The sequence below is a fragment of the Pteronotus mesoamericanus genome, unplaced genomic scaffold (assembly GCF_021234165.1).
Source record: "Pteronotus mesoamericanus isolate MK-2021 breed Mesoamerican mustached bat unplaced genomic scaffold, CSHL_Meso_final scaffold_174, whole genome shotgun sequence".
Classification (NCBI taxonomy): domain Eukaryota; kingdom Metazoa; phylum Chordata; class Mammalia; order Chiroptera; family Mormoopidae; genus Pteronotus; species Pteronotus mesoamericanus.
Genome location: NW_026555309.1, coordinates 42,179,905 through 42,251,492, shown reverse-complemented (window position 1 = coordinate 42,251,492; position 71,588 = coordinate 42,179,905).

Below are 71,588 nucleotides of genomic sequence, written 5' to 3'. Positions count from 1 at the left end.
CACCCCTAAGTTTTGTTACCAAAAAAAAAAAAAAAAAAAAAGTCTTCCAATGCTGCCAGATGTCCCCTGGAGGACATAATCGGCCCTGCGGCAAAGTCCTGATGAAAAGCAACACAGAGTTATGACTTGCGTACTTCTCAGGGGCACTGTTATTTGGGAATATACATTTTAAAAAACAGTACCCACATTCATCAAAAATTTGCCAGATTTTTATGTGGAGGGTTGGAAGCCTTTTCAGAAGTTTACTGCCTGAGAAATTTGAAGCTATTATCCACTTGAGCTAACACCTGGATTAACTGTGTATTGATCAGTTCAAAGTAATCTTGTTGGAGATTACGCTAAAGGAGCCGAACATAGAAAAGTCAGAAGCCGCAGGAGGCCGAAGAAATGGTCCTTGGGGAGCAGTCCTCTGCCCTCGGGGCTTTCCCTCTGGGGCTCGCGCTCCGGGGCACCACCTTCAAAGTGCCCATCTCCCCAAGCGTGGAGCCCTGTGAGGGCGCATCTGCCTAACCATTTGACCCACGAAGCCTCCAGTGATTCCCGTGCGACCCCTGTTTTCCTCTGTGGTCGCAGGCAAATGTTTGCTGCTTTGCACAGTCATTGCTCTCTCTGGCCAGCACCCCTGTCCTGATGGCAGTGGTCCCCCTCCCTCTTCCTGGGCGCTGCAGTCCGGGACCTGGCTTTCTGTGCGCTCGCTTGTGCACTGCCTGCTCACGGAATCGCTGCCTGTCCCTTCTTGCCGCGCTGCGGTCTGGCCCGTGTCTCGCCCTGGGGGTCCCCCTGACACCCGCCTGAGCCCTGCGCTGAGGCTGTGCACACGAGCCCTGGCCGCCGAGGCTGGGGCCGGGCCATTTCTCCTCTTTCCTGTCCCAGCCCACTTGTGTGCGCAGCCTGTCTCCTGAGGCAGCCCTCCTTGCTTTGTTATTTGGGTTCACCTGCTTGTTCTTCACCGTTCAGCCCAATGTCACCTCCTCTGTGATTGTTAGAATGGCCACAGGTAATTTTCCAGCAATTTTTAAAGCAAAGTCTTTGCAAGGTGAAAAGTTTTCCATCGTAATTTTCTTAGAAACAGTGTCTCTTTCGGCTTTAATATGCCTCCGTGGAGCAGTTGTCAGAAAACTGCAGGGACTCTGAGCCCACGGCAGCCCCATGGGAGCAGGGAAGCACCACGAGGAGAGCCGCTGCGGGCGAGAGCTGGTCCTGCTGGCAGCTTCAGGCTAGGCTGCTTATTAACAGGGTGGGCTCCATGGTTGACCAGATGGCCCGTTAAGCGGACCTGAGGAGAGCTTTTGTTGTAATATTCCCAGGATCTGATTACATAGAATTGAGGCGTATAAACAGTCTGGGGTAGTGACAGTCCCTGAGCACCTTGGCTCAGAAGTGCTGTGAGGAAGATGATCGAGCAGAAAACAGAACAGAAAAATGACACACTGTGACTCCTGTCCTCCCCTTCCAGTGTGCGGTCTTCGCTGTTCACTGTGGAGACGCCTCACACCAGTGACTCCTCTCCACGCAGAACGTCGCCTTCACCCCGCCCCACAGTGCCGAGTGCAGACCTGGGCTTCACCCACAGTCACCGTCACGCAGCCTGACTGCAGGTCCCAGTGAGGGCCGGAAAGGGAAGTGCAGCCAGCCTGCTGCCTCCGAGTCCCACCTGTACCGGGAGGGTCCTCGTCGTCTCCGGCCAAGCATGCAGCTTCGGGCCTGAGTGCAGGGGACAGCGAGGAGAGGAAAGGACACCAGCCAACACAGCCCCAAATGCTGAGTCAGCATTAGCCAGAGACCACCCAGATCTGAGGTCATTGAGTCACAAAGTCCGCCATGGGGTGGGGGTAGGGGTGGGGGTCCGAGGGAAGCTCCTGCAGGTGCAATGGACGGGCACGTCAGGCACCCCACCATCCTGCAGGGCGGCGACTCTGCACCCACCCCGGAGTGGCGAGGCCCTGGGCCAGAACCCGGGCTGCGGGTAGGCGTGGCTTCAGGGCTGCGCCCTGGGCCTCAGCAAGCCCCTTCCAGGGCCCCGCGTTCCCGGGAGTGTGGGAGGCAGACGCGCTCATGGGCAGTGACCGCAGCCTCAGTGACGGGCTCGAAGAGGCGGCTTAGGACAGGCACCCGCTGAAGCTGGAACAGTCCTGTTGCTTTTCTCAACGTTTCTTTAACTCACTTTTTAAATGTTTGACATAATTTTAGATGAGCTTGCAGTTGTAAGAAATAATGCTGAGAGATCCCTGTGTACCCTTTACCCGGTTTTCCTCAATGGTGACATTTTACAAAACCGTAGCACACTGTCGTAGCCGGCTCGTCAACCTTGATACAGCTCCTGCTCTTACACAGGGTTTTCCAGGTGCATCCACTCCTGCGTTATTTGGTTCTGTGCAATTTTAGCACCTGGGAAGATACGGGAGGGCTCCATCGCTCCACAGACACTCCTGCTGTGCTTTTAAAGCCAGACCTGCCTCCGTTCCTCCCCACCCACAACCACTGACCTGGTCTGCACTTCTATAATTCTGTCCACCCAAACACATAATATAAATGGAATCAGACAGCATGTAACCTTCTGAGCTTGGCTTTTTTTACTCAGCATAGTTCTCTGGAGATGCAACAGACACCCATAGCTCCTTTCTTTATATTCTTGCATAGTATCCACATATGGATGGGCCACATTTTGTTCAGCCCTCTTGCTTAGGGGCATCAGAGTTGTTTCCAGTGTGGTGTTGCTGTGAGTAATGCCAATCAAACATTTATGTGTAGGTGTTGTGAGCATGTGTCCCCAGTTCTGTAGGATAAACGTTTAGGAGCGCATGTGCTGGGTGAGGCGTGCAAGCCCATGGTGACGGGGACAGTGTTCTTGTTACTGACATTGTACGTCCAGGACTTGTATTAATGCCCAACGCACAATCCATAATCAATAAATATATATTCAGTAAAGGAATAGATTGAGTCCCAGGAATTTTCAGAGATCCCTCTGGGGCTCATCTCCTCCAGGGAGCCTTTTGCACATGCCAGGAAGTACCTGCCTTCTGTCTGTAGAAATCTGGATCCCAATGAAAGTACCAGTTTGTGTGCCTGTCTGCTCCACTAGACAGTGACCTGCTCAAGGGACAGGGATGTCCTGCTTATCTTTGTAACTGTGGCATTTAGCACATTGCCTGTCCCGTAAGATGTGATCAATAAGTAAATGTGGAAGAAAAAGAAACCTGCATTGTCTGTCTCCACTTTAGCCACGCTGCTCTTCCCAGGGACAGCAGGATAGGATCTCTTGTTGGTTTAGAATTTTGTCACCTGGGGAAGAAAGGACACAGACACTCCATGGAAGAGCCCAACACCTGAGTGGCAGGAAGCCGGTTTGGCCTCATAGAGATGATGTAACTCGTATCATCAGTGTATCCATCCACCTGGCCAGGGCTCGCCGCCTGTTTGGAGTAACGGCGGGAAGGGAGACAAGGACACGCTGATATTAGAATCTGCCGCCCATTCTTCAGGGCTATTAAAGGATGACACAGATGGCGGTTAAAAGGGACAGTCACCTCCTTCCTCCTCATGGTTTCTAGCACTTGGAGTATAATTAGAAAAAGAAAATGGAACCAAATAGGTATCGCCACACGTATTACATCGTGTTGCCCAAAGAGGAAGCGCAGCGATGCTGGCAGCTCAGATCTGCCACAGAGAAGCTCCAGGTCCTTTCGCAAGTGAGAAGGTGAGCCCTGGACCGTAAGATCATGAGAGGAGAGAGACCACGTTCCCATAACCTTTATCACGGTGTGTCGTTATAGTTTTCTATTTCATCATTAGTACTGCTGTTAACCTCCGACTGTGTCTAGTTTAGAATTTACCCTTTCTCATAGGTCTGCCTGTGGAGGAGAGGACACGGCATACCTGGGGCTCGCCGTTCTCTGTGGTTCCAGGTGCCCGCTGGGGTCTGGGAGGGTGGCGCCCCCTTGCGTGAGCGGGGCTGCCGTATTTTAGAGCTTTGTGTGTGTTCTGTTTCGTGCCCCTGTGGCACACTTCTTCCATGTCACTCCTTCTTTCACTTTAAAAAATGCTGGATAACATTTAGTTTTTCTTTTTTTCTCTTTTGTTCATAGAAATAGTCACAACACACACCTGACTTTGTAAGTCTGTATGATACACTGGTGGAGGGCAGCTAGTTGGTGGTCACCAGAGGGGACAGCTCCAAGAAGAGCAGTGAGAAACATATTTTACATCTCACTTAGATACATGTGTAAAATGTCTCGTGTTTATGGGAAAAGTGGGGGATTGCCATTGAGACCCACCATTGTCCTTCCCTGTGCCTTCAAGGGCCTCCAGCGGCACAGGGCATGGAGAATGAGTAGTAAGACGTCTCCTGTCCTGCTGGCCACCTTATAACTGTCCCCTGCCTAAGGGAAGAGGCTTTATTTAATAGCAGCTGTCTCCCTGGACTCCACACTCTGCCAAAGAGAATCAGTTGCCTCGCCCCAGCTCCTGTGTCCTGGGCGCCTTCATACCTTGGCTGATGCCAAGTGTCTTGCTGCTGCTCCAGGACCTGCGGCCCCTCAGATCCCTCACCTCGTGGGAGGCAGCCTGCGAGGCCTCGTCCAGTGCTGTCCCCCCGGTGGACATTGCCCTGGTCTAACACGACACGAGACGGGCCCACCAACTCAGTGGACCACATGTCCCTTCTGTCGAAAAACATTTTAGAGATCCCCCAGAGTTATATTTATTTAAAAATGACTTTTAAAATAAATTTATTTACTTATATATTTACTTCAAATCATATTCTACAACCACTCTGTAGAGGTTGAATAATAGGAAATGGTCAATACTCGACCTTTTTGACTTATGAAAAGCAGCTCTTTCATACAGTTCAACCTAACATATTCTATTAGTACCCTAAATACAAATGGAAAAAGAAAGGTATAAAATGAAATAAATGATGTTTTTAAAATAATGTCATTTCACTTTATTTTTCCTAGCCCAGGGAGCCTTTTCCTTCACTGAGGCATGTTATTATTTAATAATGTTCTGCACACTTAGATGGCAAATTTCTCTCCAGTTGTAATGGTTTCATACCTTTGTTAGCTAAAATCTCAAGGCTCACTCTGCACTTGAAGTAGCATTAAGAATAGTGGCTCTTAAATACATATTTCAAGTAACTGTGCCATTTTCCCATTGGTCCCTCTTGTGGCATTATTCTTAGCCTCAAGCCGTGGTTTCTTCACAGGAATTTGTTTAGATCCGTCACCCATGTTGTGGTAGTTAAGTTAGTCAAAACTGCATGTCATCTGTGACTCCTCTTTAGCAGGCACATGGGCTGCAATATGCTGGCCTGACCTGTAAGCCAGTGAACGCATGGGTGCAGCTTTCAAGCTCATGGCACAGAGCGGCCACCTGTCCCTGTAAATATCTGTTACCACCTGATACGTGAACCAAGTCAAAGGCTCCATGTCGGTCTGCGCATTAAATATGTAAAAACTCAATTTACTCTTTATTTACACACTAAAAATAAAGAGAAGGGAAACATTGTACATTTTCTTTTTAAACCAAATGGACAGGATTATGGACCCCCCTTGGAAAGCTACTGATTTAGAATAGGAATCACAAGCTCGGTAGCGAGGCAGCCCGAGCTCAGCTCTCCCCTCACCTGTGGGGCCGCTCGGTCAGGCTCTTCTCCAACAAGCTGGGCGAGCACTTGCAAGGAGACCTCTTTGGGGAATCTGCTCAGCCCACCGCCTCTCACCCAGCAGCTGCTTCTCCTGCCCACGTCCCAGGCAGCATGTCTGTGTCCTGCGAGCCTCCCCGCCTGCCAGATCTGATGGGACAGGGGTCCTGGCCCATGCCAGTCTGCGTGGGTCACCTCCCCCTGGAGCTGAGAACTGGAACTTCGCACTGGGACACCAGGTGTTGGGCGTGGCACCCAACGGAGGCCGAGGCTGTCCAGCTTTCCCAGCGCACAGAGCACACAAAGAAGGCGGGCTTGCCGCACGGCGCACCAAGCAGAGCAGGGAGGAGGCAGGTCAAGGAGCTCTCTAAACCAAGTTCAAGGCCAGTGCTGTGACTCACCTTAATACTGGCCCACTCAGTTTCTCAAAGGAAAACAATAATTTCCCTAATTTCCTAGCTAAATGTTGGAGAAGAAAGACGGGAACCCTTTCTCAGAAAGAGACAGAGAGCACAGAATGACATGTTGGCTATGTCCAAAGCCCAATCCTCAGATACTTCTCCTGCAAGACTATAATTACAGCAGAGTTTACCCTGAGTTGCAGTGAGTCATTAAAAAAGCAATTACTGCCAGCAGCCCTTGTTCTCTGGCTGAAAGTTGAATGAAAAATTTAATAGTATTATGAGAATATTTTTTCCTACGAAACTAATTCTAAGAAATAGTATAAATTGAATGTGTGTGTTTTTTAAGACCTGCTTATCTTAATTGAGTTTTTCATAATTGTGTTTCACGGGTTATATTTGAAATGGAAAAGGGAGGTTCGGTAGGGAAGTAGGCACGTGTGTCTAAATTACTTGTGGTTCTGTGTTTCCCTTCGGGCCTGTGCTGCGGCATCTTGAGATGCCCCGTGACACTCGGCACTGCACAGGGAGGGAGCGGAGGTTCTGTCACTGACGGGTATCGGCACCGCTACAGAACTCAGACTAAGACCCAGAGAGTGTTGCGGGAAGGAATGTTTCCACCTCTGCGTGACCGCTAACACACTGGGAATCTCCGCATGTCCGTGTGATTGCTGACACGCTGGGGACCTCCGCATGTGTGCGTGACTCCCGGATGCCACAAATGACTGAGAACATCAGCGAGCACACCACTTACTGCCCATGATCCATGTGGACTAGTAACAGTATTGCATCCATGACTCAGTCACCCCTTTCGGCATTCATAGTGTCATGCTGATTTTAAAGAAGGGGAAGGGCCAAGTTAAAGAACAAGTATACATGGCCCTTGGACATGGACAACGGTGGGGATTGACTGTGGGAGTCGGGGGCGGGCGGGGCAGAGGAGCACAGTGGGAGAAAACTGGGACAACGGTAGTAACACAACAATGAAAAAAAGGAGATGAAAAAAATTAAGCTGAGAGAGGATAACTAAGTTGTTCAAAGCCAAACATGGTAGGCGATAGAGTGGGGGTGCAGCCCAGGATCTTAACCACTTGGCTCTATGCCTTTTAGTCACGTAGTAGTTACCTGAGTGAGGGTATAGGACACCTCACTGAGTCCTAACGTTTGTGGTGATAATAAATGTTTAAGTTGGAAGATTAATAATAACGATTTATATAAATTCTTCCTTTTATGGTGTTCCCCTCTAATTAATAGTATTCAGCTGAGTTACAAATTTGGATTAAAATTTTCTACGAGTTAAAGTAATCCCTTCTGCTACGCTAATGTTCAGTGACTCCATAGAAAAGATGAGGGTGCCCTTCAGTACTCGCTCACTTCGAAGTGACAGGAGCCCATCTTTAACCAGCTTAATGAAAAAGGGAACTGGCTGGGCAGCTCCGAGCTCGGCTCACATCAGCGCAGGAGGAGCTGCAGGAACGAACAAAGGTTCTGAGGGTATCAGAGACCAGCCTGGGGAACTCAGTGTTGGACTCACCTCGTCTCTTCTTCTTGCTTGAGTCTGTTGTTCCCTAAAAAGACACATGGACCACAAAATGGTTCCAGAATTCTCTGTGGAAGCTCTAAAGCTCCTGAAAATAGAGAAGAACCTACCTCAGTGGTTTTAGCAGAAAAGTCCCAAGTGAAAACTCAGGTCCTGAAACAGTCCCAGCCTGATAGGAGGGCCCATGCTTGAATTTGTGCCCATATCTGCGATGGCCACAGGAAGTGATTCCCAATTACCAGAAGGAAGGAGGCTTGCCTGTGTGTACATTCTAGTCTTTGATTGCTCAGCACGTTTACAAATATTTTTCAGCGTGCATTAGTGCCCAAAGGCTTCCACGTAATAAAATGCAGCTACCCTGTGTACAAGCAAAGATTACTACTTTTCAAAATCATGTCCAAATGTTGCCTTCATCCCTAAATCCTTAAATGTTATACCTTTCTCTAACTAGTTAGAGCTTAGAAAGATTCTGCAAACTACAGCTATTTGCTGCTTTTAATAAAGTCCTGAGGTAAAATAGAATGGTCAAAATAAAAGTGCTGTGGAGAAAAAGGGAGAGACATGCAGTGGCTGCACTACTTCAGTGGGTAGGGACAGGAACGTGCATCCTGCCCTGGCTGGTGTGGCTCAGCGGACTGAGCGCCGGACTGTGAAGCAAAGGGCCGCCAGTCCGATTCCCAGTCAGGCCACAGGCCTGGGTTGCAGGCCAGGTCTCCAGTAGGGGGCCGCACAAAAGGCAACCGCATGTTGATGTTTCTTGCCCTCTCTTTCTCCCTTTCCCCTCGCTCTAAAAATAAATAAATAACATTGTTTTAAAAAAACAGAATTAGCAGGGTGGTGATGAAATTAAAAAAAAAGAAAAAAGAAGTGGGCATCCTTTTGTTGCCTTGCTTGCCCTCTGAGTCCCTTGCTCACCCAGTGTGGCTGCCACTGCCTGCTGGGTGAGTTCCCTCATCTAGTGTCCTCCCCGACCCTGTCTCAGAGGGGCAGTGCCACGAGGAGACTCCCCATTCTGGGGCCGAACCTTTACTTAATGTGCTTTCACGAGCCTGGGGTTATCTTAGGGCCTCAGCCATCCATGCCCCTGTGTATGACATCTGTTGTTTCTCTAGCCATAAATATCCCTGAAACCCCCCCGGTCAGCTCCCTGACAGTTTCAATTGTGAAGACTGCAGGGCTGATGCCGGAAACTCTGTCTGGTCATTATCTTGGAAGCAAGGCCCTGCCCTTTGGATTGCTTATCAATAGACCTGGCATTCTGGTCACTCTCCTTGGCCTCTGATTAATGGCTTCTGTCTGGCTCCTGCCTCAGAGGAAAGTGAAATACAGGACAGTGTGATGCAGCGAGGCTACAACCTCCCCCCCCCCCCGCCCCCCCCCCCCCGCCAACGCAGCGGCACCCACGCTGCTCGTACTGGCAGAGTCTTTGCCTTTGTTGGACGGCCGAACACGGAGCTTCAGCCACAGTTCTCACTGCCCCGATTTGGCTCACACTAACCTTATCATGGGGCAGGAAGCTTAGCATTGCCGTTCTACGGGATACTTCCCTGCTGTCCGTGACCACGTAGCGATGCTGAGGCCATCTCCTTTCTCATACAAAGGTACGTAGTTCTCTTTTTGTTTTCAGATGAGTCAACTGTCTCCTGGGTGGGGAAGTTTGCGGGAGACTAAAAGACAGAGCCTGTAACCCAGTATCCTGACATTTTCCTAGCAAGTCATCAAAGTTCCGGTTTTGTTGGTCGCAAGGTTAGAGCCTCAAGATGCTACAAGGAAACTACAAGGAGATGCTGTGCTACCATGCAGCAAAATGGTTCCCGCAGCCCTGAGGATGGCGGCGCCGTGGAGCTTCCCCATCCCACCTTGACAAAGCCGGTTCCACAGTTGCGTTCCCAAAGCGCTCACCCTGCTTCCGGTTCAGTTCGCCTGTTAGGGTTCTTTCAGCTTGACATGAGAAGAGCTCAACTTGACCTAACTTAGACAAAACAACACCCCCCCCCAAAAAAAAGAAACAAAAAAAGCTTACTGTAAGAATATAGAATAGAGAACCCCCAATAGGTCAGGGACAGGGGCGAGCGACTTGACACTGTAGCTGTTTCTGTCTGGTACTCCTCGTGACTTGGCTCGAGAGATGATCTTTATCCTCAGGGCTGAACCCCGGTGGCAGCCGGCACCAGCAGGATAAACTCGCCCCTGCTTCTCAGTTAGACTGTGAGGTGCTCGAGATCAGAGCCCGAGTCATACCTGCCCGTGTGTTCGCAGCCTTAGCACAGAGAACACCTTACGGTGGGTATTCAAATGGTTAACAAACACAGGAAGCAGGTGGACAGAAGGGCGCAAGGAACGTGAGTCCGTCCTGTGGCCTGTTTGGTCTCCCCAGGATGCTCCTGGTGCAGGGGGTGAATGAATGAACCCCAGTTGCTGGTGAGCAGAATCTGTGCTGGGAATAGGAAAAGAGAGAGACGCATCCATTTCAAATCCCAGCATTTCAGTAATTCCCTTAACGACCAGGCGTGCTCGGGGCTGCTCCCCCACTGCCGGCGGCCTGAGCACACAGACGTGAAGGGCGCCCTCACTGCCTCGCAGACACCGAGCTCGCCCTTCTCAAAGGTCCTGCGCGTGACAAAGCAATTCAAAACGCGAAGAGCAATCTGGCCGCCGTTTTGTGCCCCTAGCAGTGGCTCTGCCCTCCTTATTGATAATCTCTCTAGATTCTAGAAAGTGCTGATTGGGTCGGTGCTGGAAAAGGAAAGGCCGTCACCTGTAAGAGTCGAGCAAAATTCCTGCCACACTTCGTGAGGAAAGCTCTACCCTGTTTCTAAAGTTAAGCAACTGGTCAGTGCGACATGACACCGCCATCCTTGTCATGGGAGGGGCTAACGGACCTTCCGTTCTCTCACTGATAACAGCTGGAGAGGACGGAGCGGTGTCCTTGCCTTCCACGCGCCGACCCACGGGCACTCCTCAGATCAGGGCGACGTCCAACGTACTTTTCTTTTCCTAGCCAAGGAGGATGTAACCGCTTTTATAGCAGGGGCCGTGGACCGCCCACTCATTTTTCATCCATGCCTGTCATGGACAAGAGATCAAAATCAAACATTTTCTTAGAAAATGAAAAGGGAAGAGTCCATAGGCAAATGGCCTGACAGGGTAGCACAGTGTTATAAATACCGTATTCTCGGGTTGTCCTAACCAAGTTCTATGGACTGAGTGGCTTAAACAACAGAAATTTGCTGTCTCAGTTCTGGAGGCTGGAAGTCTGACCTCAGGGTGTCAGAAGAGTGGGTCCCTCCTGAGGGCTATGAGGGCGGGGCCTGTCCCAGGTCTGTCCTCCTGTTTCTGGTTGTACCTTTGCTCATGGTAGCGTAACCCCTGTCTCCACATGACACACTCCCTGTGTGCATGCCTATCTCCAAATGTCCCATTTTTGTAAAGACACCAGTCATTAGGGCCCTTACGATGACCATGTTTTGACATGATGGCCTTTGTAAAGACCGTCTCTCCAAATAAGGCCATGTTTTGAGTACCGAGGCTGAGGGCTTTAACACACGGGTTTTAGGAAAACACAATTCTACCCTTAAAAAATTCAGAGGCCTTTACATCTGCACGGGGTTGGCTCCATGATGGAAATGACATCTGAGTGATTCCAAAGCAAAGGCCGTCGCAACTGTAGACCTTTAACAGAGAGTTGTGGTTTGACAGATGAGTTTACATTTTCTAGGAAAAGAAACGGAGTCGAGTGTTCCAGGGGTGAGGAACAGCATGTGCAAAGACTCAGAGGGGTGAGTGTGCCTGGCACCACTGGGAAAAGAACCAGCCCACGCTGGGGGACCCGTGCCTTTCCCATTGTCAAAGTGGGGGGACGTGTTGGTGTGCCCACCCTGGGCCTCAGATGTTGCCGACCCTCTCCCCGCCCCCCACAAATGCTCAGTTTCCCGTGCTCCTAACGCTGTGCACCCTCTGGGTTTCACTCCTAGCGCCTTGGAATCTACCACTCAGCCTTTGGCGAGTGCCCTCCTTCTCTCCTCTCCCTGTAGCTCTGTTCCTCAGAACCTTCTCCACTCACGTTACCTGGACAACATCAGCCATTCCTGGGGCCTTAGGCATCTTCTCAGTCCAGATAACTCCAAGGTGCAAGTCTCTAAGTCAGACCCTTCTCCTCATTGTCAGACTCCTGTACCCATTTACTAACCTTTTTGGTTTGTTAGGGCTGCTGTTAAAAAATCCCACCCAGCGGAGGTAGTTCAAAACACAGCCATTGTTTCCCTCACAGCTGTGGAGGCTGGAAGTCGGAGCAAGGGGTTTGGCAGATTCGGTCTCTCCTGGGGTGTTTCTCCTTTGCGTGCAGTTGGCCACCCTCTCGTTGTGTCCTCACGTGACCTTTTGCTCTGTGCATGCACATTTGCACAGTTTTGTTCTCTCTTCCTCCTTTTATAAGGACACCAGTCTCATCCAATTCGGCCCCTGCCCTCATGGGCCGAATTTAATCTCAGTTGCCTCTCTAAAAGTGCCGTCTCTAATACACGCTCATAGTTGGGATTAGGACTTTGACACATGGATGTGTTTGGGGGGGACACACTTCAGCCCATACCACATACTGATAATTTTCCTGTTTATTTTTTTTAACGATGTCAACTTCTCGCTCTGTGACAAGCTCACAGTCCCCCATAATGGCAGCAATAATGGCAGTCCCCAGTCCCTGTTTTGAAAATGACAGTTACCTGGTTGGGAAAGCAATAGACCCATTTTGCTTGCTGGGATGCGGGCCCTGATATGGTGGAAGCCTGAGAGGGCCTTGACCGTGCCTTCGGGAGGTGCCAGCAGGAGGCGCTGCCTGAGCTGAGAGCTGGAGGCCAGGCAGCGAGGAATATGGAGATGAAGGTGGTTGGGCACCTGTGAAGGGCAGGGCTGTGTGTGCACGACATGAACGCACACCGGGGCTAGACTTGGCGAGAGGGCCAAGTGCGAGCGAGCGGGGGCGAAGCACGCAGCCGTCTGCCACTCACGGTCCAGAGCTCCGGGCCGGCTCCAGACGGGGAGGGGCCGTGGCCTGTGTGGGGCGAGGGATAAATCAGGATGAGATTGGCCTTTTGGAGGGTCTGTCGTATCTATAGGATGGAAAAGTAAATTAGGCATGACAAGGACTTGTGGTTTTGGATCCATTAGCATATAATTCAATGTTGATCACGTCCATAGACGTGCATGAGATGACTCAGTAAGAGCGTGTGGGGAGGAGAGAACAGAAGAGAGGAGGGGAGGAAGAGGGAAGAGAAGGTAAGCGGAGGGGAGGGGAGAGGAAGGGAGGGGAGAGAGGAGGAGACAAAGGTCTAGGACAAAGCCGTGGGGACAAAGATCAAAAGTAGCTGGGAGAGGAGGCCGAGGTAGAGAGTAAAAAGCAAGTGTGGTCCAGGCTCCCGAAAGGGCAGTGGCCTCTCAGCGCCCAGGAGGCCGGGACTGCTTTCAGGGGAGCGGTGGGGCCCGCCCCGCTGCATCCCACGGGGGGACAGCGGGAGGTGGCTCAGGAGAGACCAAACGCAGAGCAGGCTGTGGGCAAGGCTGCCAGTGAGGGGGAGTGAGCTAGCACGGTAACGGGGTGCGGGGGGGCCGGCCCTCCGATGCCCACCCCGGCTCTGCGCCTCTCCCTCGGGGCCCCCCATAGGATTGTCCCGCCACCGCCCACCCTGGGGGGCATGCTGGCTCCTCACCCCACTCACCCAGCCCGCATCCCCTCGGCGACCGCGTCCCGAAGGGGGCAGCATCTGTCAGTGTGGCCACAGGGGGGAAAGCTGTTCCAGTAGGGTTCGAATCTTGGCCATGCCTCTAACTCTGTGGCCTTGGGCCGATGCTTGACCCTGTCTGACTCTCAGTATCTCTTCATCTATAAAACAAAACTCAACATACTTATTTTAGGGACAGGAATTAACCATAGCTGATAAATGGACGGCAGTAAGTGACCCCGGGATGGTTAACTGGATGTTGTTATTGCCTTGCTTTCCATCTCATTAGGTTTTTCCCACCAGTGCCACTGTCATCATGGATTTTGGACTCCGTCTCAGAGAGGTCGAGTAATTCGTACAAGGTCACAGCCAGCAGGGAATGGACCAAGGATAGAAAGGCAGCTCTGTCAACTCAAGGTTCAGCTGAGTACCGTTTTTCCCAGCGCAGGTGGTGGCTGTAGTAGGGTCACAGACATGGCAACACACAGAGCAGGGGAGGGGGCCTGCTCCCGGGAAGGGGACAGGCCACTTTCCTGTGGGGTCCTCAGTGCTTTACAACTCGTTCCTGGGCTCTTTCCAAAAGAGATCGCTGAGATAAAACACTATGTGAATTCACATCAGGTAGAAGGTCAGCCGTTTCCTTTGGAGCTTTGGGAGCTTTACAATCTCCACTTAGTGTCTAATCCATTATTAAAAGCAAACAAGTGTGTTGACCATCCTGTGAGCACTTTCTCAAGCGGCAAATGGATCTTGGTCACCCATCCCCTTCACCATTACTGATGCATCTGCACGGCTCGCAGGAAGGAAATTGGGTCTTTTTCTTGTAAAAGTTGTGTTTTGTTCACTTGCTCCCGACCTCCAGCCTCCGCACTGAGGAACAGATGCCGCAGCGCCCCGCGGCCGCTCGGCAGGGTGGCGGGGCGGGCGCGTGCCAGAGGTCGGTCCTCCCTGGCTCCAGTGCGTCCCTAGCGGACCTTTGTCCTCAGCTGTTTTGGTCCTGATTTGTCCCTGGCACTGCCTCCTGCTTCCAGGCAAGTTCACAGAGGGAATTATTGAAAGTGGATTTTTTTTTTTTCAAAAACCATGTGAAGCAGGGACAATAACACTGAAGAATTTTGTCCCTTAGTGAGCCATGATGGGGTGCCATTTGGCCTTGAGCCTGTATCTTTGTTGCCGGAGCTGAAGGGAAGAGTTAAGAGAGTGGGGGACCCTGAGGACTTTGGAGGTGTGTCTGAGACATAACACTGTGATAGGCTGGTGTCTCAAAACAACCAGATTTTGTCTTTCTCCTTCTTGCTCTGCCTCCTCCCTACTGCATCTCTCGGCTCCCCTGCCCTTTTCCTCTGTCCTTTCTGCTTTCTGCCTCCGTAACTTCTCTCCTCCTCCCCCTTCCCTTCCTCCTCCACCACCACCTCTCCCGTCTCCCCCTCCACCTCATCCTTCTTTGTCCTCATTACCTGTGCCATCGTCAGGAAAAGCGTGCACTGGGCAGCGGCTCTGAGAGTTTATCACTGTGTCTCTCCCTCCACTAGCTGTAAGTTCCTTGAGGGCAGAGGGCTGTCTCATTCGTTCCTGTAGTTCTTGCACAAATAATAGCTACTGAGTGGACATTTGTTAAGCGACTCATCCAATGGACTTTAGAGAGTCAGCGCGAGTGAGACAGCTGGGATAACTGAATTCGCCTGTGCAGGCTGGTCCTTGTGCCGTGGCTGGATTCTGGCCCTGTGGAGAACCAGCCCCTGTGTAACGGAAAGCAGGTTGATGTTGCAGTCGGAACGTTCTTGTCTCAAACCAGGCTCCCCCTCCTCTGCTGCTCGGCCTTGGGGTAAAGTATCTGTTTTTTTAAATACGGGACTAAGGAGATGACTGCACCGAGGAGCCCGTTTCTGGCATGTAGTAGTTTTTCCATCAGCGATTTGCTCCTGTAGGCGTGACGACCAGGTCTCCTTCAGCCGACAGCACGCGCGTCTCCCTTTCTGCAGGTGCTGCCGGAGCGCTCCGGTCTGACCCCACATCCCGTTGGCCTCGGGGTCCAACACCAGCCCACCCCCTGCTCGTGTTCATTTCCATATCGTTTTAGTAGATTTCGTGTAGCTGGGGTGTTCACTATAGGCAGCTTCACACTGCTGCTGAGCGGGCGCATTGTATGATATCACATGTGTGAGCATAAGTGCTCAAAATGATGACTCCCTCCTAGATGAATTTTAATATTTTAAATTTTTTGTTTTACATTTTTCAGTTTCAGTTGATGTTCAGTGCTGGGCTAGACTCAGGGGTATAGCATGGCGCTTAGACGTTTCTATCATGTACAGAGCGGTCCCCCGGGACGTCTAGTGCCCACCTGGCGCCTTATGTAGTTATCAGAGCAGCGCTGGCTGCGGCCCTGTGCCGCACCTGGCATCCCTGTGGCTGTTGGTACAGTCGCCAGTCCCTCAGTCCCTTCGCCTTTTGCACCCAGTCCCCACTTCCCTCCCATCCGGCGACCAAGCCTGTTTCTGTTTCGGTTTTTTTGTTTGTTTGTTTATTTTGTTTTTTGTTTATTTTTTTGTTTATTTTAATTTTTTTAAAGATTGTATTTACTTATTTATAGAGGGAGGGGAAGGGAGGGAGAAAATGAGGGAGAGAAACATGATGTGAGAGAGAAACACGCCCCTAACCAGGCACCTGGCCCACAACCCAATCAGGTGTCCTGACTGGGAATCGAACCGGCAGCATTTCGATTCGCAGGCAGACACTGAGCCACAAAAGCCAGGGCTATTTTAGTTTTTAGATTCCACGTATGAGTGAAATCATGTGGCATTTGTCTTTCTCTGTCTGACTTAATTCATTTAGTACAATACCCTCTAGGTCCATCTATGCTGTTGCAAATGGTAAGATTTCATCCTGTTTTTTTGCCAAGTAATATTTCATTGTATATACGTATTATTTTTTCTTTATCTCCTCATCTATTGATGGGCACTTGGGTTGCTTCCATTATCTTGGCCATTGTAAGTAAGGCTGCAATGAACACAGGGATATATATATCTTTTTGAGTTAGTGTTTTAGAGCTCTCTGGGTAAACACCCGGAATGGACTTGCTGGGTCATGAAGCAGTTCTGTTGTTAGTCTGGACAATTATAGGAAATGACTAACAGCCAGGGCGTCGCCACCGTGTTGCTGCTTCAGTGAAGGGAGGAGTCGGCTAGGACTGGGCGCTCATGGGGTGCTGGCTTCCCCATCGGTTTGCTCTGAGCTGGCGGCCCCCAGGTTTGACCAAGTCAATAACGTGAGCTGGGAAACTTGACTCTGGCCCTTGCAGCAAGCAGCCCAGGAGGGCACGGCTACACCTTCCGCCATGCTGGACTTGCCGAATGTGTAGTGTTGGATTCTCCCCCCGAGTCTTCCCAATCCCTGTTTCTTCTTGCTGTGTTTGCCATGCCAACCAGCTCACCGCGGCAGTTTGCGCCTGCCATCCTGACCCGTGGCAGTGGGCGTTGGCTTGGCTCCTGAACTTCGGTTCTACCTTCCAGATGAGAATTCGTAGTTGGCCTCTGGCGCAGACGCTGAGTGCCGTGGGATGGCACCCCACCTCGGAACTCATGGCAGGAGGCAATAGTAACTGGTAACCACTCATCTGTAGGGCCCGGAGCAAAGAGTAGACAGATGTCACCAAGAAGGCCACAGGGGTGGCTGTCACAGCCCCCAAATGACCCAGGGGACCAGGAGTCATGGCAGCAGGAGCCTGGTGGATGACAAGATGCTGCTGGGGACCGGAAGCACAGGCATCCCGGAAGGAGAGAAGCTTTCAGAAGCCTGGAAGGAAACTGGAACACTGGAAGCTCCTTGTGACTGAGCCAGAGAGAGGCGGGCCCAGGCGTGAGGGCCAATGGGTAGAAGTGTAAAAATTGGTACCGGGGCAGAAGGCGGGGGGAAGACGCAGCCCCACAGGCACCTTGTTCACCGCACAAGCTGGGCCTCGACACCGAGCCCCCGCTTCACCAGCCTTCGAGGGCCACACCCTTGGGCCACCGCCCGGTGGGGGACACGAGTGTGCCCCACCAGGGCCTCAGGGCTGGTGTTGGTGTATGAGCATGCGACCTGGAAGACTGCTCTCTTTTTACTGCGTAGTGGCACTTCTGTTTAAAGGGCATACACGTCTGTGTTACTTTAATGCAGGACACCCTAGTTGGTACCATTTTAGATCATTTCGTTTTTTGGAACACTAGACTGTAAATCACTATGCATGCAAGGATAATTAAAATCCCACTTAACAAGGATCTCTCTCCCTCTCTCCCTCTCCTTTTCACTTAATGGGAAGAATCATCGCCACCGTGTTTCTCCTGTGTCCACCTACGTGTACCCTCCGAGCTTCTCCTGGTGTGATGCCGTTCCTATGTAAGGTTGGGATCCCACTGTCTTATGATGCTGCTCCATGTTAGGAAACAGTCTTTGTCTTTTTTTGATTCAGTGGGTCCTCATGATGTGGAGAAAACCCAGGGATCAGATGTGGGTCATGGGATCCCTCTAGGATGGCGACCTGGCATCAGCCTCGTGATAAAAGGGCTTCTGCTGAGTGAGCTTGGCCACTTCACTTCGCCCTTCTGACTTTGATTTTCACCTGATAAACCAGGGATAATATTAGCTCCGTAGGGGATCCAGAGAGAATTAAACAAGACAACACACATAAAATAGTCAGTGCAATGTTGGATCACTAGAAATAAACGGTGATGATGGTGTTTCGGTTATTGAGGCTAATCGTGTTCGGGCCACAGTGACAAATTCCACGTGAGTGGAGGTGACATGCTAAACTAGTGCACTGCAGTGCAAGGTGAAGGCTGGAAAGGGCCAGCTTTTTAACCCTGGTTTCCTCTTTTGCAGAGTCTAAGCGAGTGCTTTCTACCCTGTGGTTTTTCTCTTTTCCTCTCATTCACGTTAAATTAAGTTGTGCTGGGCCTCCGCTGCAGAAGACTGAGTCCCCTAACGAGGCCAGCGTGAGGGAAAGTGTGCCTGCCGTGTGACCAGCTCTGCGCCGGCACATCCGCCGCGACACGGCGCCCACTGTGCTGTCGGCGCGCCGCATTCACCTTGTTGGGGCCTGAGGTGCTGTGCGCAGCGCGAGGTACGGAAGGTGTGGACTCTGTTGCTTTAATTTCTGTGTGTCAGCACCTACACTTGTGCTCCTTCTGGCCAGGGCTGTATTCAGCTGAAATTTACCTCTAGTTTTTGGGGTTGGTTTTTTTTTTGAGGGGAAAGATGGTTCTTTCATGGGCAGGATCTGTTCTGATTGGGCAGTGACCATATGTTATCGGTTGTTAGACATTTTAAATACTGCTGCGGGTTAGGTATGCAGGAAGGGTTGAATGGGTACATTTTATCCTCACATACTTCCGTTTGCAGACAAGGAAACTGAGGCTCCGAGAAGGTTTATGCGATTTCCACAGCCTTTCAGAGTGTGGGAGGGAGCCAGGATCTGAAATCTGTTCAGTCTGTTCCCAAGTCCAAATGCTCTCTCTACTTTGGGTTGCTTGCTATGAATCTTTAATTTCTAAGCAGTCTGGTATTGAATACTCAGGGCGTTTTATAACTCAATTCTTATTTAAAATGCCATGTCAAAAATAAAAATAAAGAAAACTCCACATCACAGAGGAAAGAAAAGCCAAAAAGATCTGAGCGTGGAGCCCACTGCATACCTTCCGACCTGCCAGTCGGGCACGAGCAAGACTTTCAAGGTGCGTTTAGACAAAACATAACCCCGTCCCCCAAGGGAAGGGCTTTCATATACAAATGGCAAACCACATAACCAATAATCAAAACCCTCACCTCCTCCTAAAATCCTGCACTTAGGGGTTTGCCCAACACAAGCTTGAACTGTGAGGAAATGAAGTGTCTGCTGTTGAAGCCACCCACTTGGAGGGATTTTGTGACATCAGCCCAAACTGACAATTACACGAGGACAACGGCTTTTTCCAAGGGCAGCTGGTGGAGTCAAGACCAAGCCACACATGGTTGACCTCAACCCAGATACTGGCCGAAAATAGGTAGTGGTCAGATTCTGCCTTCTCATCTGTAAATCGATATTGCCTGTCAACGAATACTGAGGAGCCCCGGTGTATGCCACCAAGCCTCTAAGAAGAGACTGCAAAAAAAAAAATTGTTTTTGAGAGCATTTCACGGATGGAAATTTTTGGTATATTTAGTTTTTATCTTCTTTATAAAATATGGGAGTAGATGAGAAGGCCTTCAAAGTTCTCTTCCTATTTGGGACTTTGCGGGGGCGGGGGAGCAATTCTTCTTGCTTTTACTGGGAATTAGTATACTCTTTATTGTTGAGGAGTGTGAGGAAGCTTGAAGCTTAGCCTACCTGTCAGTCATGCTGCAAGGTCTGGGGGTGGGACCCAGCACCCATGGCTTCTAAAGTTTCCCATGTAACTGTCCTATGTAGTCAGGGTTCTCACACACTAAAAGTTCTGGATGCCCTAAGGACACCACAGCGTCCCCAGTGGCAGGCCCTCCGGCATGCTCCCTGCTGCCTGTGTTGCCTGTCTTTCTCCCCGCTGTGTCACGGGGTTATGACACCGTGCACTCCCCGCAGTGAGCTGAGCTGTCTTCCCGGATGGAGAGCCAGCTCACAGCTGGGCTCCTGCGCAAGGCTCACAGTAGGGCAGACAGCAGCTGCTTGCCCCTGACCTCCCGGGTCCCAGCGTAGAGCCGTTCAGCTCAGGCATCAAGAGTGAGCAAATAAGCCGTTATTTGACTTTAGATAAAATAACTCCAGCTCTCTGAGTGTGTTGACTCATGGAGAAAAAGCTATTTCAACTCTGACATCCAGGAATTCAACACGAATAAATCTGCATATCCAAACATGAAAGCATATAATGTGAAAACTTCAACTACACTTTTAGAAAGTTGTCCAATTAAAGTGCTGTTAAAATGCACAAACAACACGAGGAACCCCAGTCCCCTTGGGTGCTGGTGGCAAGGGGACCCTGAGGGACACGTGCACATAGTGGGCGGGGAGAGCGGTGAGGCCTGCTTCCTCCCGAGGTCGGGGAAGGGCCACAACGCCTCTGCCGTCGGTTTGCCTTCACATTGTTTCGTTTCGCATCTGCTTCCCTTACAGTTAGGAACATGTACCTTCTATAATTACTTAATTAAACCCTCATCTGTTCTTGTCTACAAACTAAAAGTCGAGTCATTTCTGATAGAAATAGAGGCCATGAGATGAGCAGGAACTCGGGAGCCGGCCACAGCCAGTCACAGCCAGCCTGGTGCGCTCTGCTGATGAAAGGCGCGGCACCCGCTAGCGCCTTCCTCTCGGGCCTGCTCTTTGAGTTCCTCTTAGACTCTCTTCCTCACCCTCCAGTGACCAAGGGCTCGATCCATCATGGCACCGAGTGAGGCTCCAAGGTCATAGAATGTCAGCTCTCAGTGAGCGCATGGTCATGCATTTACTTCGTAGGCTTCAAGAGAAAATAATTCCTAGCGGTTTCTAACCAAGTGTTCTTTGTCTGGAGTTCATCTGAGCTTAACGACACTTGCGGGAGGTTCTCCTGCCCTGTCCCAAGAGGGTCACTGTCCCCCAGCTGTTCCCCAGAGCCTCAGAGGAAGAGCGTGCTAAGCCCACCCCCCCCCCCCCAGCTTCCTTCGGCAGCCACACCCTCCAACCACACTGTGCCCTCCAGCTCTTCCTTCCCCTGGCGCTTCCTTCCCCTGGCGCTTCCTTCCCCTGGCTCTTCCTTCGGTCTCCGTGTTTCTGCACCAGCCCCTTTCTGCATGTAAAAATACACACGTTTCCCTCGGCAACCGATCTACTGAAACAAAACTGCCTTTTCTTGATTACATGGTAGCAGTGGAAAAATTACGGAGACTCCCACCACACCATTCCAGACAGAACAGCATGGTCTGTCGTAATGACCACCACCCAGGGCTCTGGCCTCACACCAAGGCAGCCACGGGGGTCTGAGGGAGAGTCCAGGGGCGGAGGGGTGCACTCTGTGACGTCTCAGCGCTCAGGGCCAGTACACCTTGTCCGTCAGCCACTTCCACTGCAGGAGGGGGGCAAGCTGGAAGTTAAACACGGCTCCTTAGATACGCACCCCAGACATGACTCACAGCCACTCCTGCTCACATTGATGGGCCAAAGTAAGTCACGTGGCCTTGCTGACCAGAGAAGGGGGAATGCTGGGACTAAGGGTGCCCCTCACCCTAAGACCAGGGCCGTCTCGGGCAAACCAGGAAGGGGGAAATGGTTACTGAACATAGTGCATCTGCCATATCAACTATGCGAGACACTTAAACTTTCTGGTCCTCAGTGACTGTGTAAGAAACAAGAATAGCCCTGTTCTCATACACTGGCGGTGATGGGTCAATGATGCCATGTGGTACTAATCAGGGTTCTCCAGAGAAATGCAACCAAGAGCCAGAGAGAGAGAGGGTTGGTGGGGACGGTGCTAAGGAATTGACTCGCAAGCCTGTGGCTACTGACACTTCCAAAATTTGCAGGGCAGGCTGGCGGTCCTGGCAAGAGCCAGTCGATGCTTTCGATGTTGCAGTCTGGGGCCCAAAGGCAGAATCCTTTCCTGTTTGAAGGACCTCAGTCTTGTCCCATAAGGTCTCAATGCGTCAAACGAATCCCCCCCCCGCCCCTGCATTTTGAAGTGTAATCTGCTTTACTCAGGCTTGTGAGTGGAATGTAAATCACACCTAAAAAATACCTTCACAGCAGTGTCTACACTGGTGTTTAATCAACCAGCTGGGCGCCGCCACCTAGCCAAGCTGAAACGTGAGGCTCACCCTCACCCAGGGTGCAGCCTCCTAGTGCGCACCAGCAAGCTGTGTGCTGGCTTCCAGGCAGTGCCTGGGGCGCGTTAGAAGGTTCTCTTGGCTTCTTTTTCAAAGCACGTAGGAATTTCTTTCAATATAGGCAGGCAGTTATTTTTTTTTTAAACCTCAAAATCATCATACTTTTGAATGCTATTTCACAATATAAAAATGTGGCTGGTGATGGTGATTTGATAGACCATTTGCTTACACTGTATGATAGAGATGTCCATTTGTAAACATGATTAAACACCCACTGTGCGCGTGTAACCCTTCATTCCCTGAAGGGGCCCACCGTCGTCTGAGATCCCCGAAGTCCAGGGAGAGCGACCTATCTGGAAATATAATGAAATGGGGTAGATCTAGTGAGGGCACACGTGTAAGCCAACATGCAAATACTGTGGGAGGAGAAACGACTTAGGCCAGAGGCTCAGGATTAGCTTTCCAACAAGGGACATAAGCTGGCAGGCAGGCAGTGCTGGAAAAGCAGACAGGTCGTGATCACCGGATGGGCAGAGGCAGGGAGGTGGGGGGACCGCCCGCAGCACTGTCTGGTGAGGCTGAGGCCCGCATAGGCTGAGGCTTCCGCAGCGCCCGGCTGGTCCTCGAGGCAGGCTTTGCTGTCTTCTCCCCCAGCGCCAGGGGGCTCCTCCGCTGGCACAGAGCCCGCTGCCCCGTGACCGTTTCTGTTTGTCCGTGTTTTGGCCCCACAGAACACGCTGTTCTAGGGCAGGACTCATGTTTCACGCCCTGCTGCATCGTAGGTTCTAGACCTGGGGCCAGCACTTACTGATGGGAGTGATAAATGCCACCTGAGAACCAGGAGCTAACTGCATGGCTGTTGAGTACAAGCAAATGTATGGCAAGTGCAATTGAATATCTGACTATTTTAGAGTTAGTGCGTTTCAAAATGTCACTGTGAGAACTGGTATGATGCGGAGAAAGACAAAAGTGTTGAAGTATTTCTCTTGAGGTTCTGAGAAGATTTGTGTGATTTCTATTATGCAAATCCAGAATGTTGAGTCACAAATGACAGGCCTTTGCTTTTCAGATTAATGAAAAGAAGAGATGAAAATAAATCTTAGATATAGTTTAAAAGCACTTGAAAATGGATGTCTCGAATAAACACAGCTATAGCACAAGCTGGGAGGGATCAGGAAAAAAAATTTTTTTTTAATATTTGTTTCTGGAGTAAAATTTATTCTTTTTAAAAATTATTTCCCTTTATATCTGTTTGCCTCCTCCCCCCCACCCCAAAAGCAACCTCTGGTTATTGATTTTCTGTATTCTTTTTGTTTTTCTCACATTAATTTTTCCTCATTTTTATCATTTTCTGCCTTTACAGTCTTTAGAAGTTTTTAACCTACACATTTTGTTTGTTTTTTAAAGATATATGTCATTACTGATTTTGAAGTAATTTTTTAAGAGATTTTATTTACGTATTTGTAGAGAGAGGGGAAGGGAGGGAGAAAGAAAAGGAGAGAAATATCAATCAGTTGTCTCTTGCACTCCCCCAACTGGGGGCCTGGCTCACAACGCAGGCAGGTGCCCTGACTGGGAATCGAACTGGTTACCTTTTGGTTTGCAGGCTGGCACTCTGTCCACTGAGCTATACCAGCCAGGGCTGATTTCAAAGTAATTTAAATTGCTGTCAGAGAATGTGTTGCCAAAGTAGGATCCAGAGCCCAGTCTCATTGCCCCTGGCTGAGCTGTTAGAAATGTGCGAGCAGGCTGAGCTGCAGCCCAGGTCTCCTGAACAGGGTCATGGGCCCCTGGGACTGAGCCCTGTGATCACGTGCTTGTACGAGCTCAGCAGGCGATGCTTCACGTAAAGTCTGAAACACTCTGGTGTCTGTAACATGGGTGATTTGAACTTGAAGACTACAAGACCTTCTGTGAGTTGGCGTATGATCAATTTTTGTAAAGAGACAATGTGTATATAAAACGCCCTGTTAGTTTCTATGGGTTGGGGGTTGAATTTTGCATTACATTAATTTTATTATTCAAATAATCTATATACTTTCTAGTTTTTCAATACCGATCTATCAATTTCTTTAAGGGAAATGTTAAATCATGATTTCCCCCCCTTGCTATATTCATGTGTTTATTCAAGAAATACTAATTGATGCCCACTATGTGTCAAATACTGTTCTTGTTATTTTTAGTATTAAGTTGTGAATGTCTTCATTCCACTTTTTTGAAACAGTGAGATTCTTGCATCTTCACTCTCTTGTTTAGAACATGTGCTGTATACATTATTCAATGCAATTTCAATCAGATTACCTTTGTAGCATTGACAAATTGATTATAAAATTTATGTGAAGGTTCAAAAGCCCTAGAATAGCCAAAACAATCTTTAAGTGAAAAAAGAAAAAAACAAAATTAAATGACTCTTACCGAATTTCAATCTTAATATAGGCACAGAATAGGAAAATAAAAGGTGGGGAAATTAGAACTTTTAATATAATTTTAAAAGTGGCCTAAATTTTGACTAATTAAACTTCTAGAAAGGAAAGAGAGTAAAACTAGGACAGGAAAAAAAAGTGTGAAAAAATAATGACAAAAATTTCTCCGTATTTGATGAAAAAACATCAAATTGAAGGTCCAATAGGCTGAGCAAACGCCAAGTAGGATAAAAATCAAGGAAACCAAACCAGGGAACATCAGAGCCAAACTAAAGTTGAAAACAGCAGTTTCAGAATTAAAAGTGAAAACAGAAGATAAAATCAACCAGAAATTTAAAAAGACATTTTTGGGGTCATGTCAGCAAGATGGCAGAGTATGAGGTCCCCTGCTGGTATCTCCCTCAGCAACAATAATTGAACAGACATCCCTGTTGGGGGGGGGGAGGTACCATTATGGGAGCTTCACGATCCTGGCAGGAGGGCACGGAGCGGAGTCCCAGACCCGGAGAGCCGTTCTGGGAAGGCGATCCGCGCCCAGGCCGCTGACGGCAGACTGGCACGTGGCTCTGTGCTTCTGTAGGCGTGGCCTTGGCCCGTCTGTGCACCTGGTAACCAGGAGGGCCGACGATGGTGCTTCAGTCCACCGTCTGGCCGGCTCAAGACTCTGCAGGAGCCCATGTTTCAGTTTGAGAACACAAGCAAGAAACAGCAGATGTTCTAGTTTAAAGACAGCGCAGCAAGAAGAGTCCCCTCTTACCCAGGAGAGGGCAGGCAGCCCTGTGGCTGATCGCGCAGGGGGGCCCCCTACATGAGGGCGGGCCGTCTCCTTCCCTCGGCACATCAGTGGGGAGGTTAAACTCACCCGGAAATGACTCATAGACGCAGCCAGGATATCGCTGGGTCCAGTGTCTGTGCACCTCGCGGTGCAGCCAAGTTGACACAAGATCTTCCATCACAGTTATGCACCTGAGAACAGAGTTCCAAACATTAAAAAGCAAAATATACTAGTACTAAAGTTTAAAAAGACATATTTATAATCCTAGTTGGAGATTTCATCACTTTTTTCTCAATATTTGGTACAAAAAGTAGGCAACCATCTCTGTAACTCAGTGGATTTGTCACTTCTGAGATTGTAATACTTTTCGGTTTGAGATTTGCCGTTTGGCTCTTGTCTGCAGTTTTCCCCTCTTTGGAGGCTCCCCGTCCGGTTATTCACAGGCTCACCCTTCCTGGGAACAGGACTTTTATAGCCGTTTTAAAAACCTTGTCTGCTAATCCCATCGTGTGAATTACCTCAGGACTGTTTCTATGGACTGCTTTTTGTCTGGGTTATGGATCACATTTCCTCCTTTCTTTGCATTTGTAGGATTTATTTTTTACTGTGCTTTTGACCTTGTAAATATATTACTTAAATGTTTAATCCATTGGGATTATGTTTCAAGAATGACGTTTGTATATGAAAATCATAAAGTTTTAAATGTTTGCACAAACCCTCATAACAAAGATGCCCCAGAGACCAAGGTCATACCCGCGTTTATTTACTTTTTCACCAGAGTCATTACCCTCAAGCTTGTCAGTTATACAGGCTGTTCTGTTAACATGTGCTGCGTGCTGTGTTTGCAGGGAGACACCCTAACAAACAGTATGTCCCCAAATGGTCGTCAAAATTAAAATCATCTTCTTCCAAAATATTCTCCTTCAGCAGGTCCTCTAGGCAAAGTGAGAAAGGCCATAAAAGCCTAGGAAACCCAGAAAGACTAAGCATCAGAAAGGTTTTCCCACAGAAAATAGAAAAATGCCAAAATAAAGAGGCCCCGTTCCACAGGTTGAGTTCCTGTCTTGTATCCCAGCTGGCGCCCAGAATGAAGCCCAGGCACCGCGTCCCCCGTGGTTGGCCTGCAGTACCTTTGCTGTAATGATGGCAGTGGCGTCGACCCCGTGGGATTCATTTCAGGATTAAATGGGCTGGATGGTGTCAGAGTTTGGGGCTCGCGGGCAATACGTGATACACAAAAGTACATTGAACCCGAATGTAAGACTGTTACATAGGATTGGACAGAGCAACGATACAGACTTTGGGTTTAAATCATAAGGATGCGCAGGTAGCTTGTGATTTGGTGCGTTTCTGAATCTCAATTTGCTCATCTGGACAATGGGGAGATCGAGCAGACGGACTGAAATGATTGTATAGGATGACCAGCCCCGCATCTGCTATAAAGTCCCCGTGTACTTAATATTAGGACTTTTTGCTTGACATTAATTTTCTTACGTGCTCTCACACAGACGCGTTACGATCTCATCTTCTGGAGCTTAAGGGCGAAAGAGCAGGGCTCCATTTACTCCGTCTTCCTTCCCACTCGCGTACACTCCCTCCTTCACGGCAGTTTTTCTTTCTCCATTTCCTCTCTGCTTAGGCTCAAGTGGATTAACTGCTTCTGAGCATTGGAGGCTGAGAGGAGCCCGCCCTCCCGGGGAAATCTCCTCGCAGATGCTTGGGGGCCCTGCTGAGGAGAAACCCTGCCGTTCCGGCACCGGGACGCTTGAGAGGTGAGGGAGATAAAATGCATTTCTTTCTTAAGCTGCGGATTTCCCAGAAGGTAATGGGAAGAGAGTCTAAATCAAGGTTAAAACATGAATACATTATCTCTTTGATGTTTACCCATTGACAGGTCTTATACGTTAAGAAGACAGCACCAGCCTGGAGGGGGTTCCCATTTAGAATCAGTTATGAGCCAGACCCGATGGTGTGGGGGGGGTGTGGGAGATAAGCCGCCCAAAGCCGCATTCTCACAGTCAGAGATTTTATATTTCCGTCACTTTTCCTTTCCTCCCTCCCACCAATGTAATACAAAGCGTGCGGGACTGAGAGGTTCCGGACAGCTGCTTATTAGCTTTGCAACGTCGGGCAAGCCCCAGAAACACTGGGGGCTCCCTCCTCTTCTCTGCGAGGTGAGAGAGTTCACACCGCCTGCGAGCGTCCTTTCTCTTCCGTTCCGACTGTCCCTGTCCCGTGTCAGGGCTTCGACACTGTCCTCCCAGGGCAGCCTGGGGAAAACAAACCAACCGCCCTTCTTCCAGCTTTACCCCCTCTAGCCAGCTCTCCCGACGGCTCCGGGAATTATATTTTGTGAAATGAAAACGGGGTATTTTCAAGACTCTTCGAGCCTTGACTACGGCACAGACCTTCTTCAGCTGCCACCTGTCTGCCAAAACCAACCATTATAAATAGGATTTTGTGGTATTTAGGGATAAAAATGTGCACTCGCTGCTGTGGCGGGCACAGCGCAGCGCTCACCAAGGACTGCGGGCGCTGTGGGACTTCCTAGTCTCTCCTCAAGTTCGACTGAGGGCAAGTGACTCACTCCAGACGGTGTCAGCTGCCAGCGCTGTGAAAGGCAGTGCCCCTGTCTCCTGCCCCCGCGACCTTGAAGACGGTGGGATGGTGTTGGCAAGGGCGCAGCCGGCAGAGGGAGGAATAAGCTGTCACCGTGTTATACCACAGAGCACTGGGGGCTACCTCTCCAGGACGGCATAGCGTGGCATCGCCTGACTGCTACAGTTGCCCACGCTTTAAAGTGAAGAGATTTCACATAGAACATCTTGAGAACTAGCTTTATTTGAAAACCTAGAAACTCCGATACCAGGTGTGAACCGCTGGATGGCCCCAGCCTGCTGCACCTGCCGCCCTGCCGACACCTGTGCGCTCCCGTCCACCTCGTCCTTCCCTCCCTCCTCTCTTACTTTCAGGATCTGGCCAACCTAGGGACCCATGGATTTGAGTTCGGGGCCCCCAGTGCACGGAATACAGGTCCAATCCCCCTGCGTGGCATGACCGGCCCTTCCTGGCTGGGGCTTGTTTCGCGCTGCCGCCTTACAATCCAGCATGACAAACACAAGCAATGCCACCCAGTTTGACGTTGCTTACACATACGTTGCATTTTGTGCCTCTAGTATTTAGGGGATCCCAGTCTCTGCCTCTGGTGTCCTTGTTGCATTGTTGCTTTCGGGATCCTTCATTTTTCCATTCCTCCCCCAGTTTGTCCTCTGGGAAACCTCTCCTATGCCCCTCCCGTGCTTCTCCATTCTAGCACTTAGCCTCCCATGCTGCCTGGTGTTCCTCCTACCTCCCAGACCCCAGTGCCGAGAAGGATGCACCGCGCACGCTGATGGGGTGACTGCTGCAGGGTGGGATTTGTTTTCCAGGTCACCAAGCAGTGGGTGCAGAAGGTCACGACTGAAAGAGCACCTAAAGCCTCCTGGTGGGATGAGCATGCCCCTCCCTGCTCCTCCCTCCGCCTCTCCTTGGACGCAGCCTCTTCGTCATACCACCCTGCTCCACGTGTCTCTCGTCGGCCTCCATCCCTCTAAGGACTAACTCGAGACTGTGTTCCTTGAGTTATTGCTTGTTTCCCTTCTTACTGTCCCCGCTTCCTAGCATTTGATAGTACTCTTGCTATGCTTCAAGTTTTGCCAGCTGTCTTTAGTACTCTAAAATAAGATTAAATTCTTACTTTCTGTTCCCTTTGCTAGTGTCTTACATTTAGCCTCTCCCTTTCTCCTACTTCCCTCTCCTGCCACCATAGCCTCACTGTGTAGGCAACACTTTTCGCTGTCCAGGGTGTTCCTATTTAGATTTTTTTACCCCAGCGAGGTCTTTATTTATTCATTCAGCTCAATTCTTTTGTTCTTATTGCAAAAGCACATGGCCCACCCCCCGCCGCCCTCTTAGCTCCGTCTCCCCATTCCCGCCTGCCTTTCCATCCGACCCATATTCGACCCATATTCGACTTGTCTTTCTGAAGCAAGGAAAAGCCCTCTTCTGCTGTGGAAGCTTCTGGTGAAATCTGGTTTTCCCTCCTTTTAATCTTCTTTTGTCTGTTATTTCCTAAATCACCAGGAGAACCGGCTGAGTGCTGAGTCAGGGACCGACCCTCCCAGGCACTCTACGTGCGAGAAGAAATACAGCCTGGGGAGCTAAGTAAATCAGGGGCGAGCACTTTCCTCCGTAGACACAGATTAGATTTAATGGGCTGAATTAGTGAATCCAGAAGGGGACCTGTCTTAGAGCCAAGTCCATCATTTTTATAACAATGTGCTGTTCTTGAAACATAGTTCTGCCGTCCTTTCAGTTCAGAGCTGACAGGCGCGGTGCAGAGGAGGTGTGCATAGTCAGAACCGCCTCGGCTTTGCGGTGTGATTAGCTCAGCCCTGGGAGGGTGGGGTCTTGGGTTCCGATTACAGAACTACCAACTGTTGGCTAGGCAACCTCAAGCAAATACGCTTAATCTCTCTCTGACCTTCTTTGCAACACTTGAGAAGTTTGGGGGAAATAATTTTCCAGGCCATTTCCGCCCCTAACAGGCTATGAGATCACTCCCATGGTAAAGATGCTGTGGTCTCCTCTCTCGTTTCTGCTGTCAGAGTCACCTGTGCAGCCTGTGGATGAGGGGGACTCTTTGGTGACTTTCTTAAAGAGTATCTGTAGTCTGACCTCCCGAGCATCTCCTCGCCCTCCTCTTAGTCACCTGACTCTGATTTTCCATGAGAACGTACCTGCCTGTCCGCGTGGGTGCCATTGGTGGGGCATGTGGCTCAGCCTTGGCGAACTGGCACATGTCAACCCCTGGGCCGCATGGTTCAGCTCAAGATGGGCAGGGGCCGGAGTGACGCACCATTTTTCGGGCGCTCCCAGGGAGACACCCCTTGGAATGGCCCCGACACTGAGCAGCGGCGCTGAGAGCAGGACCGGCAGTACCCTCATTCCAGATGGCTGATTTCAGTTCAGTGAGCTGTCTCCGCTTGAGTGCTTCTGAAAGCAGAGCCCGGGATGAGAATTTGGGTTCAGGTAGTTTTTTTGGGAGCTTTTCCCAGGAAGAAGGAGCGAGGAGTGAGTAGGGAGAGTGAGAAAGAGGAACAGGAAAGGCCAGTGTAAGGGTGTGTTTTCCTGTTTTAGTACTTTGTTCAACAGGACTCAGCCCTCCCGGTACTTTATCAAGGGCCCCGGACTTGTCCACTGAAGGGCAGAGAGGCCGGAGCATCATCGATCTGCAGGATCCTGCTCTGCGTCAGTTGTAGTTTTCCTCTGGGTGTGATCCCCCCCACCCCGCCTTCTGGGCTGCCCTTGCACTCAGGCTAAGGAGGTTCCTGCAGCATGAGAGAAAGCCCTGGGTGAGGATGTACACAGGACCATGATACACAACAGCTGTGTGATGCTGTCAGCATGAGATGTGGCCGAGCTCCCCTCCGGCTGAGAACCGCAGAGGCTTGCGTGCGCCGCAGCCCGGAACTGGTCCACCACAGCGAACTGCAGAGCTGTGAGCGTGTGAACGAGTGAACCATTTTATGCCACTGAGATCTCAGGTAGCTTGTTATGCAGCAATAGCTGACTGGTCCGCTTGTTCTCAGTAGAACTTACATTCACTGACGGTCCTCATGTTTTCATTAGTTCAACTAATATTTATGTGGCAGTTGCTGTAGTTTGCCCTAGATATAAACTTGTGCATCTCACAGGTGCAGACCTGTTGTTATGGCCTCGTGGAGGACAGTAGTAGTTACAGGACAGATTATAACAACACATTGTTAGAGCTCTGATGGGGGGCCATTGTAGGGCATGGAAATTATAACAAGAGCATCATCCCGTTGTGGGTGTATGTTCAAGAGAAATTTCTGGAAGAAGCAAAATTTCATCTGAAGCGTAAAGAAAAAGTGATATTACAGTTGGTCAGGGTGAGAGGGCATTTTGGAAAGGAGGGCAATAGGGGAAGAGAGGGTGTCACAGGCCAAAAGAGAATGGCGCGTGCTGAGGCCCAGGGCAGGGGAGAGCGATGGCTGTCGGGCTGTGATAGCTCTGCGGTGTGTGCAGGCGGGAGGGGGAGGGGCGGCGGGGCCAGCGCGGACGGGTGACTGGGCCCCGGTCCTGTGAGGTCTCATAAGTCTCGTTAAGATGTCTGGACTTTATTTAGAGAACGAAAGGATAAGAAGATATTTTATTAAACTTGTAAAAACCCAAGTAATTTTCTTCTTTAAAATTATAAATAACGTAGTCTACACAAATAACACATTTTGAATAATTTAGGGCAAAATAGAAAAATTAAAGATCTTTTCCAAAATCAACCACCCACTCTAACAATGAAGTGCTAGAGCATCGCTAATTAACCCGGAGCTCGTTTGGTGTTCCCGATCCCCTCAGAGGGCCATGCGGATGATTTAATATTAGGGTGTGAATATGTACTTTTCCCCACTCTTTATTGTTTGCTTCAGACGTTGCCATGGGTAACCAAAATCTGATCCAGAAATTGACAGTTAGTGCTTACAGTAAGGTGGGCAAAGAAGAAAAAGAATATTTTCTCCCACAACCTATAATTTTCCTGTGCCCTCTCCTCCTGGAGTCTTCCCAGGTCCCAGTCACGCTGTGAGCTTCTGTACTTGGGGACCAGACACTCCACAAGGATGGAGGCTTTGCCTCTTGTTCATTCATTGAGCCCCCAGGGGAGAGCACAGTTCCTAGCACACAGTAGGAACTCAATACATATTTGTTGGATACATGAATAAATGAATGATTGATTGACTGGCTCATCTGAATCACAATTGACTGATCCAGGTCGGCGGCTTCTATTAGACTGAGAGCTTCTGGAGGTCAGTAAGCTGGGCTCATCCTTCGGTTTGCTTTCAGTACTTAGCACAGTGCCTCGCCGCGACAGGCGTGCAACAGGCTCTAAGGTCTTACTGGATGGATGGATGGATGGATGGATGGATGGATGCTGTGAATGAGAGTGGTGAATTGCAAGTACAGCATCTGCTAACCAGAAATAAGTTAAAATCCAAAGAAATTATCAGCACAGAAACATTAGCTTAAGAAAAATGGGTAGAGTAGCTGAGACAGAGATTGAAAGACATGGGTAAACACAAGAACAAGTGAAAAGAGGAAAAAAATGAAGTAACCAAAATAAAAATAGTGGAGCGGCACGCCATGACCCATCCTGTCCTATGTGCCTGGGACATTTCCAGCTTCCGGCTCCCTCAGTCCTCATCTGCCTCTCTGTCAGCTGCTGCTTCCTCGGTTCTAAACGCTGAGCCTTGACTTGTCACTATCACGATGATCTTTTAATTCCTCTTATGATAGAGACGATAATAGTTATCTAGATCAAACTGTTTTTTTCCTTCAAGGGTATGTAAAGGGAGGGTAAATGTAGAACGGACATAAGTTTTTCCCACATGATTTCTTTGATATTGTTTAGCCAATTCATGGCTTTGAAAAAGAAGCCTTGGTCCGGTGGCCTTGCCATTCTCCGGTTTTGCAGAAATGCTGGGTCCCGGTCATCCTCCAGAGCGCCCCTCCCCCAGAGCTCTTTCAGAGTATGCCAAGCAATGGTGCGACGTTTCATCCGGGAGCTGAGAGGGGGCCAGAAGCCCCGCTCCTGTGCTTGGGAAAACCCCGGCCAGCATGGCGGGGTCCCCCGGTCTGTAGCCTCATCCTGGATCACCATGTCTCCTGGGGACGTCACGCCTCGCTGAGTGTCAGGCGCCATGGCTGATTTCAGTTCTGGAAACAGAAGTGGCCGTGCACAGAGATCCCTGGGTCGCGGCTGGCCTGTGAGGGCCTCCCGTGGCCTTGTGGGCTGTCTTTCACAATATGACCGCTGCCGCTGAGGAAACGTCGTGGTTTTATTTATAGTGGGAACTGTGTGTTTCTTGTCCATTTTAACTCAAATAACAGACATTGCCTCATCCATGTGCAGTGACACCCGTCTTGCATTCGTCCTGGAAACACTCCTCTGGGGAGTGTAGGCTCCTTCTGGGCATCTCTAGTCCCGATGGGCTGTTCGCAAGTCTCCCCGATTAGAGGTCCCAAGTCCCTAAGAATGGAACGGGTGATGAGAAAACAGTATCTTTCTCTCCTTTCTCTACCCCAAACACTTAGCAAATGATGGATTGTGGCACAGAACTTGCTTGATGAGAGATTCACAAGGAAGGAGCGGGGTGGGTGCTGGTGGGAAGGATGTACTGACCACCCACACTGTGCTGGGCTTGCTGCTGAGCCCAGTCGTGCATATTTTGTTCCCAGCAAAACACTGAGAGACAGATATTTTTATCCTAGTTTGTCTTCCACAAGAGAAAGTTGAGGTTTGGGAGTATTAAGTAACGTGTCCAAGTTCATGCATCCATGAAGCTCCTGGGTCTCCTGACTTTACCACATGGCTGGCTGTCCCCAGAGTGCTCCAGGGTCTCACTTCCCGTGGGGACAGCTAGGTGGCGCCATGCCTTTCCTCCTGGAGGAGACGGTGCAACCCCCAACAACAGCCGGACCTGGTGTCTGCTGTCTCCCATCTCCCCCCAGGCCTCCTGCGCCTCCTCTGAGCACGCTCACTGCCCTCCAGAGCAGTCTCTCAGGAAGCCATCGGTTAGGTATCGCCACCACCCTGGTGCTCCCGAAATCACAGGGCCCCCCTCTGGCAACAGATCTCGCTCTCCCATAAGCTTCCACATGGACAGGAAGTCGGCGCATGGCAAGGTGACCGTACAGCCCCTCTGGTAGGAGGAGAGGGATTTCTAGGGGCTATACGAGGGTGTCAGGCCACCCCTCGGGTCACAGGCTTCATGCCGCGGACCCAGCCATCCCTCTGCCTGTATATCTGGTCAACCCAGCCAAAACGACAGCCCTGGCAGTAAGAGTAGAGGGTCCTAATGAAGAGCCCTGAGAGGCGTGGAGTGACCGCTGCGGCTCCTGAAGGGAAGGGGCGGGGCCAGGCAGCCAGGGGCCTGGGACGGCGCAGTGCGAGAGGCGACCCCAGGAGGGCCTGGGCCCAGAGACAAACCACCTAAGGGACAGCCGTCCGTGAGCCCTGCAAACACAGTTCCGGGTGAGGCTGGTGGCGCTCGCTTTGGGCCTGTGGCCGAAAGTAGAGCAATAAGATACAGCGAAGGTGATGACGGAGAGGCCGAAGGCTTGGGGGGAGGGGAGGACATTTAGGGGGTGCTCCTCACAGGCCTGGAGGCTGAGACAAAGCGGCCCTGGGAACACCCAGGGGAAGTGCAGTTCAGGGGGAAGGTACAGCCAGGCAAGAGCTTGGCGTGCCCCAGCGGAAGAACAGTGGAGGGGAGCCCCAGCCCACTGGCCCGCGGCGCAGGGAGGCCGGGAAGGAATGGGAGGAGGGGGCACTTCAGAGCAGCCAAGGCATTGGGAAGGGAAACAGCTGCAGTCCACGGCTAGGAACAATGAAAGCCATTTTCAATGCTAGAGCGTTACCTGAGTATTAATATTATAACATTGCAGAATTCCCAAGGCCCTGAGTGGCACAGGGGTAAGATTATTAGATAAGGGCCCTGCAGGTTAAAGTTGCTGATGGGAGCAGTCAGGCTGCCTCAGGTCAACTCTGATTCTACCACCTTCGTAAACCTCACCCTGGAAACTTCCAGGGAGCCCTCTCACGCCCTCCTGTGCACAGAGCCTGCGATCCGACTCCCTGCGTTCAGTGCCTGGCTGTGTGACCTTACTAGCTGTGTGACCTTGAGGAAGTTCCTTAAACTCTCTGCCTCATTTTCATCGTTTTCATCTCTGCCAAATGAGGGCGATAGTAACAGGACCTCACGCTGTCACGTGCCCCTGACAATCCCTGGCGTATCATGCGGAAAGCTGTGTGGGTCCTGGCTGTTAGTGTCACTGTGATGACAACGGAGTTTCAGGGCCAGTGGAGGAGACAGATGCACAGGAAGATCTTTGTCCTCAATTTAGAGCCGAGGAGACATGATCTCACTTTGATAAATAAAAAAATACACGTGCGCAGGTCCAGGAGGCAGCCATGTGAAGATGATGTCTGGATGGGCTTAAAGAAGGGACAGTGCAGGGCGGAGAGACCCGCCCTGGGTGGCCAGCACGCAGAGGGTGGGGGCTCTGGCTCGGCGGTGAATTTGTTGTGTTTCTTGGTTTGCGTCAAGTGTTTTCACAAAACGGGCGTCTCGACAGGCCAGCCATGGAACGATTTTGGCAAGTGCGCCAGTCGAATTGGTTTGTCTCACGTCCCTGCTGCGGCCACCCCTCTGGAGCACGGGCACAGGGTGTGGGTTGGACAGGGAGGTCTGGCTCCCACCCTCCTGTCGGTCCTCGCTCTACACACACAGTCTTCTCCGCCAGCCCCGGACCAGAGGTACGGCTTTCCCATGACAAAGGTAGTCATGAGCATCGATTTCATATCGGCCGCACGGCCGGCCCTGCCCAGGGCTCTGCCACAGCCCCTCCTGAGCCTCTCATGTCCCTGCCACCTCCTACCGTGCCTGGGGCCACCTTGGTTTCCCTGGGTTTGTGACTGCTTGAAAAAAAAAGTTATAAAAAAAGAGTGTTTGATTATCCATAGAAGACAGTTTAGAGGGGACTCGGCAAAGTCCCAGGACGTGGCCTGGAGTCCACTGAGCTTGGTGATAGGCTTGTTGCAGTTTTTAGGATTAGGAAATGGGGGTGAAGAGAAGTTACATTATTTGGGTAAAGTGACACAGCGTCCTAGAGTGTGCACTTGATTCCAGGTTCCAGTGACACATGGGCCCAAACCCCCCGTCTTTTTATCGGGCTCCTTCCCCATGGGGCCACGCCATGGGGTTCGGGTCTGGAACTGAATGACTTAGAATCTGAATGAGAATTGCTTGAGGTTAATAATTCTCTGATTCATCGTTTGCCATTCACTATTTGTTCATTGTATTACTGTATTTGCTGTGCACCATAAGTTAATCAAGTGTGAGATATGGTATCTACAGAGTTAAAAAATGATCTTTTCCTCTTTCCTTTTCTGGTCAAACAATATTCATATTTTACCCAAAGGAATGTAGTCAACCCTGTCCAGAAGTATTGACTCTAGAGGTCTTTATCTTATCATAAAACAACACACTTAATCACTCTTTGCATACAAACTTATCATGCAACTCAATCTAAATAAAATCTAACTTCCTTTATATTTTCCCACACATCATGAACTTTGATACTTAAAAATGATTTCCAGCTCTTTTTGCCCAAGAAAGGAATGAATGTATGGAATTTTTCTAACTTTTTTCCCCTTGGATTTACCACGATGGAACAAAGAGATATTTCTTATTATTATACCCTGGGGTGTGGCATCGCCTGCAAAGATTTGTTACGTTATAACAAAGGTTGTAACGTTAGCGCCAGGTTGCTGGGGACAAGAGAGAAGCCATGGTCGGTGGGCCAGGAGCTCAGGACACTCGGCTGATGACGAGGTTGTTCAGGGAATAGGTGGGCCCCGTGGCGACGTGTCAGGGAGGGAGGAGGACTCCTCGGTGAAGGAGATTGGACAAAGGGGCCCGGCCTGGCAGCTGGGCATCCAGGCTCTGAGCAAGGCAGCAGCAGCATCGGGACCCCTGGGAGAGAGCGCAGGTCTGCATCGGGAGGTGCAGAAAGCAGAGGGCAAGAAGGAAAGGAAGAGTCAACTGAGAAATGAAGCCACGGACGCCTAGGAGAATGCTTGGCGGCCAGGCTGCGGTACAGAGACACCCCACAAGAGGCCGTCCGTGGTCAAGCACGAGCCAGCAGTTCCGGCCTGAGAATGGAGATCCAGTTCTGGGACCCATCTGCTGGAGGGGTGGGGATCACTGCCGTCTTCGACACCCTGTGCTCAGCGTGGACTCGGGCCGGACGGGCAGTGTCTGAGGGGGACAGGTCTTGACCATGTCTCAGTGGGTGGGGATCGGGGGGCGGGCGGGGGGGCTTGAGAGGCAAGGCCTCAGCTCCTGCACTTGATTCATTCTGGTGGGCCCCATTTCCCCTGCGCCTGACAGCACCTGCCCTTTGAAAATCAGCCCAGTTGTATAAGGAGTTGTCTGCTTACCTCAGCCATGTTACTGACCAGGTTATGAGAGGGTCCCACTCCCTGCCTAGTTTAGAAATGGAGTCTACGTGAACTGACCTAAGGTTCCTCAGAGCGCGGTCCGGCGCTCAGCAGCGCTGGCGTTATGCTGGATGTCCTCGTGTCCTCTCCAGCAGCCAGAGGGTTGCAGGGGCAATCGCGGAGGGGCTCCTGTTTTTCTAATCAGGGGGTAGGAGCACCAGAGGTCAACCTCCTCCCCAGGGTGAGGTGTTTCCCGGGACCAGGCAAGTAAGAAATACGGTTATTAAGCCAGCGCTCGTGCCCTCTCTCCCGGATTGAACGGAGACTCATAAATTGTTTGCCCAGTGTTTTCAGGCCAGCTGTTAGCTGTGTTTGCTGACTCTCTGACTTACTGGCCAGCACGTTGGCTCCTTGTGAATCACGGGGAGGTTCGCTTTGCCTGATTTGGAGAGAAATTCGGCTTTCTGAAGGAGTATGCCGCTCGGCAAATCAGTTTCCCATCAGTGACAGCCGCCCGTCCGCCTCCTCCCGACCTCCTTAGCAGGCGTTGCAGCCTTCCTTCCATCCGCAGCACTGTTGGCTAGTGTTTTCTTAATTGCAGGGAGTAGAGAAGACTTTCAGGGTGATTTTTTCATTTACATGAAAAAACAGCCTGCTTTTGCCTTCTTTTAGCCCGGTGTGACTGTATTCACGTGTGCAATACACTTACACAGGAGGCATTCATACCACTGTCTACGTGCTGGCACTGACACTAGTTGGTGCTTATTGTAACTGCCCCAGGACACGTGCGAGTGCATCAAGGAATAGTAACTTTAGTCCCGCCTTTTCTTGAGCATCACGCCGGCGCAGCGCCAGGCCATTGCAAACGCTGTCTAATCGAGTCGGCACAGTAACTAACTCTGCAGGGCAGTCAGCATGAACGGGGGGCAGGAGGAGGAGGCTGGGCACTGTTAATGTAGCAAATGTGGGGCAAATGAAGGGAGGGACCTGGCACCCCAGAACCTGGGTTCTAGGAGCCGCCCAGGGCAACCCCTCCTTGCTCTGTGGCCTCAGGACATTTCAGGTCCTCACATCTTAGCGCGCTCCTCAGTGTGCAGGTGGAGATGCCGCCCTGTCCTGCCAGCCCGCAGGCTTGGAGTAAAGACCAAGTGACACCCCAAGGCGTGAGGCCGGCTTGCTGAATGTAGAAAACGGCGAGGCCCTCCAGCAGTTTTTTGTATCGGAAGAGTTGAGATGCCCCTACGGGGAAGGAACTGACACTAAGTGTCACTATGAATTGGCAGGGTCCCCAACCCTTTCCCATGCCTTGTCCCTTTTGAACCCCACAGAAGGCCAACCTGATTTATTACTCATTTCACTTATGAGAAGCCTGAGAGTGAGAAGGCAGAGGAATTTGCTCAGTGATACACAGTAAATGAACAATGAATATGGGGTCCAAGCCTCTCTTTCCCACAAAAGAGCCTGGTTCTTTTTATGGAAGGAAAGGAGGGAAGGAGGGAGGGAGAGAGGGAGGGCAGGAAGGCAGGAAGGACTGACAGGTGGATGTGGAGACCGATGGGTCGATGGCAGGACGGTTGGGTAAATGGGTGAGTGGATGGAAGGAAGAAGAAAGGAAGGAAAGGAAGAGGAAAAAAATCTGAGAACTCTTGAAGGGATCTCTTTCTCAAAAGGATGCAAATACAATATGGTTCCATCAGAGCACCTATAACAACCTTTATAGCTCTGACCACATTCTTAGTTAAACATTTATTGAGCAACAGTTTGCTGTACAAACTGTAGTTGTTTGGTTGAGTTTTATCGACTTACTTATCTCCGCCCAGCCTGTGATGAATTAGTGCGAGTAAAACAAGCAGTAGGTGGAGAACTCCACTCGCCCCACAGACAAGTAAAGGAAGGCTTGGAGAACTTAGAGCAACTTCCTTATTTCCGGGCGCCGCCTCTTCGGCGTCCCAGTAACAGGGTGACTGGTCTCCTGGCAGCTCAGACGCAAACCGCGCGCAGCGGGGAGTGGGCCTGGCTCCCCAGCTTTGGACCGTGGCTTCCCCTCAATGGGGCCCGTCACTCGGGCCAAGGCTCTGAACTGATCTGAGCCTCAGTTTTCTCATCTGAAGAACGAAGATGCTCACAGGTCCCTGCCAGACGTGAAGCACACAGCCCGGTCTGTGGCCGTAGCAGGTCCTCACCTGGTGTGGGCTCCTCCCCCCACCGCCATGAAACCCCTACCCCCAGCCTGGTGGTGGAGGAAGGCTCCTTAGAAATTTTGGATGCTGGGATTTCACACAATTATTTCTCCAGATGAAGCCCCAGAGCTGTTTGAATGTCTTGCCTCCGCCTCCTTTTATGATGAAATGAGAAAGGATTTTCTGGTTGTTTTGTTTTCCCTTGTTAGAAAGTAGCCTAGATAACAAAGCTTCATGCAATCTTGGCTCTGCGATAGATTGCCACGCTAATTAATAGCAGCCTCAATTGGGTGCATTTTTAAGAAAATAGATCACATATATTCAGGTGTCTGGTTTTTACCGCCATTAAACTTAACGACCCTGTTTGTGTCTCTTTACTGCTCTTTCTCTATAAAGACCATAAAAAAAGAAGCTACCATACTTCAGCCAAGGGCGAGGAAGAAGCCACCTTTTCATACTTGTAATAGCTTCACAAAAAATACGTTCAAGCACTCGCAGCCATCTGGCTGTGAAGGGTTGTTTGGAGAGCCCCCCCCACCCCCGCCCAATTCTTAAAGGCATCAATTTTCTTTTCCAATTCCTTTGCTGGATTACATTTATGAACTGCTCAGCCCTTTGGGTGATAAATGTGTTGATTGTGACCATCTCCTCTTTCCAGTGTCCCCCGGACGTGATTGGTATGGCATCTACAGACACAGCTTAGGTCACGATGCTTTCATCTCGCAGCCCGTAGCTGAGTCAGCATCGACTTGCGCATGAGCCTCCCACTCGGGCCCTCGGGCCCTCGGTCGTCTCCCGACTCGCACGTTTTGGAGCATTTGACAATAGCTCAATATTATTTCTATCCATTCCGGGCGGGGCGGGGGGGGGACTGGATTTTCAAATCTGCAGGTGCAACTTGTAGTTTTTCTTTTAAAACATTCCATGGAGTTCAAGTAATTTTCCACATTTTCATACTATGGGCAGCTTTATATTTGCATCGGAGAATCCGCGGAGCTTCTAATCAGGCAGCTTTACAGTGATTGCGACGCTTTGTACAAATGCGAAGCGACAGGGGGAAGGCAGAGAGTGATGACCAGCCGGCAATGGCTCGGGGGCTCGGGAAGGGCCTACGGCGTCTGCTGGGCCGCGCCGGCAGCCCAGGCCCCAGTCCCGAGGAAGGGAAGGGCGGAAGGCCTCCACTAGCCCGCAGGCGCCTCTGCCTCGCCGCCTGGTTTGCCTCCTCATTGGCTTCCATAGTCTCCTGACCACTCCTGTCAGCAGCGGGCAGTTTGGCGCTGTGAAAAGAATCCCAGCCTGACCCTACCATGGATGACCTTGCTTTTTTGGGTTATATCTCTCAGCTGTAATCCTGGCATCTACGAAAATAGAAAAACAAAACAGTACCTACCTCTCCAGGTATGCTATGAAAGCACACACTGAAACACCTGGCCCAGAACTGGCGTACAGTAATGTGGCAGCGAGTGGTCGAGCCTGGGGCCAGAGTGCTAGGGTTCAAATCCCAGCTCTGCCTCTTTTTGGCTGTGCAGCCTTGGAAATATTTCCTAACCTCTCTTGCTCCAGTTTCTTCATCTATAAAATGAGAATAATAACCATAGAATATCTTTTATTATTGTGAGATAAAATGTGCTGAGGGCTTAAGCTGTGCAATGCTATGCAAATGTAATTATCGGAAACATTTATCAATAGCCTCTTACTACTTCCTTCAACCAGCGTCGGTCGAGTCTCCACTGTGTGCCGAGCACTCTCCTAGGTACTTGTCACCGTCCAAAGATGAATGAGGTCCTTCAGATTCAGCCCACGCACCACACTCAAAGGGAAGTCTTCTGTGGACTTAATCTCTGATCAGATGAAACCCCCTGTTATGAGTTCTGACAACCAGGGCCTCTTCTTTTCAGCACCCGTCACTGTTGGAAGTTTTCACTGTGTGTACCAATTCAATTACTGTTCCATGCACTAAACCGTCAGCCCCGTGAGAACAGGAATTGTCTGTTTGGCTCAATCCCCAAGTGTTTAGTGCAGGGCATGGCGCATGCCAAGAGCTCAGCCAATGTTCCATGCATGTAGAGTCCCCTCTTCTGCGGACCTTGTATTTTGGAAGAGTTAGCAAATGGCAAATTTTGTAATGAAGTTTAATGCTGTAGAAATTCCAATGGCAAAGAACTCCACCGTGGGGACTGAAGAAATCTTCCTAGATTCGGGGCCTTAAAGGGTAAGTAGCAGTTCGTCAGGCTCCAAGGAGGAGGCAGGTGGGCGAGCGCGCCCGCAGGTGCACAGGCATAAGGGCGTGTTGCGGGTCGATGGTGTGGCTGAGACCCAGGGGGCGTGGTGGTGGGGGGCCAGGACACAGAATCTCCTGCCGGGCGCTCTGGTGCCTGTAGCACATTGCTCAATGCCTTACATCTGTTTGCTGCTTCGTTGTCTTCTCACCAGATGTCCAGTGTTCATACTTGGGGGACAACAAAGGGCATCTTCCCAGAGGAGAGGCTCCGGGCAGCCTAGACCTGCTTCTGTGAGGAAAGACTGAGGAGCTGAGGGTCCGGGATCCTCCTGCCACTGAGACACAGAGCTTTAGGGGGCATTTCTTCTGCGGACGTGAACCCCTACGCTGGTGTTACAAATGTGCTTTCTAGTGTGGGAGGGAGGGGGGCGGGCTCACAATCAGGCCAGCCTGACGGAGGGGCCACGGTGGCATGGGGGGCACACTGTGTGCTGTTCCTGTAACAGAGGCTGAGAGCCGGCCATGCCTGGGAATGCCCTCTAGAATTTATATCGCATGGGACGTGGGTGAGGCTGGCTACGACAGAAAGTACTAAAGAAATGCAGTCTGGGAAGGAGGGAGTTCGCTGAACTTTTTAGTTCAGGATCGGGGATGCGGGCGGGGGCCTGAGGCCGGCGGCATTCCTGGGAAGAACCTGGGAGCCTCCGACCAGGCCTGTGGCAGTGGTCAGTCGTTTTGCGAGGTCCCACATCTGTTGCAGATTGGTTTCAGCACATTCTCACTCCTCTCCCCCTCCCTTTGGGCTGGATTAGACTTTCCTGCTCCACTGACTTGTGCTTGGACGACAGAAAATGAGCAGATTTAATAAGAGCAATAATGCAAGTACTATTTAACGTGCTCAAACAGTCTGGCTGGAGTCCTGGACTCCAGTGACTTGCCCAGGAAAGCTCCTGCGCCTCCCTCCCCCCGGGGACTGCGAGTCCCCAGGCCCCTGGCCCTCGGCCCTGGGCCCTGGGCCCTGGGGAAGGCGGGGAAGCCAAACCCACCCCACCGCAGCTGGAGCCCGGCCTGCTGCCTGACGCAGAGACAGCCACGTGAGTGGGCCAAACCGCAGCTGGCCTGCAGGTCCATGCGCCTAGCGGGGAAAGTGTTAGCAAGCCACCGAGCTTTGAATTGTTTTATTATGCAACATTAATGCAGGAATAGCTCACTAATGTACCCAGCTTCCATTTATTTTGTTTGCTATTGTTTCTCCAAATACATCACAAATTAAAGGTACAGGAGGTGCTCAAAGAACTTGGTTTGAGCCCAAGTAGCTCAGTAGATTGAGTGCGAGCCTGTGAACCAAAGGGTTGCCGGTTCGATTACCAGTGTAGGGCACATGCCTGGGTTGCGGGCCAGGCCCCCAATAGGGGGTGCGTGAGAGGCAACCACACACTGATGCTTCTCTCCCTCTCTATCTCCCCTCCACTCTTTCTAAAAATAAATAAATAAAATCTTTAAAAAACAAACAAACAAATGAAGAAAAGAGCTTGGTTCAAGTCCTTTATAATGTTAATGAATACCTTAGGGATTTAATCCTCCTTTATAGCAATTAGCCTGTGGTGAACAGCGTTGTCCTTTGTTGTTTGGCTAGAGTTGCAGCACCCGCGGAAAGGGGTAACTGAGGACCTGCTGCGCACTGTTCCCAACGCCGCCACAGCCCAGGAAGCTCCGCCACAGGCGGGGTGTGAAGAAGGGCTCCACTGGGCGCCGCCGGCATTCACGGGTCCGGCTCCGCCTGCTGTGGCTCTGCCAGGCCCCCTCCACCTCTCACCCCAGCGCCTCTCAGCAGACAGGGAAGACTGGGCGGAGAGGGTTGTTAGGGGCCAGGTCACAGGGGCTCTGCACACCAGCTGTGGGCCAGAATTCAGCCTGCGGCCGACCCATTGCAAGAGAGCCTGGAAAGTACGATCTCACGTCATTTCTAGGAGGAACCGGAAAGTTGTGGACAGGCAACGAGCCAGCCTCTCTCACATGGGGAAATATTAGGACGTGCAAATATAATCCCCATTATGACATGAAAGAAGTGACAGGGAAACAAAATGAGAGGGGAGATACAGGGACCAGAGGGGACAGGGTGGAATGGGAAGCATCCAAAGACTCAAGAAGAGTGGAAACGCTGGGGGCGATGTGCGCGTGGGCACACGATTCCTTCTGTGGGCGGGCAGAGCCGCGGGGGGTCCCTGGCAGGGCGCGGATGAGTCAGACCGGCACCCAGGACGGCCTCAGCAGGGGCGCTGGGCAGGGCGGCTGCGGCGGCCGAGCCTCACAGCCGAGGCCAGAGGAGGCAGCCGCACTGGTTTCCAGAAGCTCCAGGCCTTCCCTGGAACGCTGGCTGTTGGGCAGCCACCAAAGCCAAGGAAACTTGGAAAAAACCAAAATGTGAGCAGTGCCCAAAAGCAGATCCTGTCCTTTCGGTTGAATTCCAGAAGCAAGAATCAGAGAATTGGAAGGCGAGTTCAGCGTCATGAGGGGATTCAAACGGGAGGACTCATTAGCCCCGAGTGCAGCAGGGAGGTCCCTGGGGCCTGCCACGTGCTGCGCCCGACACTCTCAGGCCTCCGTCGCTGTGAAGTGACCCTTCCTTTCCCACGTCCCGGCCGCGGGTGGCCCTGTCTCGGACCCTTGCAGGGCAAGGCCTGCCGTCACCCAGCCCGCGCCCCTCAGACCGCGGCGTGCACCGGGTCGCCGGGCCATCCGGCAAAGCACAGCTGGTGGGGCGCGCCCCCACCCTGGACCTTCTGATTCAGTCAGGGGAGGGGCCCCAAACTTACACGTCTGACACGCTCCCGGGGGACAGGGGCCACCGAGTACAGGAGAATATGCGAGACCACTCCTCCTGCAGAGTCAAAAGCTCGGAGAGGGAGAGACTGGCTAGAGGGCACCACCGGGAGTGGAATCCCCCTTCCCACGCCCTTGGGAAACGTTTGCTCCAGCCCCGCACCGCCCGACCTGGGTCATGAGTCGCACACGTCATCTCAGTCCTCGTGTGCGTCCCTGTCTCTCAGGGCAGCTGCTCACCCCCACGCGCTCAGTCCCCTCTCCCCCGCGTCCTGGGGCCAGGCGGTAAAAAGCTTACTTGACTGACCGCCAGGCGAGACCAGGGAGTGCGAAGAGGGCCTTAAGTGGGGTCCACACACCCTTCCATTGTCGTTCAGGAGGAAAACTGCCTGGGAGCTGGGGTGGGGGGCCGGGGTGACATCCGCAGGAGCAACCCCGAGTCACCTCCCAGGGGGCTCTTTCCCTACTAAGCGCCCACCTCCCCACCAGCCCCGCCAGTGCTGTGTCCCATGACCCTCCCAGGGCTCTTCTGTCAGGGAAGGGGTCCCCTTGGGTTGTAAGGGTCGGGCCAATGCCTGTGGGTAACCTGAGGGCCAAGAGTCTTGCGGTTGGGATATCTTCTGTGTCTGGCGCAATGCGAGATTCCAGCGTGACACTCAGCACCCAGTCGGGAGAACGAAATCCACGCCAGGTCCCTGAACGGGAGGAATGCAGCCCAGAGAACTGACTACAGATGTATTGAAAAATCAGAAACCAGGGTAAGGTGAGGCCAACCGTAGGTGAACAGCTATAGAAGGAGCCACCCCACAGACGGGGCATCAAAGCAGGGGATGGTGTGGCCAAACCTCCCAGGCTGGCACTGCCCAAGAGAACCGGGACATTGGAAGATGGGCCTCCCAAGGGTCCAGCCAATGCTGAGCAGACCAGACCAGGCTGCCTGGCAAAGATGGACCTCGAGACGGTAGCTGATGGTGTGGAAAACAGGGTCACCGTACAGGGCCGGCGTGACCAGGCGGAGCTGGAACCCCTGCAAGCTACTAGGTGGGAGACCTGGAATAATGAAAGAGCCAGACCACTGCTGTGAGCCCACTTGAAGCAGGGTGGGAAGGCTCCCTGTCCCCCACTGTGCTTGTCTGGGTCCATAGAAGTCGGGCCTGACACGGGGAATTGTGTGCGAGTCACTGACTAGGAGAGGGTCCCAGGAGAAACCTGTCAGGCCAGGGAGCTTGGTGGAGAAAGGGAGGGGTTTAAGCAGGGGTGGGCTTCCAGATGAGGTCTGAGGTTAGCCAGATCCTGCAGAGAGCTGGCTCATGGGTACCAATTGCATCCTGGTGTTTGCCCCACCTTGAGGCATGGCGGTGCGCTTCTGTACCCCTCACCTGAGTCAACGATTGGGCGAAGCCTCCAACGATTGGATGAAACTCCAAGCCACTCCCAGGTGAGGCAGCTCCATCGCTCAAGGGCCGTTCTGCAGAGAAGACGGTAAGTGACAGCCCACAGCAGCAACACACCCGGTCGCTGGGGGGTGGGCATCCCAAACTTAAAGGGCTCCAGGGTCCGAGTGGGAAACCAAAGGCTCCTACTCCATACTTCCTACTTTTATATCTCCTAATATACTTCGCAATGGCTGAACCTAACTCGTGGGGTTAAACGTGGAGAGCCTGTTTGCAGGGAAGGGGTGGGGGGTGGATTAGAGAGCCAACAAGCCAATAATAGGTAGTGAGTTCTCAATAATATCTGCTAAGCTGAATTATTCTTCCATGCGTGTTCTCCAGTTTGGGATGCTCTGCCAAAATTGGATCTGTCAACAGCAGTTGAAGATTTACCATCAGTAAGAAAATAGTTTTCAGTAGAAAATTATGATTTGCCTACAAGTGCATGACAGATACTGACTTTGTGTCAGACCTCCTACAATTACTCACGGCCTGAAAGGGCGCGGGGGCGGAACTGGGTTCCAGCTCTGGTTGGATGGGCTCCGTCTCCTGAAGGGTTGAACGCAAAATATTTTAAAGTTGTTTTTATCGTCAGAATACAAAGTATGCATTTTCAAGGAGAGTCCAGACAGTATCTGAGGTATGCAGACTCTGAGTGAAAAGCCTGGAATTGTAGCGCATGGTTCCTTACTGACGTACAACGCACCTTTATTGTCATGGACATTTGTTTGACAGTTCTTCCTAGAGTTACCAGTGGGCTCCGCCACACAGTGGCTCAGGAGGACTCGCCACGTGGCTTGCCATTGGTTATCCTCATGTAATCATAGGGAATATTCGTACAGCGTCTCACACCTCTCTGCACACCTTCCCCTACTAAGCGCCCCCCACCCCACCAGCCCCGCCAGTGCTGTGTCCCATGACCCTCCCAGGGCTCTTCTGTCAGGGAAGGGGTCCCCTTGGGTTGTAAGGGTCGGGCCAATGCCTGTGGGTAACCTGAGGGCCAAGAGTCTTGCGGTTGGGATATCTTCTGTGTCTGGCGCAATGCGAGATTCCAGCGTGACACTCAGCACCCAGTCGGGAGAACGAAATCCACGCCAGGTCCCTGAACAGGAGGAATGCAGCGCAGAGAACTGATTACAGTCATATTGAAAAAGCAGAAACCAGGCCATCCATTGGTGGAAGTTATCTGGTGTCCAAGGGACTTGGGATCTATAAGATGAAAAATGTTAAACCCTTCCAAGAGATAAATGCCAGGCGCAGTGCTAGGTCTTGTGTTTCTAAGACTCATCTCATGATGTTGCTACAAGTTATGTATGAGTATCCTTGTGATGCAGAGAACAAGACAGACTCAGAAAGATCGGCGAGTTACTGAAGGCCGCACATGAGAGGTGACAAACCAGGATCTAAACGGGGAGCTCCCTGATTCTACAGCCCGTGACGCGGAGTGAGATCGTATTAGGAGTATTAATAATCACGTCTATGATTTGAGCCTCTGCCTCCACCTACCGTGCTGACCCCACCTCGCCCTCTCCTGCTCACCTGTTAGAGTTCGCTGAGCCATCTCTCACCTTCCTGGGAAGATGGCATTTTAGCCTCCGAGTTGGTAGAAGAGGCTTCTAAAACCTGTTACGTTTCCCGCCTATGAGTGCCTAGAGCCGATATCACTGTGTCCTCATTGATTGAATCTCCCTGGGACCCTCAGAGAAGAGGGGCTCCCTGTACTTCATTTGCATTAGCTTCCCGAGCACCTAGCACAGCTCCTGTCACGTCGAAGGCGCTCCATGGACATGCAGGGACGGCTGGGTGCCAGACAGGGCCTGTCATTATCACTTTGGCTCCTCTCCAGGAACCACTGAGAAAAATATGCGCTCAGCCCCCAGCATATTTCCTGACGCCTGCTAACCCCTTCCCCACCCCCACCTCCCCATTCCTCTGCCCGCCTCTCGGAGGAAAAACACCACCACATACACCCCCATGGCCACCCTGCACTTTACTTGAATGGACTAATTTTATCCTGCTCTTCCCCTTCAAAATGATTATTTTAGTTACTAAATGTTAGAAGGCATTTATCAGTGTCCCTTATTTACCAGGTACTGCGCAGAGCCCGGCCCTGCCACGGGCAGGTTCAGTGAAGTAAGACGGTTCCTCCATCGCTGCGAGGGCCCTTTAACTAGGTATATGAAAACGGGGCATTGCCTCCTCACGCGCTTTCGTTGCTGGACTCCGAGTGTGCAGGTGAAGTGGGTACAATCACGGCTGCTCAAGTTCCCGCAGCTGCCTAAGACCCCGGTCGATCGCGGACTTCGACTGCAGTGTCGCTGGGTGCGGTGGGCAGAGGGGATGCGCCGAGCCGCAGGGAAACGCCGCTCACCTCGAATCTGTGCCAGTGTTGGCTTTGCATCTTGATTAATGGTCGCGGGCCCCCTGCTCACGTCAGTCTAGGCTTCTCCCACACAGGAGAGAGCCACCCTCAACATCACAGGGCTTCAGACTGGTCAGGACATTTCCTATCACGGCTGCAGTGACCTTGAGAGGTCCCGCTGCCCGCTGGCAGGCCACCGGTGAGCGGGCATTGCAGCTGGCTGGCTGGGGCCAGGGCAGGGCGAGGTGGCCCGGGGCAGAGGAGAGTGACCTGGCCGAGCGGTGGAGGGCAGGCAGAGGCTTTGGGAGAGAGGGGGACAGAGCCTTGCCCGCCCCTCCTGCCAAGAACTGAGGTGAGTGAGTTCACTTCTTTTCATCTCCTCTTTGGTAAAATGGGGATGAGACTTAGGTGGCAGGTTGGTTTTCAGGATTGCACGTGATCATGCGCATCTCTTGCCTGACTCACCGCAGCTGAGGCTTCCCTGGATGCCATCTCTGTTCAATGCGATGGTCCCCGGAAAACGATGAACCTCGCCTTGGCACTTTTCGACGAGCTGCTGTGCGTGGCGGGAGGCCCTCCCATTAGCATGCAGACTCCTTCTCATCTCTCAGCGCGCGCCCCATTCGTGTCCCGTTTTTGGAAGGCTGCGTTTCCCGCTTTCTCCCACAGAAACAATGATGCTGCGTAACTCTCTGTCCTCTGCCCGGCTCTGTGTCCTGGTCCTGTTTCTCTTGTCAGGCTCTTATTAAATGGCCGCTCCCTGTTTCCCCGTCCCCTCTGCTCGTCATCATCCTGTCCCAGGTGTCCCCACGCACGTGTTTGTAGAAGACCTGATGGTAGTTTTATAGAATCTGAGGCTATGCAGGGGTGTCCAACCTTTTGGCATCTCTGGGCCGCACCGGAAAAAGAAGAGTTGTCTTGGTGCCACATATTAAACACACAAATGTAACAAAAACTGATGAGCAAAAAAAAAAAAAGAAAAGGTTTTAAGTAAATGTACGATTTTGTGTTGGGCCACATCCATAGCCATCCTGGGCTGCCTGTGGCCCGCGGGCCATGGGTTGGACACCCCCGCTGTAGACTCTGTGGTAACTACTCAGCTGTCGCCTTGTACTGCACACAGAGCCATAGACAATAGGTAAACACATGTGCTTGGCCGTCTTTCCAATCAGCTATTTACAGAGCAGGCAGCGGGCCAGCGTTGGCCTGTGGGCTGCCATTACCTCCCACTCACGTAGAGCAGAGCCTGGCATAACAAACATCAGAAAGCTATATTTGGCCCAAATTCTGAGCCCAAGCCTGGCCCTGAAAAGCCCACGACCGTACATTCTGTCCCTGCCTGCGATGGGCCCGCTGGATGCAGATAGGAGTCCGGGGAACCCACTGCGTGCGACCTTTGCTCCAGAGGCCAGATACTGTGTGTGCCGTGCTGGGGCCCAAACACAAGGACATGGGGCGGTGTGAAGAGTTCACGGGATCAAGAGACCTGGGCTGGATAAATAATTATAAAAAAGGATAAAAAATAAGATTAACTATAGTAGTACTATGGTTACCATTTGTTGAGCCCTAACTGTGTTTCAAGTATTGTGGTAAGTGTTTGAAATGAATGATCTCAGGTAATCCTCCCCCAAACTGTATGGCATAGATTTTTTTTTTTTTTTAATTTTGTGACTAAAAAATTAAGATTAGAGAGCTTTAGAAACTCATCTAAGATTCAGGTCTGTTTGATCCAAAGCCCAAGCGTGGAGCCGCCGTTGCTCTGCTCTTCCTAATGGGATGCAAATTATTCAGAAGCCGTGAACACAGAAAGATGCGGCGGCCTTGTTCCCGGTGTGGCTTCTCCAAACCTCTGCACGCTCGCCCTGACTCTGAATTTGATCCACTTGATACCGTCTCCTATCCGTGATGACATTTTCCTGGATTTGAGGGCAAAGGTCATAAAAAGACAGAACATGGGGACAACTGGATGATGGCTAGTTCTTATGACCTTCAAAGTATCGTAAATGGTGTTGATATTTTAATTTGGTAAATTTTTATAAAAATCTGTACATCGAGCCTGTTTTGAGAAGTGGAGGGAAATGCCAGCACGAGGCTTGCATTTTTCTGTGACAATAATTGGCAGTCCCCCGAAACTCCAGTAGGTCCCCTCCTTAAGCATCCACCTGTGTTTTTTTGCAGCATTTAACATAGTTTATAATTCTATATTTATTTTTATAAATACATAATATGTGTGTTCCACCTGTTTCAGGGAGTAAGATCCGTGTCTGATGTGCTTACACTGCCTTCCTGGTGACTGACAGAGAATCTGGGTCAGAGTAGGCAGTTAGCAAATACTGCCCCAGAAATAAACACGTCTGAATGAATAAGAACAGAGCGTGAATATAGTGTGTCCCCGTGTCTGTTTTGTACCCTAGTACCACGGTGACCTGAAAAACGATGCCCTTCAACGTGCAGCTGGCTCTGTCCTCGGGAAGAGCTGACCCACAAGGCCCCAAACACTTGCCATCCAGGTCCAAGCGCTGGGAGTATAATGACTTCAGGATGATGTCTTTTCGCCACTTAATGACACTAAACATTGAAGAAATTCGGATTGGCAGGGTCTGTGGAGCTATTGTTTTTATCTTCTGGGGTTTCTAAATGGTGATTTTATGTTGCCAACTAGTATAATATTAAGAATTTATAGGCAATAAAACATGCAGATCCCCAACCATAAGACTCATCATGAGCTGCACGTGGGAAAACAGTCGCCAGTGCTTGGCCACGATCATACATTGACTTCATATGTTAGCTTTTTTCCAAGTGTCCGAAGGCCCTTGAGCATATGGTGTGTGATCTACCTAACAAGTCACTCACAGCGCACATGGACAGAGAAGACTCATCGTCACCAAACCTTCGGGAGCGTGCTGAGCTTAGCAGTCCCCTGCTGTTGTAGGTCATCGTTGTTTGAGTGACTCTATTAATCTCACACATTGAGCTGCTACCCAGGGTCCAGTCCTGTCCACATGACGAGTTCCCTCCCAGTGCACGCCTGTGCAGGCAGACGCCATCGCTACGGTCTCCTGGCCCTTGCACGTGGAAGCGCCTCCTTCCAGTCACCCTCCCCAGCGCCCTCCACGCTTTGCCGGCTGCTCTGTCATACGCGCTGGCCTCATGTGAGGGTCAGGCAGCGCTGGCCCGTGGGAAAGGCACAGGCCTCGGCAGTCGGCCTCAGGTGGGCCCCAACTACTGTGCGAATTAGGGGCGCCAATTATTTCTCTTACCCCCAATTTCCTCATCTTTACCATCAGAAATAACACTATTCGCTTTGCATAGTTGTGAAGAAGATCTGAGATATTGTAGGCAAAGTGCTTAACTATAGAGGTCGTATTAGATAACTATCGAACTCCTCTCTTTGAGCTCAGGGAACACACAGTGCTCTCCTTATCCTTCTGGGCAGAGGAATGGCTGAACTAAAGGAGGTCAATAAGCACGTATTAAAGGAAGAGGGGAGGGAGGGGAATTCAAAGTCATTAAGCGACGTGAGCCATTTAACGGTAGCAAGGAGGGAACTAATAGGAAATTCAGAATTTCTCAAAACTAATCCAAGGAAAAATAGGTTTAAGGCATTGAATGGATAGTTCTTGACAAAAAAGATTCATGGTCAACCTGCCCTGCACTGGTGTGCTTTATTTAATTAAGGGGTTTAGAATAAGGCCTTTCCAAGAATGTCCTGTACCACTCTGTTCGAGTTAAGTGTTTGACATCCCATTTCTCCTCTTGGGAGAAAGCCCTTCATTCCCTCCTCTGCAGGCCCCTCCTCACGGCAAACCCGAGTGCCTGGCGCTCACCTGATTCCAGGAGCCAGTTTGGGGTGCACACCGCCCCGGGCAGGGTGCAGACGGGAGCATCTCCACCCACGGGGGACTGTTCTCGTCTGTACCGGTGCTACCGGTGTCACGCGGCTGAGGAGCAGGTGCTTGCTCACCTTGAGAGGATGCTCCTGGCCTCCGCCCCAGGGAGCGCAGCTGGAACCGACTCCGGTCCAGCGCTAACAACAAACAGTGTGAGGAAGGGAGGACGAGGCCGTGCCGCGCTGTCCCCTCGGTCTTCGTCTTCCCGCACGCGTGCAGGCAGGACCCCACATTGGCCAGCACCCCAGGAGGAAGTCACCGCCAAGGGGTTGAACCAAAGAAGCTTCACAGAGGGACACTGCAGAGCAGGGGTGGCTGAGAACAAACTGAACTTGTGCCTTTCTGCCGCTGTGGTGCTGGCAGCTTCTTTTAAAGCCCCAACTCCCCCGTGATGAAGCTGTTTCAGAGAGCACTTTGATGCTCAGCCAGCACCTCCCCAGACTTATAAATGGGTGGTCACTGGCTCTTCTTCCCATAGTGCAGCCTACAAGCTCCCGCTGAACACTGTGCTAACAACAAGCCTCCCTGGGCCCACACGGGACACTTCTGGCCTCCAAGGACAGCCTCCAGGGCTGCCTCCGTTAGGGAGGATAGCGTCCATCCAGGAGCCACAACGGGTCAGCACGGGGGCCCTTTCAAGGCATGGAAACGGACAGTGGAAACGCAGTTCCCAGGTGGTGCCGGAGGCACACGTTGGGGTCTGCTGTTCACCCTTTGGGGGCCGTCTTCCGAACACACAGCCTGTAGTTTTCATTTACAGCCTCCGAAATTCACCTGTTACTGCCAGCTGGACCTGTGTCCAAGGCTCCAGAATGATGTCTGTAATCCTAGGAAAGTGAGAACAGGAGACACTCCCTCCAACACAATTTCCGTCCTCGTGGACAGAGCCTCTTAGTCAAACCTGTCAAGCCACGCGAGGATTGATAATAGGGTGTCAGAAATCCAGACCCGCCAAGTAGGGGGGCCTCTGTCGCCAATCAAACTCAGGCTCTTTCCGGCTCTGGGTTTTGGAGAGAAGTTCAGAAATAAACATAAGGGCTTGAACAAGGAAATTTATCAAAATTATGTAGTGTCTGGTTCTAACTTTGATAAACATTTTAATAAGAAGTGAAAAGTTAAAGTGAGCTTCCAGGTGGATTTTGTTTTCTCATATGTAAAATAGAAAATGGCACTTTCTTCACCAGAGCGTTTTAAGATTAAGTAAATGTTAATCCGTCTCAATCATTTTTTGAACAAACAGGGACAGACATGATATAGACAGACAGGTAGATAGACAAGCAGACAGGTGAGAGGGTAAGTAGATGATAAATAAATGCAGATACATATAAATACAATAGAGACTGGCCGCTACTCAGCTCTTGGTCACTGTTTGGGGTCCGAGCTCAATGGCTCATCATTCCTCGGTCTTCAGCCCATGTTTACCGAATATGTGGATTGTGAGAACAAAGCTTTATTCTGCCTTAACTTTCAGTATACATTTGAAAGATATAATATGTATGTTGTATTAATCCTTTGTTATATAGTATCGCAATATTTTCCCCCAGTCTAACGATTCTCGAATGCCTTTTTTCTGCTGTTAAAAAAAAAAAAGGAATTTTAATACAGTCAGCTGTAATTTGAGGACGAAGGAAATCTAATTTAGCAAAATGTCTGAATTCTAGGATTATTTTAAAGAACAGTTCTTATATAATTTAGAGTAAGTACAGTGATAGGAAACAGGACAATAGATTAAGAAATCTTTCTGAAACAGAGATAAGCCAGACATAATATAATGGATAAAAATGGCAGTGCGAATTTACACTTTGGCTATAAACTGGGTTTTTCAAATGGTTTTAGGTATTGTCTACTCACAGAAGCAGGTTACCCTCCTCCCTGAGGATTGTGTTTATAGTACGCATGTGTGCAAGGCTTTTCCTCGTGCTTTCAGATTCAGCTAACATTGCGTTGTTTGTTGTGAGTCAGCCACTTCCTCACACTGCACTCGGCAGGGGGACTCAGGGAGGCCGAGGCTCTCAGCCCATTTCGAGGTGAGGGTGCAGGTTCCCAGCGGGGAATCCCACGCGCAGCCATGCAGAAAAAGAACGAACTGGCTTCGCGGCAGGAGGGAGAGTTAAACCCAAACCTTTTCTTTAAAACCAGTGCCCTCAGTACAGTATCAGATACTTACCAAAAAATACACTTCAACAGAAATAATGCATATTTAACGAAAATCGTATTTAGCTTGCATGGCACGATGCTTCGGAAGTGTTCAAATTCAGTGTGTAAGTGTCGAAAGAGAAATGTTAGAGAAAGAAGGACCACATGCAGTTAGAGAAAAATTTACCGTTAATAAGTTATAAGCACTATTTCTAAGTGAAACCAACATTTAAGAAAAAATCCTTCACGAATAAAACTTTCATAGAAATAGAGTGAGGAACAGGTGGCCCCACGTGCCCGCAGTGACGGGGCACCAACGGGCCACGAAGGCCATGAGCGAGCCCTGCCCGGGCTGGGCCAGGCTGGCCGGGAAGCGGGGGGAGCGGAGGGGAGGCTGCGGGGTCGGGTGCGTTGACGAGCATCCATGGATCAGAAAGTGTTCCTTTACTTTCCTCATTAGAAAAGTCGTAGACTGTACAACAGTAGAATTGTCACAAGGGGAGTATCAGAAACGCACAGGCGAGCCACATCTGAAACTCCGCTGGCAAAACACGCAGCGTTTACAGAGACCCCTTCCCTGCACGGTTCATCATGACAGAGATTAGCTGCTTCCATGGAAATGGAACAACCTGCCGATAAAATTAAAAGGAGATAAACTGGCCTGCCTACCTGTTAGGAAGCAGCGGTGTTAGAAACAACAGCCACAGAGAGAGGGCGGTCTCCTGTGACAACGCGCGGTGTAAAGAGGATGTGGCTGCGTTTAGCACAGGTTCGACTTCCAGATTATTTATTTGCAGAGAGAGACGGCATTCATCAAGTCTGGTGGCATTCACCGGCGTATAGTATATTGCAGAATTCGATTCCAGAAAGACAGCAGCTTTATCACAGGCCCGCATCCAACCACCTCTATGAACTCGGAGTCAGAAGACACGCAAGGTGTGGTGAGGGGTAAGCAAGGCCTTGGGATGTGCACAAGCCCAGACAGAAAATGCTACGGAAGGATTTCTGCTCCGTGGATCAGGTGAGAGGCTAGAATTCAGTGGAGAGAATTCTGGGTTGAAGAGTACATGTGGGAGCAGTAGAAAGTATACCTTGTGGAGGTAGATCTTAGACCCCTAAAAGGCTTGGGGGCTGGAAAAAACATTATTGGAAAGACCTGTCGACCTAGCTGGTTTCAGAGCAGCTTTATAGGATCTGAATGGGAAGGCCAAGTCCTTCTTTTAGCTGAGCCTTCTAGATTCTTAGTCCATATGTCAGAGGACAAGGCCCCTTTCCCATCTTTGCTAAGGGAGCAAAGCTAAGGTCACCTAGTAGCTAAACCTGAGCTCCACTGAATGGGCAATGGAGATCTGCAACCTGAAGGGACTGAACAGAGAGAGAAAGCACTGGAAAATTCAGGCATGAAGCAATTTCAATAACAACAAATAAGATCATGTACTATGACATGGAGTGAGATGCTCTATTAGGAAATCTATTAATATACAAATCAAATAAATAACATTAATACACAAATAATATGTACTTGTGTATTAATAGGTGCTATTAATACACAGATAATAAGATGCTCTATCCGGCAATCTTTTAACACACAAATAATGAAAATGTTGAAGGCCTGTGAGACCTCAGCACAGACTCTGTACCCAGACACTTGCTAGATGGTTGGCACATGTTAACACAATCGCCCTCTCGCTGTGGCTCTGTTTTGGGCATCATAACCATAACTGGCATTGACTTTTGCAGATAAGAAACCCAGTCCTTACTCACAGCCGCTCCCTCCAGGTACAGGTGTGTGTCGAGGCAGAAGGAGGGAGGGTGAGACTTTATGAACCAATGCTGGAAGGGGATGTGACAAAATCAGTAGCTGTTATGATCACGATTAAGAAAAATAATATGAGAAACTAGGCAAACATTTGCTCTGAATTTTTCATTATTTATGAAAACCTAGTCTTGAACATCATTCTAAAATAGTGAAACTCAAGCTATTTCTCTTAAAATCAAGCACAAGGTGTGACATCTATTGACTCCATCAATGTTGACCATTCTTGTAGGTTCTCACAAATGCAACAGGACACACAATAATAACGTAGAACACTGTGGAAGGATCCTCATTATGTCCCTCCAAAAGTGCTAAATTTCACTCACATCATAAGCTGTTCTGTTTCCAGCTTCGTACCATCAGCGTACAAGCATGGTGTCCCTTTCCCTGACCCCACTTCCTGCTCTAGCCACAACAGCGCAGCTTTGCTCTTTTTTGCATCCAAATACACTAAAGTGGCAGTTACGCATTTTTTGTTCTTCTGTCTCTTCCCACCCATTTATTCTCACTGTACACCAAGCTGGCTTTCATCTCCCTCCCACCTGAAATGCTCTTGCGAAGGTCACGGATACCTCAAGGCTGTTGAAGCCCGCGGCCAGTGTCAGCTTCACCGTGTGCACATGGGTGCTGTGGTGTGGCCCCTCCCAGCTTCCCCTCAGGCCAGGGCTCTCATCCCCACAGCCACGGGGAGGGCTGGCTGCTCACAGCTCACTGCTCGCAGCTGAGCCCCTCCCCAGGAATCTTCCAAGGGGACGAGGGTAGCCCACATCCAGTGAAGGGTCTGTGCAAGGCCACCGAGGCCTGCCATCTTCCCCTCAGTTCAGAGCTTCTCCGAACGGCTACCCCAGCTCCAGAGGTCTTTTCTGGGGGTCCAAGGCCCCTCTTTCCATGGCAATGCTACTTGTCTTCTCCTCTGCCTAGGCCTGACTCCCTCATGCATTTGGAATATTGAGGACACATCATACATCAATACCTACCTATACATACACATACTGATATATCTCTATACCTGTATCTATCTACCTACTAGGTACCTTCAATATGGATTCCCTCTTAACAATATGTAAATCTGTCCAAGGCAGTTTGTATACATCTGATTCATATATTTAATGACTGTATGCATAAAAATCAAATAGTGATTACGAGTTTTTTAAAACTTCCGTGTGTGTATATATGTAGAGAGGAGAAGGGGGGTAGAGAGAATGAGAATGAGAAGGTGTTAATCTGGTGAAGGGTGTGGGAAGGAAGGGGGAAAGTTATCCCTGTTAAAATAATACTGGGGTATTTCTCCCAGTTAGTTAAAATTATAAGGTTCTTCCTGTATGTTTGCATAAAGAGAGGCCTGAAATATGGGTAATAAAATATTAATGGTGGCTAGCTATGGGGGCTGGATTTTATGTGATTTTTATGTTTTTCTTTATAACATGATGCATTGTTCTCATTTTTCACAATGAATGTGTATCACTTACGTGATCAGAGGGAAAGGCAGGAAGGTTCAGCTCCTTGTGGAAAATGGATGTGCAGTGCTTACAAAAGAACATTGGAAAAAACTCACTCTTCCCTCTCCCTCATTCTGAGGTAGCCAGGGCGGAGTTCTGAAGTAGGGAAAATTAATGTAATTTAATATGTAACAATATACGAGGTAATGTGCAGCGGTGGCAGCCGCCAGTGCCCGAGGGCAAGCCAGGCTGTTTAAGAAGATTCCAGCAGGGTTGTTTAGAAGGGAGTGCTTATAAAGTCCTATGCGTCAACGAGCCCTTTTATGGGATAGTAAAGCCATGATACTAATGCACGGCAGTGGGTTTTGGTGGAAATAGGATCGGGGCCCCCTGAAGACACTCCACAGTCCCCCTACCCCCAGCAGAAACTCCCGAAGAGCCTTTGCAAAACCCTTAGGTGCCTAAAAACGTCACTTTCAGGTCCCTTCTCGAGGAGACTGCTTTGTGACTATAGACCCCTTTTGTGGACCTCTAGGGTCCTTACTCGCGGGTGGCTCAATTTGGCCTAAAAAATTCAGGACGCGGTCCAATAGAAAAGGAAACCCTTGCCACCAGATCTGTAGCGGTTGTTTCTCGTGACTGACGTCAATGGGAAATCCTTTTCTTAGTTTGCGCAATGCACGGGCAGAGGTAGAGCCCAAGAGCCCATGGATGACCCTCCAGCATTGCCATTCTTAATCGCTTACAGGACTTACGTAATGCGGAGATACACGTAGCATTTATAAGCATGTCATTGCATGTACAGATGTAGCTGCACTACAACATTTACTACTTTTCATGCACAATGAAGTCAAAGTACAATATAGGAAATTTAAAGAAATTACACATCTTGAGTCCCTTTAATTCCTTCATTCTCTAATTTGTGCAGTGATTAATCATGGCACAATGGCCCGTTCTTTTCTTCTTTGTGAGCAGAAAAGCCTATTTTCTTCATTAATACTGCATTTCAAAATTAACATGAGCCCCCAAAAAGCTTAGTAAGGCCCCATTCGTTACTGCAGAACTTATTGTAATGAACAACTGGAAGCTGTTCAGGCAGCCAGTGAGAGCGGCCAGAATGAAGAAATTCTGGTGCACCTCTTTGGTAGCGTATAGGCAGATGCAAAACCCACGCCGATGTAGGGTGTCTCATGAATTCCCCGAGCCCCTCCTGACTACAGAATAGAAACATGTCTAAAGTCATGAGCTTCTGACGCCCCTTGTCTAAGAAGCCCAACCCAGTGGCTTCTGAATGCCGTAAGAGAAGGTCTCTTTGGTTCACCAGGGAGCCTGTACTTGAGACTCTGAAGTGCATCCTCTCTCCACTTCCTTTCCCCCTCCCTGACCCCTTGCTGATGTCTGCTGCCTCCAAAGTCCTGCCTCCACGGTCACCAGCTCTTGCAAACCGGTCCCAAGCCAGCTGTCCTTGGTGCTTCTGAAACCAGAGTCCTCCTGGTGCCAGCGAGAAGCAGGACCACGGAGTTCCCAGTCGCCCAGCCTCCCTGTGTCTCTCAAAGACACTGAGGAATCACCTTTTTCCTGAGCTCCCTCGTAAGGTCCCCTCCCAGTTTACCCCGGAGGCACCTGCCCCCTCGAGCTCAGTTGCAGCCCACGTGGCCGCCGCAGGAATGTGATAGTGTCCGTGCCCTCTGCCCTCGGACTGTTCCCCTTCTCAGTGAAGGCCCCTTTTTACCTGCAAAGGAAAACACGAAGCCAGGTAGCCGGGGACTCTGCCTTCTCTCGGGAGATGCGCCCGGCCCACCAGCAGCCGCACCCCAGTTCATGCTACACACCCCCTCGTCTACAAAACATGAAAAATGCACCTGAGGATTCCAGTAAGGGGTAAGAGCAGGCAGAGGTTTTTTTTAGATAATCATGTGTAGATTACTTGAACACAGATGCAGAATATGAGAGATTTGTTCTAACGTTTTCACTTTCCCATATTCTCAGTAATGAGCTTTACTTTACTTTTACTGTAGTCATGAGAGAAATAAAGTATAAAAGATAAAAGTTGTTTTATGTATGAGTAATAAAAGTGTGTGCAGGAGATCCAGATAAACCTGCGAGATAACTGCTATTGTTTCAATTTTATGAATGAGCAAACGGAGATCAGTAGATTCCCTAAGGTGAACAGCAAGTGATACGGACATCTGTTTTTTTTCTCTGACCCCACTCCCTTTTCTTAGGAACTTCATAATCCTTTTGAGAAAATTATTCCTCTCTCCACTTGAACTGTGTCTTACTAGTGCCATCGACAATCCTGTCCATCTGGCCACTGTTAATTGGTTCAGAGGTGAGCATGTGACTTGTGTTGAACCAATCAGACTCTGTTGCTGAGACATTAGACTCAATACCATGAGATGTAAGCTAGATGTAAGCCGTGCAGTGCCGGAGCCGAGGAATCCGTGGTCCCTAGGACCAGTTCATCCAGCGGAAGCTCACCTGAGCTCTGATAGGAAGCAAAAGAGTGTTGTAGGAGGAACACTGAAAATGGGACCAATTCCTACGAAGGAAATGAGCCTGGGGACTTGCTAATGTTGAAAGTATCTTAAGGTTGTTGTGGGAAGAGCAATGCGTCTATCCTAGGGGCAGCCAGGGGAGATTTGAGGGTAAATAGATAGAACTGCAGGAGGAGATACTTTGGCCGAGGAGACTGTTTTCTCTCTCATAGTTCTCCAGGCACTGACTGGCTGCTTCACAAAGTGAATTCCACCCGTGGAGGGGGTTAAATGTATTTACAGGCCCATAGCGATGGAGTAGAGAGGGTGTAGACACTACCTGTGGACAGAACCCCAGGGTCCTTTGGATTGCTTGGCTTCCACGAACCTGTAAAACCTGCTAATCACCACCCCTACACTCGCGCGCACACTCTGGCGCAGGGTGAAGGTTTCTTGTTCAGTACACCAGAGAACTATTTGCTGCGCTAACCTTAAAGACAGATATAGGCAGATGATACATTAATCAGTAGGTAAATGGCCAATAAAGATAAGTACAAGGATAGTTGGGCACTTCTGCACCCTGCAAAAGTGGTATTACTAGCTCAGAATCCAGCCTCGGCTCTTGGGAGTCCTGTGTTCCTCTTACCATGTGCTGGATTCTCCGAGTCCTGTCCACCGTGACCTCTTCTTCCTCTGGTTTTGGGGCCCTTGCCCTCTCTGCTTTTGCCCCCTCAAAACCTGAATGCCAAGCCTAGCGACGTGTTGCCTTCCCCCAAAGGCGCGCACTTTCACAAAGAGGTTGGGTGATCGAAGCAGACCTGACCAAAGACGGGAAGGGGGAGGAGTCGGGGGGGCTTTTCTCCAGAAGTCCTTTTCCGCGGCCCCTCAATGGGGCATCGCAGCCCTGTGCGCTCACCAGGGACCCCCTCTCTTTCCTCCTTGATTTTCAGGAAGAATCAGATTTTTCTCCACCTGTCACGCAAAACGACTTTCCCAGGTAACCTGGGCAGCAGCTAATTCCCAGGTCACCGTGCAGTGGGAGTCTGGGCCAAGGCCTGCACCTGCCTTTATTCTGTTTATTAAAACACGTACCAAGACTTTCCTTCCCAGTAAAGACCATCTTATGCTTACCAGAAAGTCCCAAGAATACAGAAGTTAGCCCCCTGTCGCGTGTCAGTGTGTGGGTAACGTATGTGCATGTGGTGTCGGGGAGGCTTCCTCGACACTTAATGAAGTGAGAAACTATTTGCAAAAGATCGAGGAAGATATTATTAGCTGAACCTGAACTGGCAACTTCTGAGATGTGAGACTTATTTTGTAGATAAGCAATAATCTCTTAATAAAATCGTGAATGATGCCTGGGGGAATCGGGCAGGCGGCCCGTACTCGACGAGAGGGTAAAATTAAAGTGTCAAAGCTGCACTGAAGGGAATGAAACGAGAGTGGAGGAATCGGGAGACATACAAACTCAGGATTTTCAAGGAGGAAACAAACCTGAAAATCCACAGGGAGTCGGCTCCATGGGCCACCCAAAAAGTGAATCTTGATTCTTACTTTTGGGGGAAACTTAACAAACTAAAGAACCCAGAGGAGAAACAAAGCTGGCAGAGCATTTGGAGACCTAATCCTGTTGGGGGCCTGAAAGCGCTCAGGGTGTTGGGCTTGGAAGGCTCGAGAGACGGACGGTCACTGTGTCCAGGATGGAATTGCTGGCCTGCCTGGCAGCAGGGGCAGGAAAGAGGTCTCAGACTCAGCATCTGGAGAGGCAGGGTGGATGAGGCAAAGGAGTGCGGTGGGGCAGGTGAAAATGAGCCGAGATGTGCCGGCACCGTGGCGCGCTGGCACGGGGGCACGCTCCTGCCCAGCTCCCCTCAGCTCAGCCGCGGCCCACTCCACCCTTTAGCAAACCAGCCCCCTGTTTACACATCGTCTGATGTTTCGGAGGAGGCCGGAGGAGTAGCGTTTCTCTATTTCTATTGCTAACAATTCGTTTTAAACAGTAAAACTCCAGCCAATAAAATAAAACAGCTCAAGGGCCACAGGCATCTACTAAACAACTTTGATCAAAGCTACAAAATGATACAAGTTTCTGTTCAACATAAAAGACTCATTTCTAATGTTCTGCGCTGCTCAACATGGACTGGATTGTAGTGGGAGTGGGGGGCCGGAGTGAGCTCCCCGATTACTAGAAATGTTTAGGCAAAAGGACACTAGAAAAAAAATGCTGAGTGCTGGAAGGGGACCACCAGGGGGTGAAACCATCAGGCCCCCTTTTTAAAATCAAGATGCACAGACCGGCCCCCAACGTGTCCAGCTCCACAGCTGCATGTCAAGGCCGGCCGTCTGCATATTATAAAGCACCTCGGATGATTCTGATAGGGTGACAAGTGTGGAACCCGTTCTATTTGATGACCGCCAAGGCGCCATTCTCCCCCTCTGCCCCCCACCTCCGCCCCGAGAGCTGCCAGACATGGAGCGGAGACGAGACGCAGGAAGCTGAAGCCGGGCGACGGGGAGAGCTGTCCGAACGCACGTGGCTGGTTTCCATCCCCCGCCCCGCGGATGGAATCCTGCCGGCCCGGCTGCCTCATTATTTCCGATGGGGGCGATGGTGAGTGGTGGGTGTGACGGGCCTCCTTCTGCAGTGTCCGCCCGCTCTGCTGGAGTGTGAGCCGTTTCCTTATTGTGTCCTGTGAGGAGGGAAGGCCAGGTGTCCATGGCAACGTTTTAAATAAACAGAGACTGGCCAGACTGAGGCTGGAGTGGCTGAGGGACTTGCTGGAGGCCACCCGGCCAGCTGCTGAGTCAGGATGAGATCACTCGTCCCCCAGCTCCTAGGCCGCGGGCTTTCCTGCCCACAGCGCCGACTCTGCAGGCCTTGGGCCTGCTCTGCTGGGCGGGAAGCTCCTCCTCCTCCCCTTCAGGCACGTTAGAGTCGGAAACCTCCCTTCGAAACCAATCTCTGCGACGTAGCATCTGAGTGAGTCCTACCTCACTGAACCTCGGTTTCCTCACTTACAAAATGGGAACGAATAATAACTACCACATACAGCTGTGCAAGGAAGACACAGTACTGTATGTCAAAAAGCTTAGTTACTAGAACACATTAAATATGTGAGTCATCTTAGTGGAGCAGGGTTCCCCAAATCCCCCCTTTTATTGCGACCGGTTGCCATATGCCAGGCAGCCACACAGACGGGCGGGTGGGGGAGGCGTCTTGGCCGCCTCTGCACCTTAAAGAGAGTTGAGTGTCTACCTGTAGGACACAGCTTGGTGCTGAGCTGGTAGAATTTCCTCCCTGGGAAGCAAGTACTGCAGAGAATGTGACTGGACACAGAGACAGAGGAGACCCACCCAGAGAGAGTGGCAGAGAGAAGCTGAATCCCTGAACGTTGCAGCCAGTGCCCAGGAAACACTTCCCCGTGGCGGGAGGGCAGGGAGGTCGCAGAGGGTTGGCGCTAGACAGGGTGTCAGAGTAAAGGATTCGGGGTTGAACATCAGCTCCCCCTCCAGGCTGAGAGAGTGACCCACGCACAAGTGTCCTCGGGCACTGGTAGATGAGGTGTCAGTTCTGTCGAGGGCGGGGGCGTGTGCCCCACCTTCCTCCTCATGCGGGTCCGCCACTAAGTGCCGGAGAGGGTAACACAGCCTAAAGGTTTCTGGGCAGGTCGGGTGGACCTCCACCTCCACCCCCACTCCCCCCAGCAAAGTGGTCAGAGTGGGAGCCTGGGGGCCAGGGGAGGGCACTGACACCACCGAGCTGTGCCTAGAGCCTGGGGACAAGCTGAGAGAGGGATACAGGGCACATGTACCAGCTGGGCCTCCGTGGACAAGGCTCCAGCTCACGTTTTGTATCTCCAGGTGTCACTCTGACCCATGGATTCCAACATCCTCCTCTCTTGTAGACAAATGTCCGTGACCCCAGAGGAGGTGGGGACAGAAGCATTTTTAGGACTTCCCTGAGAGGGTGGCAGCATCGGCAGTAATTTTCTCCTCTTTGCTCCTCATCAAGACCTAAGAAGAGAGAGAAGGAAGGGTTCGCACATCAGTTCTGTTCTCAGGAATCGCTGAGCCCAGCTGTCTTCCCTTCTGTAACAGGGCCATAACAGTGCCTACGAGGTCGCGCTGGCGCGGGGCCTGACTGAGCACAGCCAGGAAGACAGGGCCCGGCGAGCATTTCCTGGATTGGCTGCGCTGTGAACGCGGCTCGCCTCCCAGCTCACACCAACGGATGCACAGCGGCCGCCTAGAGGGCTCGACACCCCTCTGGGCTCCCAGGAGACCATGCCCAGAGGCATACACGGTGCCCAGGGCTGGGATCGAGCCGGGGGGCACCCACACCTGGTCCCTGCCAGGGCTTGGAAGAGCCATTTTCTCTTGCAGGGGAAAGAACCGAGGTTAGAGATAGGTAGTGATTTCCTAAAGTCAAGTACGCAATAAAAGATGTGGAAATAAAGCCCGCGCTCCTTTCAGCCTGGCTTTCTAAGTTTGCTCATGCCCCTGAGCGCCCCAGCCCACAGTGGCAGGCGGAGGAAAATGGGGGCAGAAGGGACAAAGCCAGGGGACTCCAGAGTATCACCCAAGAGGAGCAGGGACTCCGTTCACAGGCAGGCTCCTTCCGGTTGTGGATTTTTAACAGACTTTCTCAGATCCCCCATCAGCTCTCGTTGCCATGGAGGAAACCCTGGCAGTTACCCTGCCTTCCTATCCCGTGGACTTGCTGACAAATTGCTTATTTGCTCTGTGGTTTGAGAACATTGTTTTTGCTGCAGGGGTTCTTGTTCGTCTCAGAAGCACTGAGCAGCTCTGATGAGCCGGAGAGGAACATGCTGATACTGCTGTGTTCGCTGAGCACCTACTGGTGCTGGGGAGGGCGCCCAGCACTCTCAAAAGCCTGGCCTCGCTGAAGCCTCAGAAAACACCCTGGAGCGGATCTCGCTCTCTTCTAAGGAAACGAAAGCTTGCAGAAGTTTCAAAACTTGCCCAAGGTTTTATCGTTATAAATGGCAGCATCGGACTCAAACCAGTTTTATCCATCTCCAGAGACTGAACTATTTCTCTTCTATTGCAAGAAATTCAACAGCCGTTTGAGACAAGAATAAGGGTGGTGGAGGGACGGGGGCGTGGAGGACCAGGAGTGTGCCAGGCCCCCCTGGCAGCTGCCACGTCTCCTGCAATGTCCAGAACAGCCTCCTGCCGCCGGGCTTCTGAGAGCCCTGTGACAGGGGGTGCCACCGCATCTAAACCAGGTGCAGCATCTCGCACCAGGGAAGAGCAGTTGAATCAGGGCTCCAACCCCAACTCCAAACAATGATGTGCTTTTTGCTGCAGGACACCTCATAGCAGAAATTTCAAGCATGCAATTTGTCTGCAGGAAAATATGTCATTTGGGCTCAGTTATTCCTTATGTGCCTCCTTTGGGAGAATAAGCATTTGCTGTTTTGCCTGCCTAGGAATTACTATTTTCCTTAGTCTGGTACAAGCTTTTTCTGACTTCTCTCCAGGATAGAAAGGGGTACTTTCTGCTGTTGTGTTCAGCCTCAGTGAGACCGTCAGTCAAGTTTTCCTACCATCTCCTGTCCCAGGTGTGGGCGTGTGGTCCAGGCTTCGCAATCTGCTTCCCTCTCCCTGGAGTTTGAAGTTTATGTGGAGAAGTTAACAAATGAGAAACAGCTGGGGCTGCAGCTTCCTAACTGGAAAGTCCGAAGAGACCGTCTCCGTGGGGCCGCGTGCCGCAATGCACGCGGGGCGTCTCAGCACGATTATTAACAGCACCCTCTTTCATGCTGTACCCTGTCCTGGCTGAGATGATACATTATGCAGCCCTCCTACCACCGGCCCCGTTCTCATAGCCCGGACGCCTGCTAACGCCTGGGTCTTCCACGTTCCCTTCCGGTGCGCCAGCTGCCTCATACCTCTCCAGTCAATTATTTTTTGCCTTAATGAGTCAAGTCTGGGTCTTTTTTTGCGATAATAATAAAAACTTGAATTGTGTCCTTGAAATCATTCACCACCTGACTTAGTGCAGAAGAGGTCCTTAATAATCAGGTGGCCAGCGCTTTTGACCAATGATATTGTCTCCTTTCCCAACGATATGCATGCTTGCTCAAAGGCCTTATGGGAAAATGTCCCCCCCATGGACTGAAGTGATCCTCGGAAGCACGACTTGCCCTCCCCTAGGTTGAGCCATCCTAGCCTCTGTGGAATGCGGAAGCAGCCAGCACCCCTGAGTCGGGGTGTGGAGCCAACCCTGGAAGGACCTGTCAGCCTTGGCCAGAGGCAGACGGACTCCAGTGGGCCTCGCTCATTTTGGCGAGGCAGGAATTTGTCCCGACGGGACTGATGGTGGTGGTTGCTTTGACCCCGCTTCCCCAGTCTCTGGTGCTCTCAGTCTGTGGGCTTACTGAATGTCTTGGGCACCTCTCCGGTGTCTCATACCAAGGAGTAGTCGTCACTGCCATGCAGTAGGACAGTGGAGGGAGGCCCATGGGAGTCACTGCTTTGTGATGAGCCCAAGTGCCCAAAAGCAAGCACATGGCCTTATAAAGCGGGGAGGGAGCCTATGGATGGCTACGGAAGACCCAAGTGAATGGAGAGTTATGTCATGTTCATGCCTTGAATGAATCAATACTGTCAAGCCAATATTGTGGCAGCCATTGTTGATCTATAGATTTCATATTATTTTAATCAGAGTTTCAGATTTCTTTATGGAAATTTTACATTGATTCTCCAGTTTACATGCGAATGCAAAGAGCTGAAAAATAGCCAGGACAATCTCAAAGAAGAACAAAGCTGGAGGATTTATACTACAGATAAAACTGCTTTGTATAAAGCCACACTAATGAAGACAGTGTGACATTAGAGCAAAGGCAGGCAGGTGCCTCAGGGGACGAGAACAGAGTCGAGAAGAAGACCCAGTCGCAAAAGGACACTTCATTTGTGACAGAGGGGACCAGGCGCTGCAGAGGAGGGAGCAACAGACAGACTTTCCAACAATAGTGCTGCCTCAGCGGAAACTCATGTGGAAAAAATGAATGTGGGCCCCTATTTTGTTCTCTAAATAAAAATCAATTCCATGAGGTTTTTATATCTAAATGAAAGAGCTTTAAAAATAATATATAAAGCTTCTAATTATCTCAAAGTGGACCATGGGCCTAACTGTAAAATGTACAATCATAAAACTCCTAGAAAAAGCCATGCAGAAAGCCTGCATGGCTTTGGGTTTAGCGGTGAGTTTTTAGATAAACCACAGAAATTATTGTAAAATCGAAAAGTTAACTTTATTAGGAAAGAAAAATGGTGAGGCTGGGCTTTATTAAAATTTAAAAAATTTTGCTCTGTGAAAGACAGCATTTGAGAATGAAAAGAGAAGGCACAGACTGAGAAGATATTGAAAATCACTTATTTGATAAAGGACTTATAAGCAGACTATGCAAAGAAGTCTTAAAACTCAACAGGGAAACAAATAACCCAATTTAAAAATGGGTAAAAGATACGAAGGGGCATTTCACTAAGGAAGTGATAAAGGTGGCAAATGATCATATGGAAAGATGTTTAACATCATTTGTCATTATGGAAATGCAAATTTAAACAACAATGAGAGAGCAAGCACTACACACCTCAGAATGGATACAATCAAGAAAGAGAGACGAACTGCGACAAAAACAAGGCCTGGGGAGGGCATGGAGCAAGGGGAGCTCTTGCTCATTGCCGGTGGGAAGGCAGGCATGGTGACCCGCGCACCCGGGGAACAGTGGGTGGTTTCGTATGAAACTGAACACACTCTCACCATACAATCCAGCGATCGTGCTCCGACTTATTTACCCAGCTGGGCTGAAAACTTACGTCCACACACAGGCTGTACATAAAAACTTGCAGTGGTTGTATTCCTCATCGACAAAAATGGGAAGCAACCCAGAAGTTCTCGCCTAGGGGATGGACAAACAAGCTGTGATACATTCATAGCATCGCTGTTCAATAATCAGAAGAAATGAACTATGATATTAGTCCATGCAACGTGAATGAAATGCCGTGCATTGGGTAAATGAAAGACGCTTGCCTGAGAAGTGCTTCCACTGATAACAGCGTCTTGAAAAGGCGAAACTGTGAAGACGGCCAACAGATCAGTCGTTGCCAGGGGTTTCGTGGTGGGAAGGTTGGCTAAGAGAAACACGGGGGCTCTCTTGGGCAGTGAATCTCTTAGGGGTGGTTATATGTAGTAGCAGAGGATACACAGCACTACCCATTTGTCAGAATCCACGGAGCCTAATAGCACGAAGAGTAAATCCTAAGGTATGCACATTTTGGGGAGTACGAGGGTGGGGGATCTCAGGATGGACTGCACACGGTGGCTGGAGCATCTAACTCCGCAGCTCTGAAGAGGGTGGGCAACAGAGGTGCTGACCTACGGAGCTGCAGGGAGGAGGAGAACCTGTTAGACTGGGTGTGAAGGGAAGTGGTCCTGAGCCCTGCACACTAGGTGGTACAGGGGTTTCTTAGCAATTCTGAACCCCACCGCAGAAATGTGCTGGGATTGCACAGGCGAGTAAGTGGGCGCTAGGCGGTGGGAACCAGGTGGGGCGTGGGGCAGGGGCAGAGCCCCGATGCTAACTGGTCCTCACCGGAAGGCTAGAATGAACGCTGTGGCATTGGAGTAGGGCCTGAGACATCAGTGAGAATGCAGGTTGAGCCTAACGTAGAGATGAATGGAGAGACACACACCTAATTAGAGATACTTGTGTGCACTTGGTGTTAGTTCCCACGTAGATTTCCAAGTTCTGCCATTTAACAAGGCCTAGATATGATGGTGCCCCAGCAGCCACAGGGACGCCCAGAACCCAGCCTCCGTTCTCCAACAGAAGGAGAAATGGTTGGTTCTGAAGCTGGGCATGGAATCAGTTGCAACTTCCTGGACTGCTTAGTTTAAATAATGTGCATGAAATTTGGGTAACATTTCAGTCCTAGCTCAATGGAAAGAAAGAAATTGTGTAAAACTTCTACAAAACAGGCTGTTACCAAGTGTCCCAGCATGAACCATAATGACTGCCACCCTTGCTCACGGCCGCTTGCTCACCTGGGCCAGGGTCCGAGTCCCCAGTGCTATCCACCACAGAGGCCTTGTCTTATTAAAATTCCAAAATCTACAACTCCACGGATGAGTTCAGCTCTCCAAGTTACCTGACCAAAAATGCCAAGTTGAAGAAATTTTATACATCAGGGACTTTATTCTGGAAGAGGATCCTAAATAAAACAGTGATGCTGCAAAGAAATTAGTGGGCCAGCCAAAAGGACAAACAAAGAAAACACATTTTGAGCCATATGGGGAAAAATATCTAATCAACCCAAGCTATAAAATTTCACTGTATTTTGAAGGGAAAATGTCAGATGGTTGCTAGAAAATGAGAGCAGGAGAAAGCTTGACATTTTCCTGTACCTTTGAATTACTGCGACTCCATTTCAATATTGCAATTAATATTAGCCTCCCTGCCAGCTGGCCGGGCGGAATAGCCGTTCCCTGCTGAACGTGCGTGGCCTGTGGAACCGGGCAGCCCGGGGTTTAATCCTGGCTCTGCCACTGTCCAGCTGTGTGTCAGCGGACACCTGGCCACACCAGGGGTGCGACAGCAGCTCCCTGGCTGTGTAGCTGGGGGACAAATGAGTTCCTTTTTAGCTGACAGTCCTCTGGATCCCAAGGCGTTGCGTCTGCGGGGTTCCACGCACGGAGTCTCACCCCTAAGGGGCTGAGCCTGCACCTGGGCCTCACGAGATGGTGAGACTCGAGGCTTGGAGCCTGGGCCCGATGCCACGATCGGGTGTGGCTTGAGGGGAGGCCACGGGGATTTTGCGCCCAGGGAGATGAGACTATTTGTAGGCAGGGGGCAAACTGTAGGAACTCCTCAGTAAAGGGGTCTAACCACATTTCTCTCATCCTTGCCCCCTTCAGTCCTGGCCTTGCCCCTGAATCTGAGCCGACCTCGTGCTCATTTTGACCAGAGGAAGGTGGTGGAAGTGGTACCGTGTGGCTTTAGAGGCTAGCTTTTAAGGGCCTTGGAGCTTCCGGCTCTGCTCGCTGAGAGCTGATTGCAGCCACAGGACCCACGTTAAGCAGTGCCATGCTGAGTCGCGCCAACCCAGAAATTATGGGACGCAGTAAGTTGTTTTAAGCCGCTAAGTTTGGGGCATCGGTCACACAGGAAGGAATAACCAGAGAGGGCTGGGCTCTGGGCAACGACCTCCGTGCACACAGCGTGTGCGCAGGGAGGGCTCACGCCTGACGGAAGGGGAGGGCTGTGCCTGCTGCCTCGCACCCCGGGCCACACTGCACCACCTGCACCCTTCTTTCCGTAGCTTCTAGAAATAACCTCTCCCTAAAAGAGAACTGTCCTCTATACAATGGAAATATACCCACTTCCTCTCCAAAATACTTTCAGTTACCATATCCAGTTGCAAACCCACATTTTCTGACTACATGCCACCTCCATCAACTCCAGGGTATCTTTCAGGGTCTGTCAACCTACAGAATTAACCAGTTTGCACTGCTCCTGATGTACCCTGTACACAACGGTGCAGAGGCGGGGGGAGGGGCGTGACAGGAAAAAGAGACTGTCACGGTCTTGCCACTTGGGGAAAGGGAACAGGCACAGCCATCCTCCCGGCCGCGCGGTAAGAATCAGTTGTTTGGTCAGCTCTGGGCGCCACCCGGGCCCGCCCAGTTCTCCTCTTCCAAAGGCTTTCTGTGGTCCGCCGCCGACCACACCTGTGTCAGGCGCTGGGCACAGTTCCCTGCCGGGGACTGAAATCACTTTGCCGCAGGAGCTGGGACCTGCGTTGGTGCTGGGCTCCCTGCTGCACACCGCTCCCTCCCTCTCCGCCACCTGTCAGTCAGCTCCCCTTCCCAGCGCTCCGCTGGCTGGCAGCCGTAGGCAGGAGTCTCCTGAGTTAGGGTCTGCAAATCAGGGTACACCCAGGGGTTTTTGTTACTTAGGCATGGTCTCGAAGCCCTGGCCCTTCCTGTAGTTTCCCGCGGAAGGGCTTTCCCTTGGGTGGCTGGTGTGAGCAGACCTGCGGAGTGAACCCGCGTCCTTCCCCCAGGCTGTGAGGGGAGGACAGGGAGAGGTATTTCTGACCTAGCACAAGGGGTCAAGCTTCCCCAGTTTTCCAGCTCCTTCTGGCCATGGTATTCTTTCTAACCACGCTGCCCAGGTTCCCTGGTTTTATTGCAGTGAGGAGCCGGCCTTGTGCAGAGTAAGGAGGCACTTCCGAACATCCTGGTGTTTTCTACCAACTCCTCTAAACGCCGGCCTGAGGAAGTTCAGGGCCTGAAGTTTAAGACCCACGTTTTAATAATGGCTGCATAAGAGGGGCTGCCAGCCTCCCAGGCGCAGCCGAGGCCCCCCAACACCATACGCCCCGCCGGGCCCAGTGAAACCTGTGGTGTTGGGCTTGTGACTGTCAAGCACTAATTCCACAGGTCAACAGAAC